Here is a 72,089-nt window from a genome sequence, read left to right as displayed (position 1 = left end):
GCATATTATCTCTCATAAAAAAGGCAATAAAAATTTTTTTTCAATGTAAGGGAAAGGCGGAATGTGAGAGGGAAAAAGTGAAGCTTACTCTCATCACCTTTGGCTTAAGGAGGGAATAACATGCACACTTAATTTGGTGTGAAAATCTACCTGACACTACAGGAAAGTAGGGGAGAAAGGGATAAATGGGGTTTTGGGGGAGGATAGAAGCAGGGGGCAGATGAGAGGAGGGGGCTAAGTAGAAGTAAACACTTTTGGGGAGGGATAATGTCAAAAGAGAGAATAGAATGGGGGGGGCAGGATAGGCTGGAGGGAAATATAGGTATTCTTTCACAACATGAGTATTATGAAAGTCTTTGACATGAGTGGTGCAGTGGATAGAGCACCAGTGCAGGCATCAGGAGGACCTGAGCTCAAATCTCACCTCAGACACTTGACACTCACTAGCTGTGTGACCTTAGACAAGTCACTTAACCCTAATTGCCTCATCCTAGGTCATCTCCAGTCATCCTGATGAATATCTGGTCACTGGATTCAGATGACTCTGGAGGAGAAGTGAGGCTGGTGACCTGCACAGCCCTCCCTCACTCAAAACAAAGTAAAATGCAAGTCATGTCATTATTTCTCTCATGGCATGGTCTTCTTCAGCAACAATGGATGAACACACATACCAATGGAATCACAAGGCCCAGAAATATTAAACACAGTTTCTGGAACTTGAAGACTAAGGTTCCCACAAGCCAGAAATAAACAATTCAAATCTTGTGGAGTCACAGGAGTGAGGGGCTTGGCATGTGATATTCCAGAAGGTAAATGAGCTAAGATTACAACAAAGAATTCAGGAAAACTGGGGTAATGGACATTTAATGAAATAGAGAACTTTTAAGTATTCCTGATGAAAAGAACAGAAATGAATAGATCATTTGACTTTCAAATACAAGACTCAAGAGAAACATAGAAAGGTAAACATGAAAGAGAAATTATGAGGGATTCAATAAAATTAAACTCTTTACATTCCTATATGGGAAGATGATACCTGCAACTCCAAAGAACTTTGGGATTATTAGGGTACTTAGTAGTATGTAATTATATATGCATATATATGTATGTACATACACACACATGCACATGAGGGAGAAAGAGAGAGGGGGGAGATAAGGAAGAATGGAGGACAGCATGAGTTGACTATGAGAGGAGGATGATTTCTTCTTTTTTGGTTGAGGGTGAAAATATTTTATTTATTTCCAATTACATACAAAAATAATTTTTGACTTTTTGAAATTTTGAATTTGAAATTCTTTCCTTAATTTCTTCCCCTATCTCCTCAATGAGAAAGAAAGCAATTTGATGTTATACATGTATAGTCATGAAAAACATATTTCCATATTAGTCATGTTATGAAAGAAAATACCAAGAAAATGAAAAATACAGTAAAAAAATAGTATGCATTGATTTACATTCATACTCCATCAGTTCTATCTCTGAAAATGAATAGCATTTTTTATTATAAGTACTTCAAAGTTGTTTTGGATCTGTCATCTGTCTATTACTGAGAATAGCTAAATCATTCACATGATTTAATATTGTTGTTACTGTGTACAGTGTTCTCCTGCTTCTGCTCACTTCACTTTCTCCTACTTTGTGGGAGTCTCTCTAGGTTTTTTCTGAAAGCATCTTGTTCATTATTTATAGCAGCACAGTAGGATTTTGTAACCATCATATACCCCAACTTGTTCAACAATTTCCCAAACAATGGGCATCCCCTCAACTTCCAATTGTTTGCCACCACAAAAGAGCTGCTATAAAATTTTTTGTACATATAGATCCCTTTCCTTTTTAAAAAGCAATCTACTTGGGGTATAAACCTAGTGGTGGTATTTCTAGGTCAAAGGGTAAGATCTTTGGGTATAACACCAAATTTCTCTCCAAAATGGTTGGATGAGTTTACAACTTTACCAAAAGTGCATTAGTGTTAATGGGATGATTATTTTTTTTTTTTTAAAGAGAGAAAGAAGGAGATACTGGAAGAAGGGAGAGATAGACTAGGGAAAATTATCTCATATAATGGAGCCATGAAAGGAAGAGCTTTTACAGTTTAAGGGAAGATATGGGGAATGGGGTGGCAGACAATGCTTAAACTTTACTCTCATTGAAATTGACTCAAAGAGGGAATCACATACACACTCAATTGGGTATAGACATTTATTTTATTCCACAAGGAAGTAGGAGGGGAATGGGAAAAGACAAAGAAAGTTGCTAATACCAGTAAAAAGTAATCATAACTGTAAATGTGAATGGAATGAACTCATCCCCCAAAATGGAACCACAGAGTAGAATGGATTAAAAAACAGAATCAAGGAATAGGTTGTCTACAAGAAACACAATTGAAACAGAGATTAACATATGGTAAAAATAAGTGGTTGGAGCAGAATCTGATATTCTTTAGTTGAAGTAAAAAAAGGCAGGGGAAGCTATCATCTCACAAAAACGAAAAAAATAAAAATGAGCCCAGTTAAAAGAGATAAGCAGGGAAACTACATTTTGGACACTAAACAATGAAGTAATGTCAATACTAAACAAAAATGTACCAAATGGCATAACATCTAAATTCTTAAAGGAAAAGATATATGAGCTATAGGAGGGAATAAACAGTAAAACTATACTGGTGGGAAACCTTAACTTTTCCCTCTCAGAACTAGATAAATCAATTCAAAAATAAACAAGAAAGAAGTTTAGGAAGTGAATAGAAATTTAGAAAAGTTAGATATGACAGACCTCTGTATAAACCTGAAAAGGAATAGAAAGGAGTATTTTCTAATCTGTAGTAGGAACCTTCAAAACATTGGCTATGTATTGAAGAATTAAAACCTCGTAGCAGAAAAGCAAAAATAATACATTAATATTTTCATCTATAATATGATAAAAATCACAATCCATAAATAGACTAAAAGAGATTGGACACTAAACATAATTTTTTATTTTATGTAAAATAACTATTTACTTATATATGTATATAAATAAAATAAAAATAAAATTTTATATGAAATAAGAAATCAAAAATAAAAATAAACATAGATTAACCTAGATTAAAAATTTATTGGAAGCTAAATTATTTAATCATAAAGAATGTATGTGTCAAAGGCCAAATAATACAAACAATAAATTATTTCATTAAAGGGAATGATAACAATAAAATAACATTCTGAAATTTGTGCTATGCAGCCAAAGCTGTACTTAGAGGAAAATTTCTATCTCTATATGCTTGTTTCAATAAAATATAAAAAAAGTATATCAATGAATTGAAGTGGAATAACACAAAAAAACCCCTATAAAATAAACAAATTAAAAATCAACAAGCAAACACCAAATTGGAAAGTCTGAAAGCCAAAGGAGAGATTTTAAAAATTGAAAGAAAACTTTTGAGCCAATAAGAACAGCTAGGAGCTGGAGTTATTTAAAAAAATAAAATAAAATAAATGACAGGGGTTAATTTGATTTTTGAAAAGAAAACCAAATTGCCAGTCTCAAAAATTAAAAGTATGAATTCACCACCACTGAAGGGGAAATAAAAGCAATTATTGCAAAATATTTGACCAATGAATATAGCAATCTAAGTGAAATAGAAGACTACTTCCAAAAATACAAATAGCCCAGATTAACTGAAGAAAAAAATAGAATAGTTAACTTATCCCATCTTTAAAAAAGAAATTGAAAAAGTTGTAATTGAGTATCCTAATAGAAATAATTATTCAAGGTCAGATGGATTCACAAATGAATTGTGTCAAATAACAACAACAACGATGACAACAAAAACCAATTAGTACTAATACCAAATAAAATATTTGGAATGTAAGTGGAATCCTATCAAATTAATTTTTTGACATAAATATGATTTTGAAACACAAACCAGAAAGAGTAAAAACAGAGAAAGGAAACTACAGACCAATTTTCCTAATGAATATTGATGCAAAAATTTTAAATAAAATACAAAGAAGGAGTTTACAGCAATTTATCACAAAGATCACACACTATGATGAAGTGGGGTTCATATCAGTTATGCAGACTTGATTCAATATTAGGAAAACCATCAACATAATTGACCATATACATAACAAAATCAACAGAAATCATATGATTATCTCAATAGATGCAGAAGAAAAATCTTTTGACATAATATAAAACTCATTCCTATTAAAAACTATAGAAGGCATAGAAATAAATGGAGCTTTCCTTAAAATGATAAGTATTATGTGTATAAAATAGACTTCCCAATATAATCAAAGATGAAGTAAGGATGTTCATTATCACTACTATGACTGGATCTTTTGCTAGAAATGCTAATTATAGCAATAAGAGAAAAAATAAATTGGAGGAATTAGAATAGGCAATGAGGAAACAAAATGAACACTTTTTGCAGATATTTTAATGATATACTTCAAGAATCAACTAAAAAAACTTGTTGAAATAATTAATAACTTAAGCAAAGTTTTAAGTTGTAGGTTTATTTAAACCCATATAAATTATCAGCATTTCTATATATTACCAATAAAATCCAGCAAGAAGAGAAAGGAAGAAAAAAAGCATTTAAAATAATAGTGAATGACATAAAATATTTGGGATTCTACCTTCCAAGAAAAACACAGAAGTCATATGAATGCAATTACAAAATACTTTTCACAAAAATAAAAACAGATCTGAAAAATTGGAAAAATATTAACTGCTTATGGTTAGACTGAGCCAATATACTAAAAATTAAAATTCTACCTAAATTAATTTACTTAATCAGTGTCATACAAGATAAACCAGCAAAAATAATTTTATAGGCCTTGAAAAAATCATAACAAAATTAATTTCGAAGAGTAAACAGTCATTAATAGCAAGGGAATAAATGAAAAAAAAAAGTGACAAAGGTTGGCCTAGCTGTAGCAGATCTCAAACAGTACTAAAAAGTGGTAATCATTAGAACAATCTGGTACTGACTAAAAACTGGGGTGATAGATCAATATAATGAATTAGGTTCACAGTACACAGTAGTAAATGACCATGGTAATCTAGTGTAAGATAAACACAAACACCTATGCTTTTGGGACAAGAATTCACTATTTGAGAAAAATTACTGGCTAAAGTGGAAAACAATTTGGCAAAAAATAGGTTTAGAATAACATCTCATACTATATACTGAGATAAGGTAAAAATGGATATATGATTTATTAGACATAATTAGATTATCATAAGCTAATTAGGACAGCATGGAAAGTTTTGCCTGTCAGATATATGGATAAGGAAATAATTTAAATTTATGACCAAACAAGAGGTAGAGAGTGTTACAGGATGCAAAATAGATAATTTTGTTTACATCTAATTGAAAAGATTTTACACAAATGAAATCAATGCTATCAAGATTATAAGGATATTTGGAAACTGAAAGATGTATATAGCAAGTTTCTCTGATGAAAGACTCATTTGTAAAATATATAAACCTTAGTCAGAATTATAAGAATACAAGTAATTTTCAAATTGAAAATTGTCAAAGATATAAATAGGTAGCTTCAAAATGAGAAATCAAAGTTATTAATAGTTATATAAATTTTTTTTTAAATCACTACCAGTTAGAGAAATGTAAATTAAGCTAGTTGTTTAATGAGGTACAACCTCATACCTATCAGATTGGTTAACATGAGTACAAAGAAAAATCACAAATGGTAGAGGGGATTTGAGAAAAACATAGAACATTAATGCACTGTTAGTGGAGTTGTGAACTGCTCCAATAATTTTAGAGAATAATTAAGAACTGTGCATAAATGGTTCGAAAACTATATATATACCCTTTGACCTAGCAATTCCACTACGAAGTCTATATATCCCAGAGAAATCAGAGAGAAAGGAAAAAGACCTATGTGTACAAAAAAATATTTATAGTACTTTTCTGTGGTGGCAAAGAATTGGAAATTGAGGGTACACTCATCAGCTGAAGGATAGCTAAACAAGTTTTGGTTTGTGATCATGGTGAAATACTATTTTGCTAGAAGAAATGACAGGTAGGATGATTTTGGATAAACCTGGGAAGATTTATATGAACTGATGCAAAGTTATATGAGTGGAATCAAGTGAACATTGCACATAGTAAAAGCAATATTATACAAAGCTTGACTGTAAATGGCATAGCTACTCTGATCAAGACAATGATCCAAGACAATTATGAAGTACTTATGATGAATAATACTATCCACTTCCAGAGAAACAACTGACGGCATCTGAATGCAGATCAAAGAATATTGTGTGTGTGTGTGTGTGTGTGTGTGTGTGTGTATGAGTGTGTGTGTTGCAGCATGGCTAATATGGAAATATGTTTTACATGACTGCACATGTATAATTAATGTCAAACTGTTTGATTTCTCCTGGAATGGAGAGAGAAGGTAGGAGGTAGGGAATTTGAAGATCAAAATTTTTAAAAAAAGAATGCTAATTTTTATATATAATTGAGAAAAAATAAATGAGAGGGAAAATATAGCATTGATCAAACTTTTAAAAAATGAATCTGATGAGCTTGTTTTTAGTCTTGGTCCTCTCAAATACTTATTCTGTGCCCTGAGGTTGGTCATTTTTCCAACTTGGACCTTATTTTCCTCCTTTGTGAAACATTGGAAGATTAAAATAAATTATCTCCAAGAACCCTTCTAGCTCTCTGCTTATATGATCACAATTAGCAGTGGTTTAGGCAGGCCTTCTCCTGAATGTCCTGGGTATGCTTTTGTAATCGCTAAAAATATAGCACTTTGACTTTAAAAAGAGCCTTATTTTAATCTTACAACAACACTTAGTACTATTATTTTCACCGTTTTACACATGAGTAACATCCGCATGGTCACAGAACTAGTAAGCATCTAAGGTTGGATTCAAACTCAGAATTTCCTAAGTCTAGTGGTCTATTCACTGTACCACCTAGGTGACTATTGTTGTCCTCCTACCCCTTCTTTAGTGGTGATTTTCTTCAACTACACATTTTTACTGTATCCCTTTAAATCCAATAATAGTGACTTGTGAGACTGGTCGCTCCATGCTCATGGGCATACATATCATAGCACAAAGTGACATAGTTTCTTATGAGTATCCAAACAACTTATCAGCACTACACATTATTTAATTGAGGTAACTGACCACAGATATATTGTGCCACAAAAACTCATATATCTTATAGCCTCAGGAGGTACAAGCCTAAACATAATGATTATCCACTTAATTGAGGAAAAAAAAAATATATTTCAGTAAAGAATCTTCTTTTTGCTGAGGTGGAAGTAAGGAGGCACTAATTTTTCCCTCTTCAATTCCTAAAAGGTTCAGTACTGAGGCTTTGATCTACATGCTAAAATTTGCTCAGTCAATTATTCAACAAGCATTTATGTGCTTACTATGTTCCAGACTTTGTGTCAAGTGGTGAGAATACAAAGCCCCCAAACACTGCTCCTGCCTTTAATGAACTCATCTTCTCCTGGAGATGACTATATGTATACCCACACACACACACACACACACACACACACACACACACACACACACACACACACAAGAAAACATCCAAACAACTCCATAGAAAAACAGTGCATAGAAACAGTATAAATGAAAGAGAATCTTAAAGGAAAGATGCTGGGTGTTGAGGGAAGGACTTTTTCTGAAGGTGGAATTTGAGCTTTGATCTCCTTAACAATTCTGTTTTTCTGAAACATTAAAGACAAACCGTTTTAACTCAGAAATAGTGTCTCTCCCCATGGGGATAGCACAGTAGAAAAAACACCAGATTTAGAGTCAGAGATACTAAGCTGGAATCCCAAATATTCCACTTGCTACCTGTGTGTACCTGCATAAGTCTCTTAACTTCTTGGCCACAACTGGCTTATCTGTTAAAGAATATGGTTATATTAGAAGCTCTCTGAGAGCCCTCCCAGTTACAAATGTATGGAAACTTAAATGTGATAGAAAACCTTGAATCTAGCACAATTTTATTTTTGAATATTTATTGTAATTGCACTCACTCCCAATGTTCATGATTTCTTTTAGAGTGGATCTGTTTAGGGTGAATCCAAGATGGTGGGGTAGAAAAATGGGCCTGCTCTAGCTCTCCCCCCATAGCCCATAAAATACCTGTAAAAATGACTCTAAACAAATTCTAGAGCAGCAGAAATTACAAAACAACAAAGTGAAAGAGATTTCCAGTCCAAGACAGCCTGGAAGGCTGACAGGAAAGATCTATCACACTGGGCTCCGAGCAGAGTGCAGTCCAGGCTTGGCCACATATGGACAGGAATGGAGCACTTCAGGGCACAGAGTCATGCACAGCAGCTGTGGTTCCCAGATTTCTCAACCCACAAATGCCAAAGACACTTTCAAAAATCAGTAAGAAAGCTCTTTCACCTGGGTGAGAAGAGAGCACTGTCTGGCCCTAGCCCTGACCCCAGTAGGGCAACAGCAACTGCAGCAGCAGAGTCCATTTTTGGAGCCCTCAGCCTAAAGACCTTGGGGGAATCAAGCAGCTGATCTGAGTCTCAGGCTGTCCTGGAGTGAGAAGGAACACTGGGGTGGTGGACCTGGCAGAGGCTTTGTAGGGGGAACACTTGTGATAGTTCCAGGGCAGAAAAGAGTGCTTGTGGTAGCTTCTAGATCAGAGCATATGCCAGGAGAGGAGTTTACTCCTCTCCTTTGATTATGCCACCTTGGGGGAATTGAGAACTTACAGGTCCCTAAAGTATATACCCTCCACTTGACAAATGACTCAAAAGTCAAGTAACTGGCTGGGAAAATGCCTGCAAAAGGGAAAAAAAAATAAGACTATAGAGGGTTACCTTCTTGGTGAAAAGGTATTTTCTTCCATCTTTTTGAATGAGGAAGAACAAAGCATACCATAACAGGAAGACATGAAAGTCAAGTCTTCTGAATCCAAAACCTCCAAAATAAGTACGGAATGGTTTCAGGCCATGGAAGAGCTCAAAAATGATTTTGAAAATCAAGTAAGAGAGGTAGAGGAAAAATTGGGAAGAGAAATGAGAGCAATGCAAGAAAATCATGAAAAATGAGTCAACAGTTTCCTGAAGGAGACCCAAAGGCATGTTGAAGAAAGTAATACCTTTAAAAATAAACTAATCCAAATGGCAAAGAAAGATCCAAAAAGTCAATGGGGAGATGAATGCTTTAAAAAGCAGAATTAGTCAAATGGAAAATGAGGTTCAAAAGCTCACTGAAAAAAATGGCCCTTTAAAAATTAGAATGGAGCAGATGGAAGCTAATGACTTTATGAGAAACCAAGAAATTATAAAACAAAACCAAAAGAATGAAAAACTAGAAGACAATGTGAAACATCTTATTGGAAAAACAACTGACATGGAAAATAGATCCAGGAGAGATAATTTAAAAATTATTGGTCTACCTGAAAGCCAGGCTCAAGATAAGAGCCTAGATGTCATCTTCCAAGAAATCATCAAGGAAAACTGCCCTGATATTCTAGAACTAGAGGGTAAAATAGAAATGGAAAGAATTTGCCAATCACCTCCTCCAATAAATCCCCACAGGAAAACCCCTAGGAATATTGGAATCAAATTCCAGAGTTTCAAGCTTAAGGAGAAAATATTACAAGCAGTTAGAAAGAAACAATTCAAGTATTGTGGAAAGAAAATCATAATAACACAGGATTTTGCAGTTTCTACACTAAGGAATCCAAAGGCTTGGAATATGATATTCCAGAGGTAAAGGGACATAGAATTAAAGGTAAGAATTATCTATGAGTATAATACTTCAAGGCAAAAATGGAATTTCAATGAAATAGAGGAATTCCAATCATTCTTGCTGATAAGATCAGAGCTGAATAGAAAATTTGACTTTCAAATACAAGAATCAAGAGAAACACAAAAAGGTAAATGGGAAAGGGAAGCCTTACGGTACTCATTAAAGTTGAATTGTTTACATTCCTACATGGAAAGATGTTATTTATAACTCATGAGACCAATATGTGTATATTGTGTATATGTAGGTATGTATATGTACATGGGTGTATGTGTATATGTGTATATATGTGTGTATACATGTATAATATATGTACATATACATATATGTATATACACATGTATATATGTGTGTGTACATATACATATACATATACATAGATAGAGGGCACAAGATGAGCTGAATATGAAGGGAGAATACCTAAAGAAATAAATTTTACTATTAAATGAAATATTCTATGAGTAAGAGAAAGGGAGAGGTAAAATGTAGTAAATCATCTCACATACAAGAGGCAAGAAAGAACTTCTACAATGGAGGGGAAGAGGATGAAGATGAAAGGAAATGATTGAACCTTACTCTCATAGGATTTGGCTTAATGAGGGAATAACACACACTCAATTGGATATGGAAATCTATTTTACCCTGCAGGAAGGCAAAGGGGAAGGAGAAAGGAGAGGGAAGATAACAGAAGGGACAACAAATTGGGAAAAGGTATAATCAGAAGCAAACACTATGTTGGGAGGACTGGTCAAGGGACAGAATGGAATAAATGAAGGGCAGGATAGGACAGAGGGAAATGTGGTTGGTCTTTTACAACATAATGCTTATGGAAGTGCTTTGCATTGTTACACATGTATGACCTATATTGAATTGCTTGTTTTCTCAATGAGGCTGAATGGGTAGAGAGGGAGACAATATAGAACTCAAAGTTTTAAGAATGAATGTTAACAATTATATTAGCATGCAACTGGAAATTAAGCTATACAGGCAGTGGAGTATAGAAATCTATTTTGCCCTACAGGAATGTATAGGGGAGGGGGATGGAAGAAGGGTGAGCTGGTTGGTTGGGTGTTGTCCTTTGTCCTAGAAGAGAACCAAAATGACGTCACCATTGTAAAGTGAAATTTCAGTGTGTCCAACTGTGGCTGATCAAACCAATATAAGTTAGGAATGCTCTACTACTGGTTGGGCACAGATAGTCCATTTGAATATTTGGGGTGCATATCCCAAATCTGTGCATCCTGTATTTACTTTGTGCTGTCTCAATTCTGCTTTGCTCAAAGAGCATAGCACCTTTCCTTATGTAGGCACACCATGATGAACGGTCCTGTGCCAGTGTCTCCCATGTTGCACAGTCAAATCCAAAGTTCTTGAGAGAGACCTTGAGAGTGTCCTTGTAACATTTCTTTTGGCCACCATGTGATCGCCTGCCCCATGCAAGTTCTCCATAAAACAGTCTTTTTGGCAAAGGTTAGTTTTGCATTTGACCAACGTGGCCAGCCCATCAGAGTTGTGCTCTCTGAAGCATAGTTTGAATACTTGGCATTTCAGCTTGAGCAAGGACTTCAGTGTCTGGTACCTTATCATGCCAGGTGATCCTCAGAATCTTCCTAAGACAGCTCAAATGGAAGCAATTCAGTTTCCTGGCAGGGCACTGGTAGACTGTTCATGTTTCACAAACATATAACAATGAGGTCAGCACAATGGCTCTGTAGACCTTCAGTTTGGTAGTCAATCTAATACCTCTTCTCTCTCAAACCTTTCTTCAGGGCCTCCTAAACATTGAGCTAGCACTCGCAATGTGTGCATCAACCTCATTGTCAATGTGTACATTCCTATAAAGTACACTACCAAGGTAAGTGAACTTGTCCACAACATTCAAAACTTCTCCATTTGTTGTAATCGATGGTTCCACGTGTGGATGGTGTGGTGGTGGCTGATGGAGCACCTGTGTTTTTATGGTGTTAATTATTAGCCAAAATTAGCACAGGCAGCAGAGAATTGATCCATACTTTGTTGCATCTCAGCTTCAGAGGCTGCATTGAGTAAATAATCATCTGCAAACAGAAAATCATTTGCCAACACTCCCTCCACTTTGGTCTTGGCTTGTAACATTTTCAAATTGAACAATTTACCATCATTATGGTAGTTAACCTTGACGTTGTGTTCATTCTCATTGAAAGCATTTGTCAACATGGCTGAAAACATCATGCTAAAAAGCATAGGAGCAAGCACACAGCCCTGTTTCACTCCATTGGTGACTGGCAAGGCATGAGAGGTTTGTCCATTATCCAGAACCCAGGCAAACATGCCATCATGAGATTGACGTACAATATTGATGAACTTCTCCAAGCAACCAAATTTGGACATAATTTTCCATAAGCCCTCATGACTGTGTCAAAGGTCTTGGTCAGATCTGCAAACATTGTGTACAGACTTTTATACTTCTCCTGGCATTTCTCCTGAAGTTGTTGGGCAGTAAACACCATATTGACTCTTTCTCAGTCCTTTCTGAAGTCGCACTGACTTTCAGGTATATGTTCATCTTCCAGGGGAAGAATTAGCCTATTAAGGAGGATTCTAGCAAGAATTTTGCAGCAGTGACTAAGAGAGAGATACCCCTGTGATTGTCACAGGACAATCTATTTCCTTTAACCTTATAGAGAAGGACAATCCTTGAACTCATGAGGGATAACCTCCTCTTGCCACATAACCTGGAAAATTTCAGCTCAGCTTTTATATGAGCAATGGTTCCTCTACCTTGCTAATCTCATCTAGAATAGAATCAGCACCACGTGCTTTGCCACATGAAAGTAGCCTAATGGCCCTCAAAACCTCTTCTTCATTTGGAAGTTCAGCTAAGGAGGGACTGACTTCAACCTGAGGTAAGTGGTCAATGGCCTCAGCATTGATTGATGGTGGTTTGTTGAGAACACTGTAGAAGTCTTCAGCCCATCTCTCTAGGATCTTGTACCTTATCACTAATCAATGTGACTCTCTCAGCACTGAGTAGTTGTGATACACCATAAATTTTTGGTCCATAAATGCCTTTCAGGTAAGCATAAAAGAGCTTTGGATTGTTACTATCAGCATAAAACTGAATTTCATCTGCCTTTTTACTGAGCCAGGAATCCTGCATCTCTAAGTTTTGCTTATACTTTGCTTTTGATGGAATTAAATGTTGCCTTCTTAGAGGTAGATGAACTATCCTGCTGGCAAATCCTGTGGAGTTCACGTTTTTCATTTAGCAGCTTCTGAATTTCCCCATCATTTTCATCAAACCAGTCTTGGTGTTTGCAAGTGTTCTGACCCAGATGAGCAAATGCAATGCTGTACACTAAATCTCTGAGAGCTGCCCATTCCTTTTCTGCTCCGCTGTCACCAACTGTATATTGTTATTGGCAATAGAAGGGTGAGTGATAGAAGGGAGGAGAGACTGAAGGAAGAGATGGGTGGGGTGCATGCTGTCCTGGGGTGGGGATGGGGAGAAATGGAGAGAAATTTTTGAATTCAAATTCTTGTGGAAGTGAATGTTAAGAACTGAGAAATAAATTATATACATACATATATATATATATATGTTAAAGAATGTGTCTTTTTCTAAAGCAGATTCAATCTATTTTAATGCTGGGCTGTGTTACCTACCCTCTCTGCTATCAAAGAGAAGTATCTATGAATTTATGCCATCTTTGTTTGTATACTCAGCTCGTCTTAGCTCTTCAGTGAATGGTGGTTGAATTTGGTAATGATCTGAAATGACAATAAAAATCCAAAATTCTTACAATTAGGGAAAGCAGAATAATGTGGTTGAAATGAGGAAAACTATGTTTTAAACCAAGTCTAACAGGAACTGGCTTTGTGACCTTGGGAAAGTCATTTGACCATAATTAGGCCTCAAGCGTCTTTCCATTGAAATGGGAGAAAGGAGAGAAAAGGGAAAGGGAAAGAGGGGGAAGGAGGGGAGGGAAGGGAAAAGAAAGGGAAGGGGAATGAAAAAGGAAGTGGAAGAAGAAAGCAGTTGAAGAGAGGGGAGGAGGAAGGTAGAAAAAGGGAGAAAGAAGAGGAAGGGAGAGGAATAAAAGGGAGGGCCTAGAAAGGAGAAGGAAGGGGAAAGTAAGGGGAGAGGAATGGAGAGAAGGTGAAGAGTTCAAGGAAGGGAGAAGAGGAGAGAAGGAGGGAAAGGAAAAGGGAAAGGGAAAGGGAAAAGAAGGAAGATAAATGGGAGGAGAAGGAAAACGGGAGATTAGAGAGAAGAGAGGAAAGGGAAGAGAAGAGGTGGAGGTGAAGTGAAGAGAAGGGAAAGGGAAAGGAAGGTGAGAAAGAAAAAGAGGAGAGGAAGGATTAATTTATGTATCTAAAAGAAGAGCAAAGTTTATAATAAAGAAATCTTTATTTTCATGTATTATCCTTTTTTCTATTCTACTTTGTATTATGAAATATGCATTTTATTTGTTGTTTATTATTTCAAAATAAGAAAACAAGCAAAAATAGTAGACAAAAATTATAGGCAACTTAGCTCAGTTTATAGAGAGCTTGGATTCAAATTCCTCCTTTGATGCATAATCGCCTGTCTGAACAGTTAAGTAACTTGATCTCACAGTTTCTGGGAGAAATTTCTGAAACCACCAGTTGTATTACAGTTGCTACTTTTCATTGATAGAGAGGGAGTTTCTTCCCTGAAAGTTCCCCAGTACAATGAAATTACTTCTGGATACCATTTCTCCTGCAACCCTCCCCTAAAGCCCCTCAAAAAAGTGGCTTTGCTTCTCAAGAATTGATTCTGGTTAACTTAGACATTAAATCTCTTTACTACAAAATCTTTTTATTGATTTCTTTTCTTTCATTTTACCAAGCAGATCCCATGCAAGGAAAGACTGAATATAGTGGAGCAGAAGCCAATGGACCCGGTATGGTTTGATTCTCTTATTCCAATTTCTACAGTTTGTATTCTTTACCTTGGATATTAAGATTTTCAACTAGCTATTTTCCAGAATTTTACATTAATTTTTTCATCAAATATTTGAATTATACTTCACTTAGCTATATGTCATCTGACCAACAGTTTCAACTATGTAGAATACAAACATATACTGGAAGGCAAGCTGAATCATTTAATCTATTGTAAAAAAAATGTATTTTGCTGTAGAGAAAGATCATTTGAAAAACTGTACCTGTTTCCTTCTCATATTTTCCTCAAGAAAATCTTTATCAAATATGTGGAACATTCTCATAAACATTTAATAAATATGAGAAAGTTGGTATATGGGTCAGTAATTATTAATGTTCTCTTTATTGCCTTTTGGGGTTTGTAATATCATCTGTGACAAGTCTAGATTCTTTTGCCACCTTACTTACCTTGAGATAGATAACTTGTAAAATAATTCCTCAACAATTTCAAGATTCTGTTGCCCCCAGCCTCAATTTCCTTGGTGGTTTAGCCACTTTTTTTCTAACTATATATTTTTAGTCCTATTTTAATCCCAATGCAATACAAAAGTTGGTTTTCATAATAATGACAATAATTATTTTCAGTCATCATAAAATAGCTATGTCAACAAGAATTTACTAACTACCCCCTGCATGCCAGGCACTATGCTGAGTGATTGGGATACAGATGAATATGAAAACATGCAATATAAATATGAAAAAGTAGGCAAAAAAATATATAGGATAAATTAGAGATAAGCTCAGAGGAGAGGCAGTAATTTTAAGTGAAATCAGTAAAAACTGTTTTGAGAAGTCATTTGACTAAGTCAATGACCGTCATTTTCTGAAATTTCTTTTTCAAAAAATAGTATTGCATAAAAAGAAGTATGGTAATCAATTTAGTTATAATATTTTTTTTAAATTCACAAAATGATTTAGTTTCAGTTATCCAGAAATTCACTTATTTGGAATATATCTTATCTAATACTATTATTTAAATATAGATATTACTATGTTAATGCTTAGGAAAAATAGGTACACCATATGTCAAATCTTTTTAGTTCATCGTATGTTATAGACTGTATCCACAGACAAAATGGATATGCAATTCTACATTTTCTCTAGTAGTTGAATATGGCTAAACATGAACAAATAACTGGGGTGACTGAATTTTTCAGTTTTCAACCTACAGTTTTTACGTTCCATTGCAATTGTGTTAATAAATACACATGAAGTCAGCTCAGGTGAATGACAAACTTATATAATGTCACACTGGGATAGAGATTCTAGGCAGTTTCTACTGCTTCCTGTTCTTCTATAATGGATGTTGTCATTTTCTTGTGTAAGTAAGGTAATAAAGTTGAACTCCTTTATGGAAATGCAAAGGAAATATATTTATCAAAACATTTTAGGAGTCAGCAAAAGTGATGTAAACAATAACGAAGCTATAAAAGCAAGCAATCAAAATAGTATATACTGTGATACATGTCATAGTTATTTCAAGTGAGAGTTCTTCCTTTTTTTTTTTATATTCCAAATATTTTAATAAGAATTCTTTGCTAGGTATTTAAAACACCAGTTTGTGAGGATAAACTCCATTGGAGAGACAGAATACAGAGCACAGATAGCCATGAAGCTGAGGAATTTTCTTGATTTGGGGCAGGATCTGTGAGTCCACTGTTTTCTGGTCAGCCTTGCGCTTCTCTGTAATCTCGTATTTCTCTTTTTCTGTATCAAAAATCTCTCCTTCTTGGTGTCTGGGTTTAAGGAATCTCTTCTTCTTGAAGTAAGCATCAGTGAGATGAATTTTAAACCTGAAAGGTTAACCCTGGTGGACGTGGCAATGACAAACTTCTGATGGGTCCTCAGAGGAACACGATTGATGGTCAGAGGTCCAGTGACCAGTAGCAAGCCGCTAGCCAGCTGCTTCAGCAAAGCCACTCGCTTGCCCCGTGGCAGCCAGTGACCATGATCAGAGTGGTGCCTGGGGTGATGCCAGTTCGAAGTCTCCTCACATGCTGGCTGAAGGACTTTTTGCCATGACTTAGCAGCTTTCTAAGCACATCCTCGGTAGGCATTTTGCGAATCTTTACCACACGCGTTTCTCCATTCTTATCTCCATCAGCTGTCTTTGAGATCGTAGCAGGCACCTTCTCTTTCTTTTTCCTTTCAATTCGGGTTTTTGGTGCAGCACATTTCCGCTTGTACATGGCTCTCAGGGAATACCTTGTAGACCTGCAGTACCTACCAATCTGTCGGGCCAGGACTGGGTTCCAACTGAAATGCTTTCGAGGCTTTTTCACCACCTATTCAGTCACATCTTCCTTTTTGCTCTCCTTTTTCCCATTTTTAACCTTCTTTTCCTTTGGTTCCTTTGGGGGCTTTTTGTCCGCCATCTGGAGAGACGGGAAAGCGAGAGTTATTTTTAAGATAAGGTAGCAGACTGGTTCAGAGAATAGAGAGCCAACTTTGAATCCAGGAAAATCAAAGCCCTGCCTCTGACCCACTTTTGGCTAGGTGACCCTTTATAGTATCTTTAACCTTACAATGCTCTTGGCAACTCTTTGAAATTATAAGTTTCTAGCCTGCTTTGGTAGAAGGAGTTTCTTCAGGTAGGTGCTACACTAGACAGAAAACTGAACCTGGAGTCAGGAAAATCTTACTTCAAATTAAGCCTCAGACACTAACTGGGTAAAACTGAGCAAAAACTGTTTGCCTCACTTTCTTCAACTGTGGCCATAATACTATTACTACCATACAGGGTTGTTGTGAGGATCAAGAAAATTATATTTGTTAAAAAAGAAAAACTTAGCACTTAGCACATTTCTTGGCATATAGTAGGTACTTTATAAATGCTTACTCCCTCTTACTGATGAGCAAGTCTAGTTCCTATTCCTATTTCTAAATACAGAATGAATACAGACACATATCTGCCTCATTAATAAAAATTATACCATCTGCAACCTTAATATAAAACACTAAACTATCTCTCTTTGAAGAGGGGAGAGAGTCTATAAGGATAAAACCCTGCATATACTTACAGGCTGATTTTGCAGAACTGTGGTGTTTTTTTTCTCTTTCTTTTGCTGGCCTGGGAAAAGATATGTAAAGTAAATAAAGGTGAAATAAAATCAAAAGAAATCAATGAAAATAAGATTTTTAACACCCACCAAAATGAGAAGTATGCTCTTTTGAACCCTGGGCGTGTGAAATCTGAGGAGGAAACTTTCCCAACTTTATGCCTCTGACTTTCTAACACAATGATCAAAATGAAAAGAAAAAAAAAAAAAGCTTAGTTTTTAAAGCAGACAGATAATTTGAAGAGTTAAATTCATTTTCTACTGTCTTGCTTCAAAGAATATCTCTTTCTGCACAAGCCTCTTTAAAGCACTAATATACTTAAAACCTAGTTGTAATGGAATATGTAGATGACCTAAGAAGTAATCTGCCATATTCAAATTCAACACTCATATTAATTTTCTCAAGACTCTTGAACACTTTATAGTGCTAATTATGTCTATTACGATGTCATTTACTTTGAAATGATATGTGTTTCCTTCCAAAATAGAAATCCTCAGTTTTGCTTAGTAAAGTTCTATTTCAGTAAGCCTTTCTGATCTAATGACTCTGATTTCACTTAGAAATAATAGGTTTACTTGTACAGTGAATGGTGACACATGTGTTTAATGCAGATAACTGACTATTTATCAAATTGGTTCTAATTAGACATTTTTACATTGCAAGATTAATATGAGCCCTGTTGGGACAAAGGCCCATCAAACATGTGAACTTTATAAGTGAGATAATGAAAATTTGTAATGATGGCATTTTTAGTTTCACATAGAGTTTTATGGAATGTGCCAAATTTTAATGACTTGGAAAAAGTGGTAACAGGAGTAGAGTTAGACCTTGAAAGAAATGCCAGCAAATGGAGAATTTCTGAATTCATGGCTTTAGGAAGACAAAGCTAAGCAAGGACTATCATGGCACTATGTATTGACCTTTTAAAAAATAGATATGTCAATAGGTATGAAGGTAGTCAAGTACTATGCCTCCACACTGAGTTAATTGGTACATGAGTGCCTGGTGGAGTTCATGCCAATTTAAGTTTATTGCCAGGGTGATTCTCAGGAAGAATGTAGGTCTGATTCATTCAGTTTGTAGTTCATAGCATCTTATCTTTAGAGCCAAAAGGACTTTCAGATGCCATCTAATCGAAACAAACTCATTTTGCAGATGAGGTAACCACAGTGTAGAGAGGTTAAATAACTTGTCAAAGGTCATAGTGTAATATACGTCAGCAGAAGGATACAAATTTGAATTTGAATGTAGCAGTTTTTCTATTGTACCATTGTTCCTTTTCATTCAGTGTTCATTTTGGTCTGTTATTTCATACTTGAAATTAACTTTATTTTGTGCTAAAAATTTTTCTAATTTTCATTTCTGATTCAAACTTTGTAACATTAAAAAAAAAGCCAACCAAGAAGCAAACAGGTATCCTGTATGCTGAAATAATTTTGACATATCTATACTCAAAGTGTACTCTAAACTAATATTACCTAAGTGAAGTCCACAAATATTCATTATTTGCTTGGTACTGTGCAAACTGTGAGAATTGAAAGAAAAGAGGGGTGGGGGAAAGAAGCTATCCTCAAAGCATTTTCTTATAGGGAGGGGGAAGTATACAAATAACTTTGCATATATACATGATATATACAAAGAAGATAAATGATGATCTAAGAAGAGAAAGCAATAGTAGCTTATCAGCACTAGCAAGGGCTCCTGCATATGGAGAAATTTGATTTTTGTCTTAAAGAGAGAGAGAAATGAAAAGAAGTTGATAAGGAAGAATTTCCAGGCATGGGAAAGAATGAGTATAAGGTACAGGGAGAGAAAATGGAGTGTTAAGTACAAAGAAGAATAGTAATCCAAAGTTGATTAATTATATAGTGTGTAGGCCAAGAAGGCAGAGTAAAGGTAGGTACTCACTTGAGCCAAATTTCCTTCCAAACAACTCTAAATAATGCCTCAAAATGAATTCTAGAGCAGCAGAACCAAGAAAGGTCAAGGGGAAACAATTTTCCATCCCAAGACAGTGTATAAGATCAGAAAGAAAGGTCTGTCTCACTGGAATGAGAGTGGAACACAGTACAGTACAGGCTGAATCCAGAGAAGCCAACAGCAGGCCTTGGCAACAGATGCAGTGAGGCAATAATTTCTAAAGTTTGCAGTCCACAGATGGTAAGGGGGTTGGACAACTAGTCAAAAGGATATTGCAGGGGATCTTTTGTTGGAACAGGGCAAAAGATTTTGTTGCATTACCCATATGTGATTCTGAATTGCTGCCACAGGGTAAGGAGTAGCTCTAGAAAACTAGCACCTATACGGGAGTGAGAGGAGTGCCCTGGTCACAGTTCCAAGATACAAAAGAGTGCTTGAGGTCACTCACAGATAAGAGCACAGGACAGGAGCATAGTGACCATACCTCTCCTCAGATCATACTACTTTAGAAGATTCAAAACCTGACATACTCCCCAGAATTAGCTCTGAAAACAGTGGCATGAAAAATGTAAAGTTTGGGATAGTGTCACCTCCAACCCAGAAGCAGAACCTAACTTACCATAAAGTGAAAAGTCAAGAAGTACACTGGAAAAAAGAGCAAACAATAGAGAACAAACCTGAATACTTTGCTACAGTGACAGGGAATATCAAGATACAAATTCATAATATGTCAACAAAGTTAAAAACGTTAAATGCAAAACCACAAAGACAAATATGCATTGTTCACAGGCCCAAAAAAGAATTTGTGGAAAAGTTCAAGAGGAATCTTAAGAATCAAGTAAGAGAGATAGAGGAAAAAATGTTGAAAGAAAATTATGAAAAGATTCTACAGCTGGGTAAAAGGAAGTACAAAAATACTGAAGAAAATGACACCTAAAAAAACAGAGTTGGGGAGACTTCCAGGAACCAAGATGGTTGAGTAAGCAGTAAATTACTGTAACTCTATCATATTCACCTCCAAACAACTTTAAAATAGCACCCCAAAACAAATCCTGGAACAACAAAAGCAGCAAAAAGACAGGATGAAACAATCTTTTAGAACAAAAAACTTGACAAGAAAGCTGTGTTCCCTTAGTTAAAAGGCGAGTACCTTTCAGGACAGGAAGTATCCCAACAAACTAGTAGAAAGGCCCATCTCAGCAAACCAGAGAGAGGTCCTGAGCCCCAGTGTTGTAGAGCAGGGAAACACCAACACAAGGACACTCACTATGCCATAGCAATACCAGGGAATCAGCAGACTCCAGTTCAGAGAACTATCACATACTTTAATGAAGCCCCACGCAAACAGGTGTCCTTCAGTAGGACAAGAAAGTAAATGAGGCCTCCACATGTTTCAGTGTTGCCCCAGGGAAACAGATTCCATTGGACTTCAGCACATGTAAGACATGACCACAAAGATGCCATCTTAGGACCAGGTGAGCTGTTGGACCCTTATGGCCTCCAGCAGCACAAGGCACCACCCCACCTCCTTATCACAGCATGAGACATCCCTCAGGATCTCAGTACATCAGCACAACACCAGGAAAACAACCAAGGCTACAGCCACTGACACAAGAATCCTCAGACAGAGGGGGAGGAGCAAAGATGGTGGAGTAGAAAGATACACATATGCTAGCTCCTAACCCACAGCCCAAAAAATACCTGTGAACAAGAACTCCCAACAAATTCTGGAGCAGCAGAAGCCATAGAACAACTGAGTGGAGGAGATTTCTGTTCCAGAGAGACATAAAAAACTGAAACAAAAAGTCTGTAGTGCACCAGACCTGGAGCAGAGCCCAGCCCTGACTTGGCCGAGAGGCACCGAGAAGAGCAGATCCCAGCAGGCTTCAGGGATGGAATCTCCAGCCGAAGCACAGGTCCCTCCACCCACAGGCACCAAAGGTCAGTGAGGGGGTCTTTTTGGCTGGCTGAAGGGAGCAGGGTGTCTCCATAACACAGGCCCCCTCGGGAGACAGCAGCGGAAGCAGCAGCATACAAGGGCTCCCAAAACAGGCAGGAGCTCGGATCCATTGTTGAAGGTCTCCTCATAAACTCCCTGAGGGAACTGAGCCCTGTGTGGTGGCCCTGCCCCCACCAGAGCACCTGACCTTAATCTCACACTGAATAACAGTCCCGCCCTCAATGAAAGGTCTGAGGCTGGGAAGCAGCATTTGAATCTCAGCCCTCAAGCACTAGCTGGGCAGAACTGGAAGCAAGGTGGGTGTGGAAAGGAAACTCAGAGGTCAAGTAACTGGCTGGGAAAATGCCCAGAAAAGGGGAAAAAAAATAAGACCATAGAGGGTTACTTTTTTGGGGGAATAGATATCTCTTCCCATCCTTTCAGATGAGGAGGAACATTGATTACCATCAGGGAAAAACATGGAAGTCAAGGCTTCTGTATCTCAAACATCCAAAATTAATATTCAATAGGCTCAGGCCATGGAAGAACTCAAAAAGGATTTTGAAAAGCAAGTTAGAGAGGTGGAGGAAAAACTAGGAAGAGAAATGAGAGAGATGCAAGAAAAGCATGAAAAGCAGGTCAACACCTTGCTAAAGCAGACTCAAAAAAATGCTGAAGAAAATAACACCTTGAAAAACAGGCTAACTCAATTGACAAAAGAGGTTCAAAAATCCAATGAGGAGAAGAATGCTTTCAAAAGCAGAATTAACAGAAATGGAAAAGGAGGTTCAAAAGCTCACTGAAGAAAATAGTTCTTTAAAAATTAGAATGGAACAGACTGAGACTAATGACTTTACGAGAAACCAAGAAGTCACAGAACAAAACCAAAAGAATGAAAAAATGGAAGATAATGTGAAATATCTCATTGGACAAACAACTGACCTGGAAAGCAGATTGCAGGAGAGAAAATGTAAAAGGTATGGGGCTACCTGAAAGCCATGATCAACAAAAGAGCCTAGACATTATCTTTCTTGGAATGATCAAGGAAAACTGCCCTGATATTTTAGAACAAGAGGATAAAATACATATTGAAAGAATTCACCGATCACCTCCTGAAAGAGATCCAAAAAGAAAAACTCCTAGGAATATTGTGGCCAAATTCCAAAGTTTCCAGGTCAAGTAGAAAATATTGCAAGCAGCTAGAAAGTAGTAATTTGAATATTATGGAAATACAATCAAGATACACAGGATCTGGCAGCTTCTATGTTAAAGGACTGAAGGGATTGGAATATGACATTCTAGAAGTCAAAGGAACTAGGATTAAAACCAAGAATCACCTACACAGCAAAACTTAGTATAAGACTTCAATGCAAAAATTGTCATTCAGTGAATTAGAGGACTTTCAAGAATTTTTGATGAAAAGACCAGAGATGAATAGAAAATTTGACTTTCAAACACAAGAATAAAGAGAAACATGAAAAGGTTAACAGGAAAGAGAAATCATAAGGGACTTAATAAAGTTGAACTCTTCATATTCCTACATTTAAAGATAATATTTGTAACTCTTGAAACTTTTCTCAGTATTTGGGTAGTTGGAGGTTATACACACATATGTATACATATATACATATACATACATACATACATACATATATATATACATACATATATATAGACAGAGGGCACAGAGTGAGTTGAATAGGAAGGGATGATATCTAAAAAATTAAATTAAAGGGTGAGAGGAATATATTGGGAGGAGAAAGGAAGAAATGGAATGGGGCAAATTACCTCTCATAAAAAAGGCAAGAAAAAGCTTTTTCAGTGGAGGGGATAACGGGGAGGTGAGAGGAAAAAATGAAGCTTACTCCCATCACATCTAGCTTAAAGAGGGAATAACATGAACATTCAATTTGGTATAAAACTATATCTTACACTAGAGGAAAGTAGAGGAGATGGGGATAAGTGGGCTGTGGGGGGATGATAGAAAACATTCTAAATGAGAGGAGGGAGGTAATTAGAAGTAAACACTTTTGGGGAGGCATAAAATCAAAAGAGAGAGTAGAATAAATGGCAGGGTCAGGATAGGATGAAGGGAAATATAGTTAGTCTTTCACATCATGACTATTATGTAAATCATTTTGCAAAACTACAAATATATAGCCTATATTGAATTGCTTGCCTTCTCAGTGGGAATGGGTGAGGAGGGAAGAATGGAGACAAGTTCGAACTCAAAGTTTTAGGAAAGAATGTTGAGAATTGTTTTTGCGTACAGCTGGGAAATAAGAAATACAGATAATGTGGCATAGAAATCTATCTTTCCCTACAGGAAAAAAGAGAAGATGGGGTTGAGGAAAGGGAGGGGTGTGATAGAAGGGAGAGTAGATTGGGGGAAGGGGTAAGCAGAATGCATGGTATTTTGGAGTGAGGGGAGGGGAAAGATGGGGAGAAAATTTGAAACTCAAAATCTTGTGGAAATGAATGTTGAAAACTAAAAATAAATAAATAAATTGGAAAAAAAAAAGAGTACAACTGGCCAAATGGAAAAACAAATACAAAAGCTAGTTGAGGAAAACAGTATTTTTAAAATAGAATTGGACATGTGGAAGCTAATGACCCTATAAGACACCATGAATCAATACAATTCAAAACAATGAGATTTTTAAAAATGTTTTTGCTCAAACAAAACTTATTCTGCCTAGATTAAAAGGAAAGCAGGAAACATTTTTATTTTGCAACTAATATCTCTGATAAAAAGCTTAATTTCTCATATATATTGATATCTGAGTCACATGTATTTTAGAAAATCATTCCCCAATTGATAAATGGCCAAAAAATATGAAGAGACAGTTTTTAGATGAAGAAATCAAAGCAATCTATAGTCATATTAAAAAAAATGATCTAAATCTCTATTGATTAGATGTGTGCAAAATAAAATAACTTTGAGGTACCACCTCACACCTACCAGAGTTGCTAATATGATAGAAAATGAATGTGACAAATGCTAGAGAGGATGTAGAAAAATTGTGATACTGATGCAATGTTGGAGGAGTTGTAAACTGATTCAACCATTCCTGGGAACAATTGGGAACTATGTCCAAAGGGATATAAAACTATGCTTACTCTTTGAACCAGCAATGGCACTACTAGGTCTGTACCCCAAAGACCTCAGAAGAAAAAGAACATAATCTATCTGTATAAAAATATGTATAGCAGCTCTTTGTTTGTGATGGCAAAGAATTGAAAATGGAAGAGATATCCACCAATTGGGGAATGTCTGAACAAGTTGTGGTATATGATTATGGTGGAATACTATTCTTCTATGTGAGACAATCAGCAGGATTCTTTCAGAAACACTTACATGAATTGATGTAAAATAAAGTGAGTTATATCAGAAAAACATTGTACACAGTAACAGCAATATTTTATGACAAACAACTCCAAATGACTTAACTAGTCAATGAACTGTGAATGACTTAGAAATACAATGATCTAAGACCATTCTGAAAGACTTATGATGAAAAATTGCATCTGTTTCCAGAGAAAAACTAATGGGAGTCTGAATGCAGATCAAAGTATACATTTTTTTTTTACTTTATTTTTATTGTTGTTTGTGTTTTCTTTCACAACATAGCTAATATGGAACTGTGTTTTACAGGACTGCACATGTATTAAATTGCTTGCTTTCTCAAACCAGGGAGATGGAAGTGAGGAGAGAATCTGGAACTCAAAATTTTGAGACACAAATATTTAACATTATTTTGCATATGATCAAAAAATAAAATATAAAAATGTTCATGTACAAAAGTCATGTAGTGTGTAAAGGGGGGCTGGATAGCACACCTGGATTGCTAGAACAGGAAATAGTGAATATCATCATTTCCCCTTTTAAGAATGAACTTAAGTATAAGCAGTGCTTCAGTGCCTGTCTTCTTTTCCTCATTTCCCAAAGAAAAGCATCTTAGAGAATTCTCATATAGATCTCCCCAGAATTTCTGAGAACAGATATCTCTTATCATTTTCTTTCTATTAATGAGTGACTTTTCTGTTCATCTAATCATCCACAATTAGCATCACCTAGTTCCAATCAATCCTGAAATTTATTAGGCATCAACGCTGTTTGGTAGTCTAGCACCTCATTTATACTGATTCATGGTCCAATAGTGATCTTAATTCACTTAGATGTAAAATAGGAAAATTAGTAAATAGTATCTTTACTCTCCCTAACTCCATAAAAAAAAGAATTTAAAAAAATCTTGCTCAGAAATATCAGATTCTTAGACTCCCCAAAATATCACTTTAAAAAAATAATACAAGGTCCTAAGAAGATTGTTTTGGATTCTAGGCATCCCAAAAGTCTCCAGTGCCCCTTCAATGACAAGAATACCAAATTAGAATAACTCTCTGTGGTTTGAGGAAAATTGCTTTCCTGTTTGAACTTCATATCAAATTGAATACATAGATAATAGAAGCTTTGGATGTTCATTAAGGGATGATACTGATTCATCAACAGGCTTCAAATTTCACTTCTCTTTACTATTTTGCTCATGTTCCACTTTTTAGTTTTATTTTAATCACTGCTTTGATGTGATGAAAAAAAAGTGAGTGTGGATCTGAAGCCTCCAGGGCTAACATGTTTATTGAAAATGCATGGCTTGGGGAGGATAGTTCTTTCCATTTTGAAAGAGATATTATTTAGCAGGAAAATACAGTTGAAAACATGAATAAAATTGTATCAAAATCATGAAGATATCGCTGTGTAGGCTATCAATTATTTAAGAGCTGGCTCAACAAGTTTCACAACATGCAGAGTTAAATGTTTTGTAAGCTTGATTGGATAATGAATGTTAGACTGCAATTTACCTGATGGTTAAGTCATCTGACTGGGTAAACTATAGAGCACTGAAAGCAATCTAGCCCTTGACTTCCCTTTTGCTCTTTATGAAAGCTCCATTTTGTCTTTATGGAAATAGTCCTTTTAAAAAAAAAAAAAGAAAGAAAGAAAAGACTTCTATTTCTGGTATTTTTAGTTTGTTTTTCACCTAGCCTTTCTTAATGCAATCAATCACAGACCATCCCAATAATTAAACCTGGTTTTCACACTTTATACATGTTAACATCACATTTAAAGTTTTATGAGTCAGTTTAAATTTTCATTCGGCAGGCACAATCACTGAACTATTGGCATTTGTTTATATAGCACCGTTCATTTTTTTTCCCCATAGATGGAATTTCATGTAGCATTCAACTAAGTATAATAAATATGTATTTGACACTATAAATGTGTAATACTGTTGGTGGGTGGCTGTTCTCTGAGTTTCTGTGATTTGAGGTAGGGGGCATTATAGGGGGAGAGGTCAATTGATGGAGAAAGGTACTGAGAGGTTTATGTTTTAATTTTTATTGGTAAGTATGTCTTCAAGGATGCCAAATAACAGTTACCTCAGTTTTAAATATATACTATCTAGTATTTAGTTGTGCTGCTTGCAAATATTCTTAATCTCTCCAGTTCGATTGTCTTTTTTTCCCTCAAGATTTTATATCTCTATCCTTTTTCACATTGTAGATGTGACACTTGATGCTAGAAGGTTATGTGTCTGGACAAAACGATCTGGAAGTTTGGAGCAAAGTAGACATAAGGGTGACAAATTGTGCTTTCTGGGTGAGGAGTAGCCAGGCAATAAACATTTATTAAGCACCTATCATGTGCCAAGACCTGGGGACATGGAAAAGAAGTAAAAGACAGTTCCTGCTCTCAAGCATCTCACCATTCATTGAGAGACATTTTTCACTGCATGATCAGAAGCCTGAATACTAGGCAAAAATGTTTTGGTTAAGGACAGATAAAAACCACATAAAAATGTACAATAGTCCCCAGGACTGGGTACTCCATTTCTTCTTTTGCAGCAACAGTAGAAAGAGGGCAGAGGAAGTGATGACCATCCTTTGTACACCAATCTTCTGGTGATGTTCTTTGTCTTTGAATCATAACCTTAAAATAATTTTATTTCTCCAAGCAGATTCTGCTTTCTTATCTCTTCTGCTATCCTATTTTATTTTATGGGTAAGGTCATCTCATTCACATTTATAGCTAATATCACTGATTGTACATTTTTCTCCATCCTGTTATCTTGTACTTCCTCACTCTACCCCACCCTTTTGCTCCCTATCATTTCATGGCAAAGAAGAAGGTAGTGAAAAAGGAATTTGCAAACCACAAGTGTTTTATGCAATTGAACTTGCATGAGAGGGAGATTGCTTGCTACAATCTGCTTATACTTTCTGATCCTTTTATTCTCCTTATTTATACCCCAATCACTAGGACTTATCTTTTATTTGTTTCCATTTTGAAGGGAATAGGATACATTCTTCACCCCATAATCCTATCCTTCCTCTTATTCCTTGCCCCACTCTTATTTCCTATTGATTGTTAATGTACTTATATGCCAAAATGTGTGAATGTGTGTGTGCGTGTGTGTATGTGCACACATTCATGTGCCTGTTCAATTCTGTAGGTTTTGCACTTCTTTTTCTGATTTGGATGACAGTAATAGTTAAGTGATGCCTAGTTCACATCCCTTCCCCCTTATTTCTATAGTCTTCTACTTGTATACCCAATCAGTTATATGACATATTAAGTTTCTTCCCCAGTTGATTACTTTTCCTTTTTTAATTATTTTTAAATCATCAAAATATAACAAAACCTCCTCTAACTGCTGTATTTTGCTGAATCCATTCCTTGTAGTATTCTTTTGGGGGTATTTTTGAGGAAATGACTGATGAATTTTATTTCATTTGTTACAATTTTCCTCTGATTCTTATAGTTCTGAATATTTTTTTTTTTTTGTGATTTCTTGGAATAAGGTAACTAAGCCCTTTTTGGGGCATGGTTTTCAAATAGTACAGCAATTTTTAAATTATCTGCCCTTGATTTTTCAGCTATTGCTCTCTCTCTCTCTCTCTCTCTCTCTCTCTCTCTCTCTCTCTTTCTCTCTCTCTCTCTCTCTCTCTCTCTCTCTCTCTCTCTCTCTTCTCTCTCTCTCTCTCTCTCTCTCTCTCTCTCTCTCTCTCTCTCTCTCTCTCTCTCTCTCTCTCTCACACACACACACACACACACACATGCACATATATGATGCCTTACATTATCTTCTTTTTTTTAATCATTATTTCATTATGGTGTCATTACCTCTTCCTGTTTGTTCCATCACAATTTTCAGGCTGTCCATTCCCTAGATAAGATTGTATACTTCTTAAATTATCTAGTTGTTTCTCTTTGAGGTTGTTCCTCTGAAGCTCTCATTTCATTTCCTATTGTTCCCTTCATTGCTCTTATTTCATTTTTAACTCTTACTTTATTTCTTTCCAGGAATTCTCAAAATTAACCTTGTAGCTAATCTGTGTTTTCACTTGAGGATTTATGAAACGGTGTTTTGAAGTTATTCTCTTCTGAGTTTGGGTTTTGGGAGTCCTTTTCACTATAACAGCATTTAATTATTGTTTTTATTTACTCATTTTTCTAATCTTTCTTGCTGAATTAGGAGTAGAATGTGTGCATTTTTACTGGGAACGTCTGTGCCTTGTTTAGTCATGATGTGTACTCAATAGGAGCCTACTCCTATTCCTGATACTGAGTCCTGTGTTTTTCAAGTATCTCAGGAACAGGTCAGGTTAGCAACTTGCTAACTGTTAATGTGCCCTAAGAGACTTGATTTAGGGCAAGGTCAGATTGCTGTGTTTTTGGTCTGAGTTTTGAAATCTCCTGACCTCTGGTTTAGGCAAGGCAATAGAGTGATAAGTTTGGTCCTGTGTGGAGCCCCAGTAGATTATGTCCAGTCCTGGACTCTGTCAGCTACTAGAAGGTTCTGCAGATTCAGAGTAACTGAAATGCAAACTTTCTCTTGGTTGACTGTCTCTGACTGGGACCTGAATCACAGTTATTGATAGGTTTTCTGTTTCTACTCTTTAGGCTGGAAAAAAAAAATGACCAACTGTGGTTTTTCTTTTTGTAGTTTCAATTGCTACTTGGTGTGGTGCTCTTTCTACATCTTTGGTGAAGTAGATGTAGAAAGAAGCATTCTGTCTTGATTCTTCCTACTCCACCATCTTGACTGGTCTCCATGGAAACTGTTGATCATAACTTATGAAAGAACTTCATTTTGGAAGTCCTTCAATAAAGCATTATCCAACACCTAGAAACTGGAATAAGAAATTCCATTTAGAATATCTCTTTCAAATCAAAGATAGGTTGAACCATGGTTTAGCTTCCATTTTATCTAACTGAGATAATACATAAGATTATTAAATGATATAACATATAATAAAAATTTCAGAAATTACCTTCTAAAATCTGTTTTTTAAAAATATTATAAGCTGCAAAATTTTATAATGGAAGACATACATGAATTCTTAAGAACTACTCTTAAGGTCAAACAATAGTCATGAGATTCTTATTCAAAAGACATAAGTTGCTAAATGATCTAGAAAATATATTCACATAAGTAAAGTTGACAAAGAATATGATAGATCTTTTAATATTGTTTTATAAGCGGAGAATGCATTACATGTCATTAACACAGTACTTTCTAAGTGATAGTTTGCAACCCACAGCACACGTGAAAAAGTAACTTATAAGTCATTTTGACTTTCTAACTTTAAAAAAGCCCTGGAAGCTGCACTGCAGTAATTGTATTGACATTCGGATTATATTATGCAAAACAAATCAAGAAAGAGAAAAAATGCTAATGGGCTAAAAGGCAGAACATTTTCTTCTCCAGAAGAACCAAAAGAAGTCGTCTGTGTTTGATGGGCCTAATATGATGTTTTGTGAAAATGGAATTCAAAATAAAGACTCTACTTTAGAACATTATGAGCCTGTGGGAAACTCAGGTGAAAGAGAAATATGGAAAGGAAAATGAATATACCCTTTAATTATGGAATCATCTTTGTATGATGTGTTCTTTAAGAAAAAAAATTAAGTGCTATTGTTAAACACATGCCAGGATTGGATTAAAAAAGATTACAAACCCAAATGTGAGTCAAATACCAAGTCATAAGAACCCGAGTGGGGGGTGGGGGGAATATTGGGGTAAGAAGGGCTAGAAGCAATGAAGGGATTGGGAATTTATATCTTTACTGTAATCATCTCTCCCCAAAATGATTTTGCATATGTTAGGATCTCCTTATCTGTTTACAATATATTGTTTGTTCCCCTACACTAATTTCAGGAAAAATATACGCTTGAAGACAGGGGGTGTTATATTTTTGGCTTTGTCTCTCCAAGTGTCCATTAGAGTGCTTGGCACAAGGTGGGCATTCAAAAATGTAGAATGGAATTGAAATATAGCACCAAAGAAATAAAACTGGGAAGAGACCTATGTCATCATATGGCAAAAGGAAGGTGGGTCTTCGCTCCCCTTTCTACTTAACTTCTCTTTTATATAGGGTGTAGGAGTGAGATTGTGGGCCTTCAAGAGTTTTCCCCTTGGCATATTGCCTTAATCTCTCCTTGTGATTCTGCAGGAACATTTCTAGGAGGCACTATCTACTTTAAATCAGAAAGTAAGTTATTTCCTTTCCTGATCTAGTCTGATAAGAGGACCTAGAAGGAGATGGAAAGAAAGTTACCTTCATTCACTCTTTCAAAAACATTTATTCATTATTTATATTTGCAAAGATATCAATAAATACTACCCAATCTCTGTGCCTTAGGAGTTCTTAATCTACTTATAATCTATTAGGGAGATAAAATATATATACTAATTTTAACAAATCCATTTTCTATTATACTCTAAGGTCTACAATGTGCTTTCCTCAGAACAATTCTGTGAACTAAATAGTGTAAAAATAATTATCTCTAGTGTTTTTTTTTTTCACATGACTATTTCCCCCACTAAACTACACTTCTTCTCAACTGCAGTATGTGGGTGGCTTGTGATAAGTGCTTTAAAATTGATATGGAATATGAGAGAATACGTAACACTTGGGAGAACAAAGCAATCTTCATGGTGGTATTTAAACTGGATTTTAAAGAGTGGGTAAGATTGAAATAGACAGAGATGGGAAAGAGAGAGTCACATGAATAAGAGATATCATAAGCAAAGCCAAGGAGAATCAGGAAACTAGTGTGTGCTCAGGAAACCATAAGTACTAGTTTGGTCAGAGGTTAGAGGATTTGTGTGGTGAGTAGAGAAGGTCACATTTAAAGGGAAAGTTAGGGGAAGAACCCAGAGGGAAATGAAAGCTAGACTAAGGAGCTTAGAATTAATGAACTATGCAAAGAAGAGGCAAGTTTTAGAAGAATAATGATATGACAGAAGATGAGCCCAAGGAAAATTAATCTGACAGTGATGTTTGGGACATTTTGGAGGTAGAGAGCCTGAGGGAAAGAAAACACATTAAGAAGGACTACTGCAACTGTTCAGGCAACAGGTCTAGACCTCCAGCCATGGTATGAAGTTGAAAATGAAAGGATGGAGATAAAAGATAGTACAAATATAATACTGGCATTATTTTGGTTATTATTGGATGTGGGACATGCGGTAGATATCCACAGATGCATTTTATCTTATTGAGTGAGGGTGTAGAAAGGAGAGTCCTGCAATTAGGGCCAAGAGGCTTGGGTTCGAATTCTGCCTCGGACATTTTTTAACTATATGACCATAAACATGGTCTTAGTCTGTTTTTTTCTTTGTAATAATTCAATAATTAAATCAGTAATAATTCCTGAGTATCTACCATATAGTGTTCTTGTGACATTCACATGAGATAGTATAGGTAAGAAACTTTTCCAATCTGAAAGAGCAAAAAATTGAATATTATTCATTCTCTGCCTTTGTAATATTTTGTTATTGTTTAGTAACTTTCAATAGTGCCCCATTGTTGATAGGGTTTTCTTGCCAGAGATACTGAGAACTTTGCATTTCCTTCTCCAGATTGTTTTACAGATTAGAAACAAAGAGAGTTAAGTGACTTGCTCAGGGTCACACAGCTTAAGTGTCTGAGGTTGGATTTGAACTCAGGAAGATGAGTCTTCCAGGCCCGGCACTCTATCCATTACATCACCTACCTGCCCTTTATTGCTTACCATATATCAAAACTGCTTGACTAGTGGTTTCATGTACATGAGTATCTTTCTTCATAGATACACATATCTATCTCTCCATTTAATACTTTTCAGTACTCAAAAAAATAAAATATAATAATCACCTGATTCTGAAGTTAAATCTCTCTGAAATTAGATAGGCTGGTGATAGGAGCTACAGAGTTTGTGTTCCACTGAAATAGCATTAGGGTACACAAGTTCCCCTCCACACAAAAACCAGATGTTAGAATAGGACGTCAGTGAAGACTGATTATCAAATCATTTCATAAAAACTGTCATTGAGGAAGCTGCATTAAGAACTGCACAAAGAGAATTGTATCCAACTGGTTCCCATTAATAAGAAGCTCATGTTATCAATGATTTCACTAAGTGTTACTTGTCTATTATGGAAGGGAGCAAATATAGGTGAAACATGATGTAGCTCTAATCATTCTGGTACCCCAACTCATAAAACCATGGAGTCCAGATGGCCAGATGTATAAACAGGCAGCACTTTGTTGAAACTGCAGATAATGGGCACATGTGTATGCATGCACACACACATATAAATATATACACACATGTATGTATGTGCATGTATATGTATATATGTATACATACACACAGATGTGTATGTACATATATGTATAGACATTATAGACATACGGGGGCTATCTCCAGTCATCCTGACCTATATCTTGCCATTGGACCCAGATGGCTTGGGAGGAGAAAGTGAGACTTTGTATAAGCCTTCCTCACTTATATACAATTCACTTGCAAGTCGTGGCATCACCTCCCTGATATCATGGTCTTCTTCAAGAATGAAGGTCAAACAATAAAAACAATACAGAGACATACACATATAGCATAATCCATTATGTATACCATTTTCAAAATGTGATTTCAGAACTAGAAACAATATACATAGAGATAGTGTTGTTACCCTGTTTGTGGCTGTGTACTGGATATCCCCAAACAGGCAGAGAACTGAGTGCAATATGTTATTTCACTTTGGGTATAGTCAAAGGTGTGTATGGTGATTTCATTGGGAAAGGGAACCTATGGGTCAGCATATTTAATCTACCAATACAAGTCTGCACCTTTTCTATAACTCATATTCACAAAAAGTTTACCAGAGAATTGGGAAGTTAAAGGACTTGCCATGCTAGGACTGGGGACTGGGGCTATGATTTTCTTGAGAGAGTTAATTTCTACATAAAGCAACTCCTACCAATGCAGGTTGGCACTTCCTTTGTAGTATAGGGCAGTGGTGTCAAAAACACACAGAAATAGATCCAGGCTGCATATTGACTTAGAAAGCCACAAATTAATACCATCCGCATTGTATTATATTTTTATTTTTTCAAATATTTCTCATTTACATTTAAATCTGGTTTGGCCCATGAGTTCTGCTGGCTACTTGCTGCCCACAAACCCCCAACTTTGACACTTCTGGTACAGGGCTGTAAAAGTCTTTGAGAAGCTCAGAGACTTGCCCAATTCACATAACTAGTCTGAGGCAAGATTTGAAATCAGGTCTGTGTGGCTTCAAAGCCTGTTCTCTAACCAGTAATCCATGCTGTCTATCTAAGTAACACATAAATACAAAAATGTAAATTCTCTGTGGCATAGCGAATAGTCAGCCTTGGAACTACAGATACCTGAGCTCAAGCCTTGGACGCATATAGTTGCATGACCCTTGGCAAATAACTAACCTCTCAGTGCTGTAGCAATGTTTTTTTTAAGAATGTGATTTACAGAGAAAATGCTGGCTTGCATTCGTAGAAAATGTTTCTTCACTTGGTAGTTCCTTATATCTCAGTCTCTATCCTTACACATATAACTTGTATATTTTGAGTTTCTAACACATAATATATCAAATAAGAAAAATAACAGGCTATTTATACAACATAATGGAGAGATCAAAATAAACTTGAGAAATAATTCAGAAAAATATTTTTGAGTTTGACTGAAATAATGTAGGAACTGCAAACAGAATGATGTTAAATTATGACTTTTAAGTCTAAGGGCTGCACTTATGAGAATCTTCAAACAGCATTAGAAATGAAAGATTCAGTTGTTCTACTATATAAAAGCAGAATGAAAAACTATCAAAAGCACTTAGCTAGCAGAGCAATGCCACATTGGCTTTTCTTCTTCCTTTTAGGACACAGTTGAGAACAAGGACAGCCATTTCTTAGAGCAATTTGGAAACATGATGAGATCCAAGATAGGTCTTAGTATGGCTAAGAAGAAAATGATGGAATGGAAAGTGTATGTAGATTTTGCTACCTCTATGACAAACAGCCATGAAAATAGCCATCAAAAGTTCAATTTTCATCACCTCTTCAATTGAATCTGGGAGGGCTCACTGCTTAGACTTAGAAAAAAGATAAAGAAGTATTAAATCCTTCATCTAAAAGGACTTATTTCACTGAAACAGGGAGTAATCCAGTGACAAGGTCATTTAAAATTAGAACAGGAATACATATCATAATAAACATGTCACTTAGCCATTTAATATGTTGTTTGTATGCAGAAAAAATATACTGAAGTTTGTTACTTAATGAGGACAAATATAACTAAAATATGAATCTAGTACATCTTAAATATTGCCCCTTTTAAACTCAAGCAAAATATGTTATTGAAGGTACAATCCCCAAACTAAAGCAGAAAGCACCAGGGAAATGAATGACACAAAAGAACTGCCAAATAATAGTGTAAGTTTGATGTCCCTTCATGTCTGAGATTTTTGTTCTAATGTTGAAATTCAGGTTATGCTGGGAATAATTAACCCTTTGATTTCACCCTCAATAGTCAAGGATCCCAGTTTTCTGTAACAATCTATAATGAATCTATCATACATTAATATCTTTTAGCTCTTCCTCAACCATCTATAGGTTATTTCTGCTCTTATACTACTTCCTAAGATAAAGAATTCCCTAAGTTTATAACCTATTTGGGAAACAAATCAAAACTTTCCTAAAGAAGTGATATCAATTTACCATGCAGAATGTTCAGCAGGCTACAGCCACTTCTGGTGTACTAGGATGCGGGGGACAAAACTCTATGTCCCCCAAAGACATCATTCTTTAGATTTGGATTTTATCACTTTTTTTTAATCAACCATTCCAATGATGAAGTTCCAATGTTTTTATTCTGCCTTCATATTTTAGCTCTTTTCTTGCTGTTCTCAACCACTCCTAGGTCTTTTTATCCCTCATCTGTACTATATCTTTCTTCAAATATTTAGACTATTGGGGTTATTTTTTTTTTATTATCCATAACAACAAAAAAAAAAGTCATCATGTTATAGTGGATAGGAAGCTCACTTCAATATCAAGTCAAATGGGATTGAAGTTCTGCTTTTTAAAATATCGGTTATGTAATAACCCTGGCAAGTCATTTAATTTTTCATCATCCTAGATGATTCACTAAGACTATAAGTTGAAGAGTAGTTTCTACATCAATGAAGGATGTTTTTTCACCTGGAACTTCCCTACATGGATATAATCACAGAACTGAACCAAAAAAAATCACAGAAAATCAAAGGTCTTCATGAAACAGTCAAAAATTATTCCCAGTCATCTTTCTTAGGCTTTAGTGAGTACCTCAAAGTTCAATATCCTATGACCATAGTACATCTTCCTTTCCCTGGGTGTTATGGTCTACATCTCAAAATGTCTATCTCTTGTTTTGCCCACTCTCGCAAGTATCCAAAATTTAGGCTGGTAGCATAGTAAATAGAAAGACTACTGAAGTAGTAATCAGGAAGGCTATATTCAAATCCTGGTTCAGATATTTACTAGTTTGACCGCTTTAGAAAAGTCCTTCAACCTCTCTGACCTCAGTTTAACATAAATATTAAACTAGAGCTTGAGACTTTATAGCCTCTAAGATTCCTTCTAAATCTACATCTCAGATCCTATAGCTCCTCTGAACTTAGTATTTCAATAGCCACAAGATTTGATTTTTATCTAAAAAGTTAGATTTCAGCATGAACTCTTTAATGTTACATCACTTATAAACAAAATAAATTCAGAGATCCCATGTTCTGCCATATTATTCTAGAGGAATTTTCAGGTACTCACTTCTCTTTTCTGTTTCCTGTTTTCAGTTTGATTCCATATAAACTAAGAATTCACCAACCCCCTAGTACTGTTTTTAGAGTGCTTGGTGTGAAGCCTTTCAATGGCCTTCTGTAAGTTTAATTCAATTATTTATGGTTTTCCTTTCCTTACATGTATATCTACTGCATTACAAACATCACAAGCAATTGCTAATTGTTTTTCCATGGAAAGTATATTGTGGTTGGTTCCTGTTTTCCTTGCTATAAATTGCTCATGTCTATACTCCTTTTAAGAACGTAAGTTTCCCTAGAAGTTGAAATTCCACATTTTATTAAATGCTATTCTGTCCTAAAATACAAGAGAAACAAAATCAGTTTTCCTCTTCACAAAATGGAGAAGATTCTATTTTTGGATCTTACCGAATTTCCATTCATATGTAATTTTATTTTATTTTATTTTATTTTATTTTAAGTTTTCAACATTCATTTCCACAAAATTTTGAGTTCCAAATTTTCTCCCCATTACTCCCTCCCCCCAAAATACAATGCATTCTGATTGTCCTTTCCACCACTGTGCCCTCCCTTCTAACACCTCTCCTTTCCCTTATCCACATCTTCTCTCTTGTCCAGTAGGGCAAGATAAATTTCTATACCACATTACCTGTGTTTATTATTTTCCAGTTGTACACAAAAGCAATTCTCAACATTTATTCCTAAAACTTAGAGTTCCGACTTCTCTTCCTTCCTCCCTCCCCACCCATGCCCACTGAGAAGGCAAGCAATTCAACATAGGCCATATCTGTGTAGTTTTGCAAATGATTTCCATAATTATCATGTTGTGTAAGACTAACTATATTTTCCTCCATCCTATCCTGCTCCCCCCCATTTCTTCTATTCTCTCTTTTGACCTTGTCTCCCCAAGAATATTTACTTTTAATTGCTCCCTTCTCCCATGTATCTTCCCTTCCCTCATCCCTCCTACCCTCTTTATCCATTTCTCCTCTACTTTCCTGTAGTGTAAGATAGATTTTATACTAAATTGAGTGTGCATGTTATTCCTTCCTTGAGCCAAATGTGATGAGAGTTAAGTTTCACTTTTTCCCTCTCACCTCCCCTCTTTGCTCCTCCATTGGAAAGTTTTTTCTTTCCTCTTCTATGAGAGATAATTTGCCCCATTCCATTTCTCCCTTTCACCTCCCAATATATTTTTCTTTCTCACCACTTAATTTTATTTTCTTAGATATGATCTCTTCCTATTCAACTCACTCTGTGCTCTCTGTTTCTCTGTCTCTCTCTCTGTCTCTGTCTGTCTGTCTGTCTGTCTCTCTCTCTCTCTTTCTCTCTCTCTCTCTCTCTCTCTCTCTCTCTCTCTCTCTCTCTCTCTCTCTCTCTCTCTCTCTCTCTCTCCTCTGTTTCTCTCTCTTTCTCCCAACCAGTTACTTGACTTTTGGATCCTTTGTCAAGAGTAGGATATACTCTGGGGACCTTTTAGTTCTCAGTTCCTGCAATGTGACACAATCAAGCAAAAGGAGTTTACTCCCTGGCCTGGTTTGAGGCTGAGATTCATATCAGCTGCTCAATTCCTCCAGGGGCTTTAAGTTGAGCCTTCAACAATGGAAACTAGCTGCTGCCTTCCAATGCCACTGACACTGCAGCTGTTGCCTGCTGCTGCCACTGCCACCATTGCCGGGGATTGGAGCTGGGGGTACCCTCCTCCCTTGTCATGGAAGTGAAAAAGTCATCTCACTGACTTTTGAAATGTCTTTGTCACCTGTGGGTTGAGAGATCTGTGAACTTCTGCTGCTGCTGCTGGGGATTTTGACCCTGAGGCCTGTTCCAGCCCTACTCCTCCTGGTGCCTCATGACCAAGTCAGGGCAGTGGTACGCTCTGCATCCAGTGTGACAGACCCTTCCCATTGGCCTTCCAGGTTATCTTGGGATGGAAATCTCCTTACTCTGTTGTTTGGTGGCTTCTGCTGCTCTAGAATTTGTTGAGAGTCTTTCTTTACAAGTGTTTTATGGGCTGTGGGGGAAGAGCTAGAGTATGTGCATCTTTCTACTCTGTCATCTTGGCTCCAACCCCCTCCCATGCCATTTTAAAGAGTAAAATTGGAAAATCTACCATGAAAGAAATACTGAGAAGTGCTACTGTGAGACCAGAGGAATAGTCCTAAATTTCACTTTATGATCTGTAGAGCTCAATTTAGATGTGGCTTTGGATGGGACTACTGTAAGCTAACATTTACCTGAGCATAACAAGAAAAAATGTCTTGCCCACTTACTGTTACTTGTAGAGTGTACATTTGTATAGGTTTCTAATGGTCTTCCTTTTAACCATAATGGTGAAATATGCAGGACCCCAGAATCAGAAGCTTCAGTTACTGTGTGAATCACAGTCCTGAACTTGAGACAATCAAAATGACATACTCTGTGAGCAACATGGGCTGAGTTGTCAGTCTTTCATGTTCAAGAATTGCTTTGGAAGAGGAATAGAGCTTGTCTAGTCAAATAATTCATTAAAAAGAGGCTTCTTCTCCCTGCCAGAGGAAGAAAAAATATGATATTAATCCCAGGAGACTTGGGCCTCATGCTGCTTCAAATAAGATTAAAAGGACTGCCTACTAGGGTGAAGTTCTATTAAGTTTATAAATATTCATAGCAATACTGAAGAGTTTAAGAAGACTGAATTTCACTTAATTGCTCACAAAAAGTAATCTTATTTTAAAGAATATGGATAATTAGATTTACAATGGGGAAAAAAAGGCCAGGGTGCCAAGATTTTTGGTACAAAGGAAATGCTACAGGCAGCTTAATATTAGGCAACAAAAAGTAATCAGCTCAGTTGTTAAGTAGGAATCTAAAGTCTTTCACCTTTACCAGGGGAATATTCAGTCACTTCAAAATGTCTATCATTGATTAATTTTAAAATTGCAAAGCTCAGGAGATGAATATGCTCCTCACTTCAAATGTTAAAGAAATACTGAGCATTTTAGGAGAAAAAAACTATGGATAAGTAATTTTAAATTATAGTTAGACATAGCAAGGATTCTGATCTAGTCTTTCAGGGGGTTCACATCATATAACAAGGAAGATCACTGTCAAGTTTTCTCCATGGGAAAACTACAATCCCAAACCCAAAAAGACTTTCACAGCTTTGTTGCTAATCTAAAATGCCAGGTTATTCAGTTTCCCACTAGTTTCATGACCCTCAGGCGGCAAGCTCTTGTAGAAGATGCGTAACAATGAGCCGTATTAGAAAACATCAGCAGTATAGTAGACTTGGCAGAGCCAAGACGGTGAATTAGAGAAGCACACAGCTATACTTTCTTAACATTCCCCTTAAAACAACTTTAAAACATGCCTCAAAATGAATTTGAGAGTGGCAGAGCCACAAACGGTCAGATTGAGACATTTTTCCAGCATAAGAAACCATACAAGGTAGGAAAGACAAATCTTTGAAATGGAGGAAGAGACCAATCTCAAGTCCATGTGGATGAAAACCCAGTTGTAGGATAATGGAGACAGAAGTGGCAACAGTTTTGGGACCTACCAAGCTAAAGATTGTAAGGGGACCTGGAAAGTGGGCAGAAACAGACTACAGGGTACCCTTGTACTAGCACTAGACCAGATATTGTTTGGCAACTGGATTATGTATACACACTTCTATGTCATGCTTCAAGGGCAAAGAGGAGCACTTTCAGTTAAGAGAGAGTGGAAGCCCTGAGGGGCAGTATTACCTCCAGTCCCAATAGATCAGGGACTATGAAGAATAGTATTCTTTCTGTTCCTAAGGGAATAGGAGCTCCAAGAAGCAGTATCAATTGCAATTCCAAGGAATCAGGGCCCCTACCTGGGTAAGAACCAAAAAGCAAATCAGAGGAGCAGTGACCACATTTCTCCCCAGATCACACTACGTTGGAACCACCAAACTGTTTCAAAACCCAGAACTAGCTCTGGAAACAGCAGTATGAAAACACCTGAAGCTGGAAATGTCTCCACCCCCTCACACACTCTCACAAACACACACATACACAAACACATACACACGCACACACACAAAACCCCAAACTGGAAGAGTCCAACATTAACATAAAATTCCAAATGAAGAAATAGGGTGGAAAATAAGCAAAAATAATAACAAAGAAGCTGCTGGTAAAAAAAAAAAAAAAAAAGCTACAACAGTGACAGGGAAGATAAAGGCATAAACTCCAAAAACAATAAAGTCAAAACAGCTACAGAGATAGCCTTAAAAAATAATTGAACACAAGCCCAACAAGAATTCCTTGAAGAGCTAAAACATTATTCTCAAAATCCAATAAGAGTGGTAGAGCAAAACTTAGGCAAAAAAAAAAAAAAATGAAAGCAAAGGAAGAAAATAATCAAAAGATAATTAACAACTTGGTACAAGAGGCACACAAATACTAGAAAAGAACATCTTCAAAACAGAATTGGCTAAATGGACAAAGAGACAACAATATTCACTGCTGAAAATAACTTCTTAAAAAGCAGGATTGGTTAAATGGAAAAAGAAATACAAAGGTCAAAGTAGAAAATAATTCCTAATAAATTAGAACTGGGCAAGTAGCAGCTAATGACTTTATGAGATGTCAAGAAATAAACAAACAAAATCCAAAGAATGAAAAAAATAGAAAAACGTGAAAAACATGATCAGAAAAATAACAGACTGGTAAATAAATCAAGGAGATGTAATTAAGAATTATTGGATTACCTGAAAGCCATGATCAAAGAAAGAGCCTTGATATCATATTTCTAGAAACTGTCAAGGAAAAATCATCCTAATATTCTAGAACTAGAGGGTAAAATAGAAATTGAAAGAATCCACCAATTGTTTCTGGAAGAGATCCCACAATGAAAACTTCCAGGAATATTATAATCAAATTCCAGAGCTCCCAGGTCCAAGAGAAAAAAAATAAAAGCACCAAAGAAAGAAATCATTTAAATACCACGGAACCATAGCGAGGGTATCACAAGACTTAGCAGCTACCACATTAAAGGAGCAGATGGTTTGGAATATGATACCCTGACTATAATAGAGCTGAGATTACAACCAAGAATAACTTACCCAGCAAAACTGAGTGTAATCCTTCAAGAGAAAAAAATAGATATTTAATTAAGTAGTGGACTTTCAAGCATCCCTCATGGAAAAAAAAATACAGCTGAATAAAATGTTTAACTTTCAAATAAAAATTCAAGAGAAGAGTAAAAAGGCATAAATGAAAGAGAAATCTTAAGAGACTCACTGTTAAACTGTGGACTTTTCTATATGGGAAGATGATACATACATCTAAAAACTTTACGTTAGGATGATTAGAAAGATTCTGTATAGAAAGAGGGGGGTGAAAGTAGTTGATTATGGTGGGATGATACAAAAATGGGTAAGAGAGAAAAGATTCACTGAGAGAACGTGAAAGGAGAAGAAAAAGGTGAAAATTTTTTCACATAAAAGAGGTGTGAAAGAAAGATCTTTTATAGCGGAAGATCATTTTTAAAATTAAAGCAATAAAATAACAGGCAGATAAAAGAAGCCAATTGTCAGAAATAAATCACACTTTAGAGGAGGGACAGAATAAGAAAAGATAGACAAGGATAAATGGAGGAAAATAAAATGAAGAGAAGTTCACAGTCAATAATCATAACTGTGAATGTGAATGGGATGGATTCACCCATAAAATAGAAGCAGATCATAGAACGGATTAAAAACCAGCATCCAAGAATACAGGTTTGTTTTTTTTTTTTAATTCATTTTCCCCAGTTACATGTAAAAAAACAATTTTTAATAGTAATTTTTAAGACTTTTAGTTCCAAATTCTTTCTCCATTTTTGCCACCTCCTTTCCAACATTAGTCATTTTCCTTTACTGTCTTATTAGCCAATTTAATAGGTATGAGGTAGTGCCTCAGAGTTTGTTTTCATTTGCATGTTTCCAATCATTAGTGAGTTAAAGAATTTTTTTTCATAAGTTTATATATAGCTTTGATTACTATATCTGAAAACTTCATATCTTTTAATCATTTTATCAATTGGGGAATGGTTATTATTTTTATAAATTTGATTCAGTTCTCTATATGTTTGAGAAATGAGACCTTCATCAGAAAAACTTCCTTGAAATTTTTTTCGCAGTTACTATTGCTGATTGTATTTCTTTTCTTCCTATTTCCCCTGTTTATTCTGTTCTCTCCTTTCATCCTGTCCCTCCTCCAAAGTGTTTTGCTTCTGACTATCCCCAGCCCCAGTATGCTCTCCTTTTTACCAACCCCCTCCACTTATCTTATCCCTATCCCCTCTTAATTTCTTGTAAGGTAAGATATATTTCTGTATCCAATTAAGTGGGTATGTTATTCCCTTTATGAGTCAATTCTAATAAGAGTAAGGTTCACTCATTCTCTCACCTCTCCCTGTACCCCCCACTGCAACAATATGTTTTTATAAGGAACACACTTGAAACAGAGAGACACAGACAGAGTTAAAATAAGGTATCGCAGTAGAATCTACTATGCTTCAACAGAAGTAAAAAAGAATACTTGAGTGGCGATCATGATCTCACACAAAGCAAAAGCAAAAAAAAAAAAAAAAAAGATCCAGTTAAAATGGGTAATCAGGGAAATTGCATTTTGCTAAATGTACCAAAGACAATGAAATGATATCAATAATAACCATATATAGGTCAAATAACACAGTGTTCAAATTTTTAAAGGAAAAGTTAAATGAAGTACAGGAGGAAAGATACAGTAAAACAATACTGGAGGTCCCTCAACTTTCTACTCTCTGAGCTGGATAAATCAAACCATAAGATAAATTTTAAAAAAATAAGTCAAGATAATGAATAGCATCTTAGAGAAGATACATACGATAGACCACTTAAGAGGAAATAGAAAGAATTATACCAATTTCTCAGTTGTACATGGTACCTCCAAAAATGTTGAGGGTTAGGATGGAGTGCAGTGGTAAGTTCAGGCTAGAACTTCGGGAAAACCTGTTCACTGTGACTGTGCTCATTAAGATCCAGAATTGCTCTCCAGACCCCCCTATATGTTGCTGTCTCCTTGAGATAAATAAAAGAACTACAGAATACAAGAGATATGTAAAATAGATACCAGCCAAATTACTAGGACTGGAGATGAATCAATTGTCATATAGACTTGTAGTTTCTATCTTTAAAAACCTATTCCCTCAGATCAGTAAATGGAGTTGCCCTATCTTCTTTTGCCTGCCTGTGTCTTTCTCCTTCACAGTTTTCACTGAGCCACATGGGAACTCCAGCCATCCACCACATATGGTGCCTCAAACAGGGACCTGACCTAGTAATGAGCTTTGTCCTTCAGTGATAACAGCACCCTTGGAAGTAGCTCTGTGTTGTGACAAAGCAATTAAGGTAAGGGGAAGCCTTGAGAGCCTCTTCAAGGGCATTCCACTTTATCTGAGGGTTCATGCAGGCACAGTGAGACTTAAGCAACACTGCCAGTTTACGGGGAAGAATTCACTGTGTTACAATATTAAAAAATAGATTCTGTTTCATAAGAAATCAGAGCTTACAGGTAAACAGCAAAAGTAAGGTTAACAATGGGACAGATATTTTTTAAGGACAGAGACACTCAGGTAGTGGCGGACGTGGAGAAGGAGGAAGAGGGAGAAGAGGTGGGCTCCTGGCCAGAGGAAGACTCAACACCCCCAGAATCCTCAGCTGCCACAGAACCTCCACCATCCTATACTCCTTCAGAAAGAAGAAGACCAGCAGGTCCTTTATCCAAGGCCCATCTTCTGCCTATACTGCTGCGACCTCCTAAAAGTCAGCTATCACTTTTAGAAAAAAAAAAAAAAACTTTCCAAGAGGCTAGGGAAAGAGGAGAAGAAATACTTTCAGAAATGAGGCTAGTATTGCCAGTAACAGAGATCCCAAATCCCAAAATCCCAGGAGGAGTTGCTCTATCTTCTCCCACCTGCCCATATCTGTCTTCTTCACTGCTTTCACAGAGCCACGTGAGGATGCCAAGTCACCTGACACACAAAAAACTGGCCATGGATTAGGAAATAAAAATCTTACAAACAAATGCATAGAGGTCAAATGAACCCTTCTCAGAACATAATGCAATAAAAATTACATTTTATAAGGGGCCATGAAAACATAGATGTGAAACTCATTGGAAACTACACACAAAAAGAAGTGGATCAAAGGAGAAATCAGAGAATCAATCAATAATTTCATTAAAAAGAGTAACAACGATGACACAACATGTCAAAATTTGTGATATGTATGCAAAATAATATTTAGGGGGAATTGCATGTCTCTAAATGTGTACCTCAATAAAAGAATGGACAGTTCAATGAGTCAAGTATGCAATAAAAACAAAACAAAACAAAACAAAACAACAACAACCAGAAAAAGAATGAATTAAAAATACCCAATTAAGTATCAAAATAGAAATCATGAAAATTAAAGTAGAGATTAGTAAAATTGAAAGCAAGAAAACCATTGAATTAATAAATAAAAGTAGAAGCTGGTTTTATTGGGGGAAAACAAAAAAAAAAGGTAAAGCATTGGCTAATTTGATTTAAAAAAGGAAAGAAGAAAAATAAATAGCTATTATCAAGAATAAAAAAGGTTATTGTGCTACCAATGAGGAAAAACAATTAAATCAATTATTGGGAGTTATTTTCCCCAATTTTATGCCAATAAAACTGACAATCTAAGTAAAATGCATAAATATTTACAATAAAAATACATTTTCCAAATTGACAGAAGAGAAAGTATAATACTTGATCCTGTCTTTGAAAATGAGATTGAACAAGTCATAAATGTGCTCCCTAAGGAAAAATTCCCAGAACTACATTGATGTGCAAGTTAATTCTACCAAACATTAAAGGAATAATTAATCCAGATTCTAGATTAACTCTTGGGAAAAGGGGTAAAAAGGAGTTCTACCAAATTCCTTTTATGACAGGAATATGGTAGTAATACCTAAGCTGGGAAAAGCAAAAACCAAGAAAGGAAACTATAGGCCAATTCTCTTAATGAATATTGATGCAAAGCTAAGTGGTTACAGCAATTTATCATAAAGATTTTACACAATGACCAGGTGGAATTAATACCAAGAATGTACCTAATCTCTATTAGAAAAATTCTCAGCATAACTATCAGTAACTACCAATAAAAACTACAATAAAATCATATGATTATATCAATAGATGCAGAAAAAAAATCATTAACAAAATAAAATATGAATTCCTATTAAAAAAACACTAGGAAGTATAGGAATCAATGGAGCCTTTCTTAGAAGTGCTAAGTAGTATCTATCTAAAAACAAAAACAAACATTAGTTTTAATTGTAATAAATGAAGATGTCCCAATAAGATCAGAAATGAACAAAGAATGTCCAATATCACCACTATTATTCAATATCATGCTAAAAAATTGCTACAAAACTGAAGGAAGGAAACTAGGTAATGAGGGACAAAAAAATCTATCACCATTTGCATATGATATGATAGTATACTTGGACAGCTCTAAAGAATCAACTTAAAAACTAATTGAAACAACTAAAAACTTTAGAAAAATTACAGGATATATAAAATAGACACATATAAATCATCAGCATTTCTACATACTACCAACAAAGTCCCTCAGTAAGAGACAGAAAGAGAGATTCCAGTTAGTATAACAAAAGTCATCATAAAATACTTGAGAGTCTACATGTCACGTCAAATCTAGAACTATATGAATGCAATTACAAAAGACAAAAGACATCTCACAGAAATAAAGATCTAAACAACTGAAGAAATATTAATTGCTTATGGGTAGCCTGAGTCAACATAATAAAAATGACAATTTTACGTAAATTAGTTTACTTATTCAATGCCATAGCAAACAAACTACCAAATGATTGTTTTATAGAGCTAGAAAATATAGTAAAATATTCATTGGGTAAAACAAAAATTCAAGATTATCAAATCAGTTGATTAAAAAAATGTGAAGGAAGGTGGTCTAGCTGTTCCAGATTTCAAACTACATTATTAAGCAGTAATCATCTAAACAATCTGGTACTGGCTAACATATAGAATGGTGGATCAGTGGAGCAGATTAGCTATACAAGACACAGTATTAAATGACCATAGCAATCTAGTGTTTGATAAACCCAAAGATCCAAGTTTTAGAGCTAATAACTCACCATTTGATGAAAATTGTTGGGAAAACTGGAAAGCAGCTTGTAATAAACTGCATAGTTCAACCTCTCACACCTTAAAACAAGATAAAATAAAAATGGATAAATGATTTAGACATAAAAGGGGATATCATAAGTAAATTAGGGGAACATATTGAAAATATGCCAGTTAGATATATGGATGAGGTAAAAGTTCATACAAAATAAGAGATAGAGGAGACTATGAGAAGTGAAATAGGTAAGTTTGCTTACAAGACGTTAAAAAAAACTGCACAAAGGAAAATAATGCAGCTACAATTAGAAGGGAAACAAAACTGGGGAAAAAAGTTGCATCAATTTTTTCAGATAAAAGTCTCTTTTTTTCAAATACGTAGTGAACTGAGCTAAATTTATAAAAAATAAAAGCCACTGTCCAGTCAATAAATATTCAAAGGATACGAACAGGCAGTTTTCAGAAAAAAAGAAAACAAAGCTATCAAGAGTTACATGATAAAAATGGTCTATATGACTATTGGTGAAAGAAATGAAAATTTAAAAAAAAAACAACAACTCTGAGATATCACTTTGATGTGGATGCAAACAGTACTCCAAGAGTTAAAAATAATATTAAGGATTGACTTTGTGAAGTCCCTGGTTTATTTTCTAAGGTGCCCTAAATTCTCTCCTTACCACAAAACTTCCCCTTATCCTGGACCATGAAATTCCTTGTCCCCACTCTGTCATGAGATTTCCTCATCTCCCTTATCTTATGTCATTCATAGTCCTCATTTTTGTCTATATCTTATAAGACTTTATCATGAAAGACTTACTCTAGATCTCCAATGCCCTCTAAGGAAACCCTAAAACCATCCTACATAAGTCTGGTCCTTTTCCTCTATCACATCCTATATCATAGCTCCTTGTTGAATCTCAGATCCACTGCTTTTGCATCAATAAAGCTCCCAATGGCTACGGAGAAGGTCTAAGTGAATTCATTCACATTTTGAACCAGCTCTCCCATCACTGTCTCTTCAACAATTTGACACCATCAGTTTGGCTAATATGACCAAAAAGCAAAATGACAAGTGTTGGAATGGATGTGGAAAAATTGAGACTATTTGGAACTATATAGAAGGGGTTTAAAATTATGTATACCCAAACAATACCACTAAGAGGTTTATGTCCCAAAGAGATTTAAAAGGAGTTTGGGATGGAGAATGAAACCTATATGTATAAAAATATTTTAGTAGCTCCTATTGTAGTTGCAAAGAATTCGATATCAAGGGGACGCCTATCCATTGGTGAATATCTGAACAATTGTGATACATGATTGCAATGGAATAGTATCATGCTGTAAGAAATGATGAGTAGGATTGTTCTAGAAAAACCTGGAAAGAGTTATACAAACTGATATAAAGTGAAGTGATCAGAACCAGGAGAACATTGCACAGAGTAATAGCAATTTTGTAAAGATGATCATCTATGAAAGATTTAGCTATTCCAGTCAATATCATCACACAAGACAGTTCCAAAGGATCCATGATGAAAAATGCTATCCACCTCCGGAGAGAGATCTGATGAATTTTGAATGTGAAGGATACCTTTTTTAAAGCTTTTCTTATTTTTCTTATTTCATTTGTGTTCTCTTTTGCAAATGGCTAATATTGAAATACGTTTTGCCTGGCCTCACGTGCATAATTGAAGTCAAAGCGTATGCAGTCTCAAAGAGGATGTCTGGAGGGAGGGTTAGAATTTGAAACTCAAAAATTTAAAAAAAAAAATGGTTGTCAAAAATTTGTTTCCATGTCATTGGTAATTATTTAATGAATTAAATACTTTTCTTTAAAATATAAGAAAATAAACAGAAAGAAGAGCATTATACAATGCTGGAAGATAATTCTAGAATTAGTGGGCCTTGGTGTGAGTCTGGATTCTTCTACTTAATTCCATTATATCTCTGGGAAAATCACTTAACCTCTCTGTGGCCTCACTATCTCATCTGTAAAGTGCTTAAATGGGTGGGTATGGGACAGACTCTACAGAAATCTATGAAATTCCTTCATAAATCTTTGATCTTTTGATCTTACCTCATGGGATACATATATAAAAAATAAACAGTCCCTGCCCTTAAGGAGCTTATATTTTATAGTCTTCAAATACTTTATATTCCAATTTTTCAGACAGTCATTTCCAAAGTAGGGTCTATGGAATTGCCTTAAGGATTTTGTGGCTTGATTCCCGGGGGCAAGTAATTAACTAGTTTGATCTAAGCTGACTGTTTCAGCTATGGGCCTCCATGGAGATTGCAACTAATGCAAACAATAAACTGCACCAGCTATTCAGACAATATTTACTGCCTTTCCCCCTATGCTCACATAGCATTCTCTCACTCTGTCTTCATCATCAAAGTGGTAGACTTTAGTTTCTAGGGCAGTGACCACGAGTAAAACATATGTACACATGCACATACTCATTCTCATTCTCTCTCTTTCTCCCTCTCCTTCCCTCTGTCTCTCTCCCTATTATTTTCGGTTAGTGAGTATCACTGGGTGAGCAGACATAGGAGCCAAACATTATGTTTTTTTCTTCAAAATCCATCTCCCTTCCAAAATTCCATGCTTACTTTGAGGTCATGATATTCTTCCAATCTCCCAGGTTCCCAACTTCCTTCTTATTCTTGCTTCACTGAAACTTCTCTTTTCAGGAGTTCATTAATTTCTATTTGTCTCTTTAGTGACTAATCTGATGGCTTTTTTTTCAACCCTTCTTTCAGTCCTCTTTCCCACATTTCACACTGTTGACTACATTCTCAGGTACTTATTTTCTCTTCTGGTTGTCACGAAACTTCTTTTTCTCCTGCCACTTTGATGGCATCTTCTGAGTCTTTTGTGTTATATTATTATTCAAAGACAAAAGTATCTGTTGGTGGTTTTTCTCAGTAAGCTTCCTCAAGTGCTGACTTTTTCAGCTCCCATACGTATAATTAACATTTCTATTCAGATTACTGTGAGATTTTAATCTCCCTCCTGAATAACAGTCCTGTATTGTCAGCTGCTTATTAGATTTTTTCAAAGATGAAGCTCTATAGTCTTGACAAAATCAACATATACAAAAATAGAATCATTATGTTTCCCCTCAAAACCACCCATTTTTTGAATTTCTCTGTTTCTACTGATGGCACTACAATCCTTTCAGGCTTGGCAATATTCTTGACTCCTCACCTTACATATCCAACCAGTTGTCAAATGTTTTCACTTTCACTTCAAGAAATCTATCACTTTCTAGTCCCTTCTTTTTATTAACATAGCTAGTAGCTAAGTTTAGTTTGCCTTCACCTCTTACTTTGATTATTGCAATAACCTCCTAATTGATCTGTCTCAAATCTCGCATTTTATTCAGTCTTCCATAGAACAACTAAAATGATTTTCCTAAAATGCAACTATCTGACTATTCAACTCCTTCACTCAATCAATTGTAATGGCTCTCTCTCTATTGGCTAATGACTATAATATTAATTTTTTCTTTATCTCCTTTGAAAATTTCTTTTTTTTCTATTAGGTTCATAACATAAAAAATTAACAGTACATAGTATATGCATACAATTTATAAAAATCTTTGCAGAAAATTTCTCAGACAAAGGTCTCATTTCCAAAGTTGTTTGAGTGTTTTTTGTTCCTATTGATCTGTTTGGTGGCAATCAAAGAATAGCCTTCTGAATAAGTTCAAAAGAGGGTCAGCCAAGTACTGTACTGTTTTCAACTAACTTGTCATTTTTCAATTGAAATGAAATTAGTTAAATAAATGTCTCCCAGTGCTTTCCCCGCTTTCTTGGAATTGACTGTTGTACCCCATAGGAAGAGAGGATGATGTTCAATTGCAAGGCTAGTGTAGCAGCATACAAATTGCAAGAAGATGTGACTTATCCAGCGTAACATGTGATATGTGTGAGTAGCAGTATTTCAACTGAGGTTCCTGATTTCACACATTATTTCTCTCTACCACTTCACTTGCCTTTAAAGAAAAGATCACCCCTTATAAAAGAAGACAAGGAAAAGATGTTTTCAAGTTCAAAAGAAGATTCTTTGCCCACAAAGAACTTCAGACCTCCTTGTTTGATGGTACAAGAGATGAAGGTCAAGGGACGGATGTATTTATAGTCCCTTCAAAAAGGAGCAAGTGATTTAAATGACACACCAGAGCAACAACAGCTCTGAAAATTGCTTTTAAAAGAGGTAAAGTGTTTCTGTAGTAACCTGTCATTTTGGATTTGAATATACTAGTATCTTCAAAGAATTGTTGTGTCAGCACTTCCTTTACCCCCAAAGGAAAAAAGAGGATAAATCTGCATTATGCTTTGAGGGAAAGCATTACCGAGCTCTGGTATTAGTTTTTATACAGGCTATTTCTAGTAACAGGTCAAATTCACTCACTAGCTTTCCTCCCATCCATGCCTTACTTTATTCCATATGCTGAATGAGCTGTAATTCCCTTTATGAATACACCACTTTTATGTCAATTTTAAATGTTTGAAACATTATTTTACTAAATATTAATACTGTAATTATTCTCAGTTTGTACTATATAAAGATTTTCATTTAATACATAATTTATTTCAAAGATATGAAATAAGACTTTTCATTTTAAAATTCTCTATTATACAAAACAATGCTTTTTCATGGTCTCACATTATTACATTTGCTCATCATATTCTTTTCTCCTATACATAGCTCAGGTTATACCTCTGGATCTCTCACATACATATCTAGAAGAAAATTTTCAAAAGGGATTTTAATCAGCAGCATTTCAAGGCCCCACTTTATTTGATTTAGGGTATTTTTTTCTATTAAAAATATTGAAAAATGTCTTCAAATTTAATAGGTTTCAGGAATTAAGTTGCAACCTGTTGGTGTGGATTCCTGAAGTAAATAAGCACAAAAAAGCCATGATGATCTCCAGTTGAACCCTGAGGCTTGACCATTGGGCTATAATAAGCAACTCAGAAGAGCAAAAGCTCAGCTCAGCTGATTGAGCTCAGTGTTTTTGCTGAATGTTGTTGTTGAATAAATTTTGGTCTCTATGGCTAAGTGAACCTCCTTTGTTGACCATCAGCTGATCAACAAATGTTTCAGTTTAATATTGAATGTGAGGTACCAGACTAATCTGATCAGCCCTGTCCTGTGGCAATTAATTTAATATGCAATTTTGGAAGAAAATAATCCATTTGAAGAGATGTGTGGGTGGTACACCGGAAAGTCGGCTCCAGGTGGCCTTTAGGCTTCTAGTGGTACTTTTCTGATGATAGTAGCCACTTACTATGCATCCCCCACTGACACTTAGAAAGTAAACTGTCTATGACTATTCAGCAACTAAAGACATTATCCACTCTACCTTCTTCCCTTCCACCATCACAGGTCTTTTGTGTCTCTTTATGTGAATTAATGTACCCCATTCTACTTCTCCCTTCCTTCTGCACTCCTCTTTCTTTTGAGAATCTGCTTCAGCTGCCTCTGCTTCAGACCGACTGATGCTTCCTGTTCGGCTTTGTTCAGTGAGATCCATGCTGATATAGCCTGTGGTAACAATACTCCTCTTTCTTATCCCTTATTTTTTTCATTCCCTCAAATTCACCTTATGTCCATGCCTCTGTCTATCTATATTCCTTCCAGCTGTACTATTAGTGATACAACTTTTAAGAATTACAAGTATCATCTTCCCATGCAGGGATGTACATAGTTTAGCTCTACTGAATCCCTTATGTTTTCTTTTCCCTTTCTACCTGTTTAGACTTCTCTTGAGTCTTGATATTTCAGGTCAAATTTTTGGTTTATTTCTGATCATATTCTTATGAAGATTTGAAATCCTTCTATTTCATTGAATAACCACATTTTTTTCTCTTGACATTTATTTAATTTTGCCAGGGAAGTGCTTGTTGGTTATAGCCTTAGCTCTTTGGCCTCCTATCATATTCTACGATCTCCAAACTTTTATTATTGCAGCTGCCAAGTTCTTTGTAATCCTGATTGTGACTCCCGAATATTTGAATTGTTTCTTTCTGTCCACTTGTAGTATTTTTTTCTTGATCTGATAGTTATGAAAGTTGGCTATAATGTTCCTTGGAGTTTTTTAGTTTGGGATCTCTTTCCTGAGGTCAACAGTGGATCCTTTCAAGGTCTATTTTTTCCTTCTGGTTCCAGGACATCAGGGCAATTTTCCTTGATGAGTTTTTGAAAGATGTTGTCTAGGTCCTCCTTGTAAGTATGACTTTCAGGTAGTCTAATGATTCTGCTATTGTCTCTCCTGTATCTATTTCTCAAGTTAGTTGTTTTCCCCATGAATTATTTTATATGTTCTTCAATTTTTTCATTCTTTTGAATTTGTTTGTTTGATTCATGGTGTCTCAGAGTCATTTGCTTCCACTTGCCCAGTTCTAAGTTTTAAGGTGTCATTTTCCTCAATTAGCTTTTATATTTGCTTTTCCATTTGTTTTTTCCAATTGTTTTTTTCCCAGTGGATTTTTGTATCTCCTTTTCCATTTCGTCAAATCTCTTTTTAAGCTGTTTTCTAAGATGTTAACTCTTTTTTCATAATTCTACTGCATCACTCTCATGCCTTTTCCGATCTTTTCTTCTACCTTTTTTAAACTCTTTTTTGAGTTTTTTCGTTAATTCTTTCTGGGCTTGAGACCACTTTCCATTTTTCTTTGGGGTTTGGCACATAGATGTTTTGACATTGTTGTCCTATTCTAAATTTGTGTCTTCATCATCTCTATCACTCCAATAACTTTCTATGATATAATTCTTTTGTTGTTGTTGTTTGCTCATTTTTTTTTTTTTTTGCCTTTTTGCTTTCTTTTAAATTTGAACTCTGCACCCAGGGATGAAGGGGCACTGTCTCAGACTTCTTGAGTCAGTAGCAGTATTCCTGACTGGTTACTTATGTTGATGTTGCGCTTTCTTCCCCCACTCCCTGTCCCCAGGAAACTGCATATCTAGGGGGTGGGTTTGGGAGTGTCTTGCACTGCTGGAGGCTATAGGGGTCTTCCAGTTTAGTTCTGAGCTGGGGTCCTAATGGTGGTATCTGGCTTGTTCTGAGACCTGCTGGGGTTTTCATTCATTTCCCTGAGACTACAGAGAAGCACTTTGAGATCTATTTGCCTTGGGTTGTGCTGAAGCCTGTGAAGGACTGGCACCTTGAAGATACCTATTTGCCCGGGGCAATGTTAAACCATGTGGTGTTTCTTGGGGTTGGAGTTTGCCAGTCCCCTGGTATGCTAAGGCACATGGGGTTCCTAGTGTTGGAATTTGTTTGCTCTACCACATTGGAACTCAGGAACTCTCACTGGTTTATTGAGGTTGGGCTTGCTGCTGGCTTATTGGAATGCTTCCTGTAGTGGACTGTGCTCCCCTTTTACAAGAATGAGATGGACCTTTCTTGCTGATCTTCCATGTTTCTTGGGCTTAAAGAATATTTACCCCACCCCACCCCCTTTTTTCTCTGGTTCTGCTGTTTCAGGATTTGTTTGGGGCTGCTATTTTATGGTTGTTTGGAGGTGAATATGGAGAATTACTTTGATTTACTGCATACTCTGCCATGTAGACTTCCCAAAGTGTCTCCTTACTCTCTTTGTTTAAAATGAATAATCTCCTTGGAAAAGGGACACTGTAGCCAGAGATGAAAATACAGGCAAGTCATTGTCTCAAATTTAGGAGAGGAGAAGAGCAAGGTTGGAGTACTCATGTAGAATGTGGAACTTTAAAATAGATTTTCTCAGCTTCATCCTCTTTCTCCTGCTTCCTCTCCCCCTCCCCCTTCTCCTTCTCTTCTCTCTCTTTTAGTTGTCCAGAACATGCAGTCTCTTATCACTCTTCTCAAACTCTCCCTTATTTGGTAGCCAAGAGAGCATGAACATTTTCGATCTCCTTTTTCATCCTGCCTTACAATGGCCAAGGAAGGAAAGTTCTTACTGTGTTCTACTCCTCTTCTTTTCCTTCTACAATCTTTTTTGTGTAACAACACTGATGCCCTGATTGGGTTCAGGATTGATAGTGAATAATGATCTATTTTTATCTTATTTTCAGGATCACTAAATGGTCCATTATCATGTTTGGGGCACAGCATAGAAGAAAAATTATTGTAGCTGTCTTTAACTCTCAAATTTTTCCAAATCATTTTATTTGCCTTCTCATGCTTTTTGTATCTTCTCATCTAGTCATACATTCCTGGGCCTTGCAGTGGGCCCCTAGCTTTATGTCATCTGCTTGTCATGGGAATGGACTTCTAGTAATACAAGGTTTATCCTCTTCCCCGCTAATAGCAGCAGAAATAGTGGAAACAAAATCCAAGGAAAGGAATCGAGGTGGAGAACAGAATTTATATATTGAAACATAGTGTTTGTGATTTTGGGAGAGGTGATTCATAGAAAATATGACCTCTGGGACATTAACTGTGACAGTTCCCAAAGTTTTGTTGTAAATTTGACCTGGAATTTGCCAGAATAATTAATCAGAACAGATTCAGGCATTGGTGAAAGCTTGGATATTTATTCCCACAGGACACTATATCATTTTGAAATGCATCTTTACCCTTCTGATGAACTGTTTTACCAGGTGCAGTCACGTCCTTAGCATCCTTCAAAGTTCGTCTCAGGTGTCATCTTCCTCCACAGGAAGTCTTCTGATTGTCCTAGCTCTTAATTCACTCTTTTTCTTCTAACATTATCTGTGTTTATCTTGTCTATGTTTGTGTGCTAACCACCAACAAAATGAATTTTTTTTTTTTATATTTTGTCTTTGTATCCCTATCTCCTAGCATCAGAACCCAAACTGTGATAAGTAGCCAGGATTTTGCACTATGCATGCTTCCTTCCTTCCCCTCCCCTTATCTTGGCACAATGCCAAGTGTCAGATCTCAAAGCTATGTTAATCTCCACAGTTCTGTCACTCTTTTGTACAAAGAGTGTCTGACTTGAAGAGCCACACCATGCATGATGTTCAAAATCAACAAGGGAATGAGGGGAAAGACAGGCAGTGAATTATGCTTATACATGTTGCCCAATGCTACATCACTTCATCACAAACTTAGCTTTCGCTAAGAGGACACATTATGACTCTCCACTGCTCTTTGAAAGGTTATCATGTAGAAGAGGCTATCATCTTCGTCTGTGACCTTGGAAGGCCAAACTAGGTCAGTCCAATGATGAAACGTGTTCAGGGAACTGAAGATGAGACATACTTCTCCCTTCCTGCTAGAGAAGAAATGAATTTGAAATGTACAGAGATAGACACCTATTTTCTAGGCTTGGCCAGTGTGGGAATTTGTTTTGCTGCACTATAATTTGTTTATGATGAGGGTTTCATTTTTGGTGCTTTATTTTCATTTTGTTTTTATTTATGGAAGCATAGTGGTTGGATTATATATAAATGTAAAATAAATTTATCTTGTAAAGGGAACTGAAAAAGTACATGTTATTTTTTTTCAAAGGAAATGGAACTACATTCATTAGGCAGAAGTTACAAGGAGGTAATTTAGTCTTTCTATAAGGAAAATCTTCCTTGCAGTTTTGGCAACCTTACAATTAAATAAGTTAACTCTGAAGATAATGGATTCCTTTTCAATGACAATCTTTTAGCAAAATCCAGATTAGTAGTTGTTAGTTGGGTTTAAGAGGTTTTAATATTTCAATTAGGAGTTGGACTAGATGATCCTAGAGGTCATTTCCAGTTCTATAATTCTGTGACTGTTCCCAGCTCATTCTCTGCCTTTCATTTTTTTAAACTATGTCTTCAAGAGCTCTCCTTTACTGTTGATTCACTCCCTTTAATGACTGATTCCTCGGTCTCACATTCTGATTTAGGGGCTCATTGAAATGCAGTCTTACTTTCAGATCTTCTGTCTCTCACTATTACTCAACAAGCACCTGAAACCTCTTCTGAAGACTCCTCTACCCCAGTCCTATATAGGTTTCCTTCTAAGATGCTGGCCTCCAAAGTTCCTCAACCTCCTCTCTGCCCCATTCTTCTATCCCCAATAACTTTTTCTCCAATCTGTCTTGGCCATGTATAAATGTGATCAGTGAACTTTCTATCTCAAATCCATTTGATCCACGTTACACAATTTCCAAATCTGATTCTGCTTAGCACAGTGCCTAGAATGTAGTAGCCACTCAACAAAGCTTATTGAATTAAACTGATTAGGGAAACTACATAGAATTTGTCTTTAACAGAGGTTCTTAACACATCAGTTTGAGGCAACAAGCCCTATTGTGACAAGTATCAGAATCATCTCCCTGGCATACAGAAGCAGTTTCAGTGTCATGCTGTGATTTCTCAGCAGCTGCCACAAATCCTAATAATATTCTCTTGTGTGAATTATATTTCCTCTCCACTCAACAAGATTAGGTTGGTCATTCCTTCCTGGAACTCCATTTCCTCTACTGCTTCCAGAGACCATACTCTAGAGCAGTGTTTTGCTCTGTGTGTGTGTGTGTGTGTGTGTGTGTGTGTGTGTCTATGTGTCTGTGTTTGATGCACACCTTTGGTGGTCTGGTGAAACCTATGAACCCATTCTCAGAATACTTTTTTAATGTATCAAAATTAAACGCAACGAATTTCAAAAGATGCCAATCTATTGGCAAGTACTTTTTTTTCTTCCAAAATCTAGTGAGGAACTTCAATCCTGCTACACTGCTTCTTTTTAAACCATAAACCATGATCCAACCTACTCTTCTAATTTTCCTAGATGATGCATGAGTTTTTCAATCTTTTCCCTATGGCTTTACTCATCATCCCTGTAGCTTTCAGAACCAAAGTGCTCTTCTTTGGCCACCATTCCCCTAAGTGTGTTATCTCTTTCTATTGGAGTGTAGGCCCCCTATGGGCAAGGACTCTTTTTTTAAATTTAAAAATATGTGACTAAAATACTTCTTGGAACACAATAGAGTGCTTACTATGTTTTTTTTTTTTAATTCATTTAAAAGATTTCCCCATCATTTTTTTCAGTGAATGGGGCAAAGATCTATATTTTTGCCACAAGTTTTATAAGTTAATAATACCAAATCATGAAATTAAATTTAAAAATTCATTAAAGATGTTGAGGAACCTTCAAAAGATAATACATCTTTCTCAAATTATTACTAGGTAATAAGTGAGGCAATGAAAACTGTTGACCAATTAGGTAGAAAGTGACAACGAGCAACAATTTTAGACTTAAAAAGCCCTCAGGTCAAGCTCTTAAGATTGATTTTTCTTTGTGGGAGGGGGATGAGGAGGAACTTTGCAGGAGAAATATTCAATAAGGGGAACAAAGACTGAGAAAAATAGCTTGATTCAATTGAATGTATAGAGAACTCTATGCTGGTAGTGACACCATTGTTGGTGCTCTGAGGGATTGATAGTCAAGCTATCTGAAGGAGGAGAAGGCACAAATGGCATGGAGGAAAAAAATTCTCAGAACTGATTAACCTTACTTCCTCAAAATCAATAGGAGAACATCATTAAGTATCTGTATGCCCATTTCCTCATCTCTTCAAATTCATGGCAACCTAAATGAGGGAATTAATAAGGAAGAAACAAGCTACTGAATATAATGTTTAATGAGGAACTACATTCTTACTATTTTGCAATTAATTAGAAAATGCAGATAATATGATACCCACTATATTTATAGTTTGTTGATTTCAAAATAAAAATATTTGTTTAACATAACAAAATGCCATCTTTTAGCTTCTTACACAAGGTACCTTATACCCATATACCAAAATTATCCAAGCTACTCTAGATATGAGAAGAAGTTTTGTTGTTCAGTTGATTCATTCATGTCCAACTCTTGGTGACTAAAAGAAGAATGGGCTAAAAATGTAGCAAGAAAGGAAAGTGATGTGGGCAGTCATATTACTCTATTATTGCCCTGAGAAATACTCTACTAATGCCAGGAGAATGTGAGGAAATCCTCCAGTCTGCCCTCCTGGATTGATTCTCTATGGCAAACTTATGAGAAGAACTACACAAAAGTGGCATTATGCCATGGGCAGTGATCTTCATCATTGGAAGGGACTCTTGAACTGACGTGCTCATGAATGCATCTGAACATTTAAGAGAGAAAATACCTTACTCCTTCCAAAAAGAAAATAAATCATTTTTTAAATTTTCGTTGAGTCTCTGTTATAATTTAAATTCAGGGGAGTCAATCTTATGCTTGTAGTTGTTTGACAAGATGGAAACTACCTAAGTTCTAGCCGTGTATCTTTTCTAAGAGAAATGTTTATTTAATCTGTTATTGTGCATGAGAACCTAACCTTGTGCAAAATGCTTATGATGATATTGCTAATGCATTAAAAAAAAGTCAACCTGTCTTCCTGAGACTCGGGTCATAAAAAATTTACAAATATTTATTTTAGAATAAATTCCTAATGGAAATTAATGGAAGCATTTTATTAATAATATATTGCTTTCTGAGAATGAGGATAATGGTTACTTTACAGTTAGGAAACAGATCCAAAGTGTCAAGACTAGTACTTATACTGCATCCTGATGCTTGTCACCTTCCTTCAATTACTTGTTGGATTTTTATTTGTAAATCTAGTGTGATGGAGACTTCTAGATCCTCTCATATCTTCCAATAATATCTTCTTTCATCAATCTAATGTGGGACTAGCCTTGTTCATCTTGCCTCTTGAAGGTGGAAACCAAAAGCATCTGAGACAATTGGAAGCTTAAGAAAACTCAAGGAAGACTGTCCTCTCTCACTAACAAACTCTGCCCTGACCATCACACACAAGCATAGGAGAGAGTTCTATACCAATGGACTTTGAGATTGAGGTTATGAAATACTGATCTGGTGGTGGTGGTAGTAATAGTAATAGTAGTAGCAGTAGTAGTATATTTCATGGTCCATTGTAAATTATATCTGAGAGAATGAAGTAAAAATTTGGAAGTAATTCCACACTAGAATGACATAACTTTTTTTTAACTGACCTCTAAAATCAAGGAATTCTGTGGTCTCCAAAGCATTGAAAAGGGTTGCAAGCTGAGTCTTAGCTCCATCTGTCAGTGTGTACTCTTGGCATTCTCATAAGAAACCCCAGTAGAAGCAGTATGAAAGTAGACCGTATACTGAACAGAGATGAAATATGTTTTGAAGGAGCTTAATACAAACATGCTCACTTAATTACAATCATGAGCTGTGTAACATTTCAGCAGAGGATTGCTTCTGTTGAAGTCATTCTTCTTAAAAGGAGTGTTTTAAGTTTCTATTTGGTCATGTCTGTAATTTAACAGTTCAGAAGCAAAATTAATGTGGTGCTGTTTCCCTTTGATTAAAACAGAACATTTTATTCAAAGTGGCTTGCTATGCCTCTTCTGTTTCTGCCAAATAGACCTGATAGACACTGACAAGGAGATGGAATATTGCGTGGGCCAAATTTCTGACATTCATTTTCCTCAGACATTAATTTAGTACAAAGGAGAATAATCTGTTGTTCACAAAGAGAAAGGGAAAAACCTAGCACATTCCAAGCCAAATCCCTTTCACTTAAAGGTTATAGTGACTGAACAAAATTTCCTCTGGAGGAAACTTTGTTGTTCTGAAAAGTCTCAAACAAGCATCATCAGAAGAGAGACTGAGTTGCAGCATGCCCATTTTAGGTCTGCTGTTAGTTAAGGACATTGGATAAGGAGAAAACTCCATCTGTTTGGAGCCAAAATCAATTTCTGGCATAAGCTGTCAAGGAAAGAAAGAAAGCAACAGAAGTTCCCCTAAGGAATGCAACATGGCCAAATAAGATGGATAGGAAATTAGAAATTACACCTATATTTAATTAAATCTGGGCCAAAGGAGAATATCAATTCAGCCCTGTGAGACAAAGTTTGAAAGGCATAGACCTAAACAGACCTTGCTCACCATAGGTATATTGCATAAAAGAAGAGGAAATAATGGTTGAGTGTGTTTATGGTACATTAACAGTTTAGTTTAATCACAAGTGATTCCCATTAGCTGCCCAAAGAGAGGTCAGATATGGGGGTAGGGAGGCATGATTTAATTAGTGGAAAATGTATTAACAAGAGAATCAGCCTTCTAAAATTTTGGAAGAAGACAACATGAGATAAAGTTTTCCTTGTATTAGAAGTACATTTATATGCATTGATGCTTTAAAAATAAAATTTTAGCAGATAGTTGGGAAAATTATAATCAAATTCATTTTTTACTTAAGTACAGGTTCTAGGTAAAGATGGTAAAAGAGGTCCATACAGTAAGCATTTTATACCATTAAAATCATATTTGCTGAATGTCTATCAGGTATAAGGCACCGTTTTGAGAAATGTGAGGGATGAAAAGGAAAAAAAAAATATCATGCTAGCCCCCTAAAGGTTTCCAAAGCTACTGAGGATAAAACCAGTTTATTAAAGGTCAACTCAACTCACAGACTTCCTTCCTGGCAGGGGTTCAGTGACCAAGGATAATGAACCACATTCCTCTTGCATTAATAAATGATGTATACAGACTAAATAATAGTTTACTAATTAAACGACTAATGAAACCCTAGAAGACAGCCAACCATTACTTAGTTACAGGAATATGAATTTATTCTAACATATTAAGAATGCATGTTTTTTTTTTCTTTTTTTTACAATTAAGGAAATTGAGGAAACTGATTTTCAATGAATTGGCAGAGTCACACAGCTACTAAATATCTGAGGCCAGATTTAAAATCTAGTCTTCCTGACTCCTGGCCCAGAGCTCTATCCATTGTACCCCTTAGCTTCCTCAGTATCTTTTTAAAGATCTATCAATTATTCTAAATTTAATCATTTTCTCCATCACTGGTAATGGAATCACATCATTTCTCATAAAACAGCCCCTCAACCTGCTATAAGAGTAAGGGGAAACTATGAAACTATGAAAAAAAAAAGATCATGGAAAGTTATGCAGAACATAGAATTAAAGGATACAAAGATGACTTGTGTTGGAGTTATGAAATTGGTAGAAATATGTAAAGAATTCTAAATTCACTCTATATTTTTTGCTAACTGAAATTAAAAGCATTGGTAGAACAAAATATCCATTTGAAGGCTCTAAGTGTTTTCTTTGAAAGATATACCAATAGAGATAACTTTGTTCAAACCAACCTTTAATTATTAATGTAAAGGGAGGCCTAAGAAAGGTAGATAGATGCTTATGAAAGGTGTTTGTCACTGTTAGGTTGGAGATACAGTGCCAAGTGCAAATGAAAGAGGGATTCCCCATAGAAGAGTTAGTTGTTCCAGATGGTCCTGTTTGCACATGTCATTGTGCTGACTGTATCAAACCTGTAATGTTGTAGGGTCTCTTAAATATGAGCCATAATAATTCAAAATAATTTAGCCTAATTATCCACACAGGCAAGCAACAATAAAGCAAGTGGATGAAGAGTGTCTTTTGGCTAAACTGTGACTTGCATTTAGAAGGATGAACAATTAGTTGGATAATTGCTCTATGCTTCCAATAATCCCAAGCTCCCTTCTAAAACAAAAGTTGGATTGTGAGGTCTTGCAGGATAAAAATTGCTTCATTTTGTCGTATCTCTCCAGCACTTTGTATAATAACTATCTTAATTAATACTTGATTGAAAGACCATTTCTTTATGACAATATTCTTTGGATGATACTATATACTTTCAGTCAGTAGGATACTACACTCTAAATAATTAATGTTCAGATGAATGGCATGAATGGGTAGAGTCATGAATTGGTCCATTCATTGTGGAAAATAATTTGGCATTATGTGAAAAACAATGTCTAAACTCCCTATACCTTTAGATCCAGAGAGTCCCATTAATAGAGACAAGGTCAAATAAAGAAAGAAAAAACTCATATTCTAAAAAATATTAATTGCAAGATGTTTGTGTTCACAAAGAACTGAAAACTGAGTAAGGAAAGGCTAAACTCCTGAATGTGTATAGCTACAGCATCTGTTGAGGAAAAATGTTCCTATTCCCATCATCTTCATCCACCTAACTAGGAGGTAGTAATGGTAGTCTTAGGTGATAAGCATTCTGGATTTACATGTGCAAGAAAGTTCCAGGTGAATCACTGACAATAGCTAATGAAAGGAAGTGATGTAACCTTGTAAATATGTAATAGTCTTAGAGAGGAGAATTATGTGGCCAAGTGGTATGAATTCCTGAGGAGTACTTCTTAATAACTTCTGAACTTCTCGTCAGAAATTTATTTCAGAGAGAGGAAGACCTCAAATTCTAGCTTTCTAGAGCAAAGGCAAAAGGTGAATTTCTTTGTTAATAACAGCCTTGGATATTACTTCAAATAATCTTAAATCAGAGAGTGAGAAGATTCAGACTCCCGGTCAGAGAAGGGACTAAAAATTGTGACAACAAGCAAATAAAGAGTAGCAAAAAGAATTTAGTCATAATTGGGGCAAACAAAGGACTTTAACTCTGTATTTTATTAGAATTTTGATTTTGGGAATTTTTTCCCTATATGATTGGTCTAAAGGAAAGTGAATGGCCTATTTATTAGAGGTACATTTCTCTTCTGAGAGAGGCCTACTTCACACAAGGCTCTATGACTTTATAGATTTCTGTGGGGCAAAAGAGTTACGTACCAGAAAATTTGGGTGTTGGCAATCCAGTCGTCTCAAATTATTTTCCATTATAATTGGAGTCCAAACATCAGTATAATGCTCTTATATTAGGGAAATGTATGAATTCCTGTGGAAAGAGATATTCACTAGAATGTCAGAGTGTCACCTGAGGGATAATCTATGTAATTTCTTTCCAAGGCAATCTGAACTATAAGATGTTAGAGTATAGGTAACTAAAGGACCATGATGGAAAGTAGTACTCATACAAAAGGGAGAATTATGGTGATTGATTATAAGCTATCATTGGTCCTTTATATCTTTTTCTATTTATTGATGGATATATACACGTATGTACATATGTATATTTATGTGTGTACATATATACATAGAAGTGTATATATGTAGGTGTAGATATGTAGATATATGTATACACACATATATAGATATATACATATGTGTATTTGTATGCATATGCATGTCTACATATACACATGTGTATATACATGAATGTACACATATGTATATATGTGTTTGTATATACATATGTAAACACATATTTATATATGTATCCTTTGCATTATTGCAAGGTGGAGGGAGAGCAGAATAAAGTAAAGTCCGTCCTGTCCTTGATACACACATTAGTACTCTGCTCACATAAGAGCTATGGATCTTGTTATCATTATTTGCGTAATGTAGACACGAGCACCTTACTCTGACATTTTTTCAGAATATCCTTTAAATGGGGGCTCAATAAATGAAAACAAAGTAACCTGGTATTAGCTCAGATACATGTGTACAAGCTCAGAGGTTGGTGGGGATGGGTCATGGGTTAAATCCCCATGGATTAGCCTATCTTCTCTGCCCTTTCTCTGAGTTTTTTATGTGAGAAAAAAAATGATATCATTTGAAAACTTCTCATGATAATTTGTATCATGTATTTGAGTGGGGCAGATCTTTAATCATATTAAAATAATTAATAATGGAAATACATATATTGTTTCTAGTTAAAGAAACTCTTGTTTCTGTAGTTCAGTCCTAGTAAAGACTCTTGGTTGATAAAGGCAAGATTCAATCTGAGGCACTTGATACTAAAACCAAAACAGCCAAAGATCCTACTTTGCTTACCATTATATATACTTATCTTTAAAATGAACTGCAAAAAAGGAGAAATAAATCAGAAACAATTGCTCACTTAAGAAACGGTAAAACAACTCGTTTATTAGCATGTTGTCAGTATCATAGACTATCCAAATGGACCCTACTGGATTATTTTTTAATTGACTTAGCTAAAAAGCTGTAATTTTGAAACTTATGCTGAGTGAGATTTAGAATTAGTTTTACATACCTCCCTTCTTTTTCTCTGCTAATTATACCTCATAGAGTTTGATCAATGAAAAAATGATGGATAAAAGGCTATTTCAAACTATATCAGCATTTGAAAAAGTGATGCCTTTTCCTAGTTTCTCAAGATGTTCTGTTATCAAAATTGCAATAATATCTATTCCCTTATGTGCATATGCAACGAGCATCATCGTTTGGGAGACTGATTAAATATCAAAACAAAGCTGAGGTGTTTGTTTTGAAGCTTTTAAAAATCACTTTCAGCATCCTCTCAGACACATTTGCAGCAACAACAAAAAATACCAATTAGTCCTCAACAGACTTTCATAGGAGCAGGTAGTCTTCATGCTTGCAAATCTGGTGGTTATCTAATAATTTAAAAAAATCAATTTTAATATAGTGAATAGTCTATAATAGTCTGTTTTAAAGGAAGATGTTTTCTTTGGGAACCTAGCTGAATTTTTCATCTTATTTATACAGAGTCATTTGAAATAATTATCAACTGAAACATCAGAACAATAAATAGCAGCTTTGCAAGCTGAACATCACAGAGATGGAATGGGATTGAACACTCAGTTCCCAATGGGAATTAGCAGAGTGTTCCTGACCTGGAAGAATGCTGAGCCAGTCTAACTCTGTTGGAAGAGTTTGGTGCTACTTATCAAGAAAACAGTTTTGGAGACAAATCAAGTCTGATTTACAGAGACTTGCAGTTAGAACATTAGAAGGAGAACAAAGCAAACTGTAGGGAATTTTCTCTCCCAAGTTTACACTTGTAGTGTTCAATGGAAGACATCTGTCCTGGAATAAAAAGGGAAGTAAGCACTGTATTGTTATTTACTCTGTATGCATATGCTTACCAAAAAGACTTTCAGTGACCAAGTTGTTTTTATGTTTGCATAATGACTTAAAGCAGGAAGTTCCCTGCAAAGCTAGAAGAGGAACATAGGGCAAGACATCTTTTAAATTGTCTTAACGGAAGAATGCTCATGCCTTAGCTGCATGCAACAAACATTGCATTTTTCTGTTTTTTTCTTTATTTTGATGAACTGCATCGTTTGGAACCAACATTTGGTTCTTTTATTTTTACGTTATGTGTTCAAGGGGCAGTTAAGAGATAAGGGGTAGGGAAGGAACAAGTAGATTATAACGCCTTGCCAAAAACAGATGCAACAGAAGTAGCACGTAAATATTGTCAAACACATGTGAACAGGCAGATAGACGGTGCAGTGGATAGAGTACTGAGCTTGGAGTCAGACAAAGCAAATTCAGATCTGGTCTCAGACACTGGTTATGTGAATCTGAGCAAATCATTTAACTCTGTTTACCTCAGTTTCTTTAGTTGTAAAATAATCTGGAAAAGGAAATGGCAAACTCCTTCAGTATCTTTGCCAAGTAGGGTTATGAAGAGTTAGACATGACTGAAAAATTATATGAACAGAAAATGAGGTAGTCTTGTCATGTATGGAGAGAAAAGGGTAGCCAATAGCTGTCCTGTGTACTTTACTAAAATATAGGGAATATTAAGAGACCTTCACAAAGGCCCTGATCATGTGGGTGGTATCTCTTGTAGAGAATTTAGGGGAGGACATAGGTAAGTGTCCCACAAAATGAGAACGTATAGATGGGTTTCATCAGTGCTAAAAGGGAGAGTACTCCCAAAACAGACATCGTAGTGCCATCTGAGAATCTGGAAATATTCATTCAGTCAGTTTACAAGCATTTGTATTAAGCTTTGGGGATAAAAAGAAAGGCAAAAACAAAGTTCCTGATCTCAAGGAGCTCACATTCTAAAAGGGGGGACAACTTTCAAATAGCTATTGTGTATACACAAGATATATACAGTATGAATGGAAGTCACATAAGGGAATGCTTTGCAGAAAGTGATTTTGCTAACAAGCCTTCAAAGAATTCAAGAGTGGATGTGTTATATGCACTCTGGGGATGGAATGACCAATGGTCTTTCTGCTGGAGATTGGGAGGATGATGGCAGTGTTGGTACTTTGCCAGAATACATCTGCCTATTCAGATACACCCCGTCTATATAGCCTGTAGCTGTTTTCTCTGACTCCACAAAAAGTTTCCACAATCATGTTACCCCTTCTGTGTTTCAGACACCATTCTCTACTCTTTGTAGTGCCACATGCTTAAAGAAAAGATAAGAAGCAATTTTGTTGGTCTACCCAGTAAGTTTTTATGATAAGATGTTGATGATGGACCCAATTGCTGAATTCTGCTCTTCTATTTGCAGCTGTCCTATAAAGCATATGTGAGGTATGAAGTCAACCCCTACATTGATTGTTAAAATACACTATAATAAGGATAAGAATCTGGGCTGTTTACATTGTTTTGACTCAAGATACCTCCTTCTGATGTTGGAAATTAGTTCAAAGCATATGCTTTGTTTAAACTACTCAAGGGGCTGAGGCATTATAACCTTTACTCAGTCACCAACAAGTTTTATTTTCCACCTATCCTTGAGGAACTCACTCAAGTAGTCAATAAACGTTTTATTTAGTGACCATTAGGTGCAAGGCACTATGTCATACACAGATTACAAAGAGAAATGAAAACCAGTACCTGCTTTCATGGAGCATGAAAACATGGATGTTTTGTTAAGAAGAAAGGGAGGGTTTTAATATGAACACAGAGAAGTAAAAACAAAATAATTTGAAGGAGGAAAGAAGATTAACAACTACACCCAGGGTGGATAGGGATCAGGAAAGGCTTCTCAGGAGGCAGCATCTGACTTGAGCCTTGAAGGAACTAAGGATTTCTAATGACTCCAGTAAAGCTGTAATCCCTGGAGAAAGTGACTGTAGAGTAGTCAGAGTACGACTACCAGTAAAAGCCAGCCCAAAGCCCCATTTCTGACATTGTGGAGTTAGAATACCAACTATTAATTCCCCATGAGTCTACTCTTTCCCCCCTCCCATATGCATAAATAATCACCATATCCAGGTCCAGAATCCTTGTATCTTTCTCTCCCACTCCCTAGTCCTATTAGACTCAATTAAGAAATCTTCAAAATTCCATCAGATTTTACTGTTTAAATCAGATGCCTTATTTACTGTGGAGTCCCAAAAGGGTACCCAATTCCACCTGATTCCTTGAGCTGTTTCTGTCCTTCTCACTGATTACACTTTACATGTCCTTCCTTAATAATACTTGCTTGCAAAATGTGTTTAATAAGAATGTATGTGTAGAACCCATATAAGATTACACTCCATCTCAGGGAGAGAGAGGGGAAGGAAGAGGAGAAAATTTAAGACATATGGAATTGATTGTTGAAAACTGAAAACAAATAAATAAAAAAAAATACTTGCCTGTTTTACTGTCTTTTCTGCCCATCTTCTCTTATACTAGGTCATAGCTACATGAATCTTTCTAAGTCTGCTTTAAGAGAGGTTTCCAAGGTATGGATATGAGAAAAAAAATTGCATTATGGGCTGTTGGGTCAGCCTTGCTGTTTGTCCTTTGTTCTTGAAGAGGACCATGACAACAGGAAGGTGATGCTATGGCTTGCTAGAGAATTGGTTTTATGTTATGGAGGGCTGTGCAAAGTCACCAGCCTCACTTTCTCCTCCCAGGTCATCTGGGTCTACTGGCAAGATACAGACCAGGACAACTGGAGATGGTCCCAAGTCAACCTTTGTAAAGAACTAAAGACAAGGAGATGAAATGTAAAATACTCAACTCTAATTTGTATTGGACAGCTAGGTGGCACAGTGATAGAGTGTTGGACCTCAGATAAGTAAGCCCTGTGTTCAAATCCAGCTTGAGACACTTGTTAGTTGTATGACTTGACTTTGGATGAGTCACTTAACCTTGCTTGCCTCAGTTACCTCATCTATAAAATAAGCTGGAGAAGAAAATGGCAAACCACTGCAGTATCTTTGCTGAGTAAACAAACTCCAAATGGGATCACAAAGAGTTGACATATGACTGACCTAGCTGAAAAACGACAGCAATGTGCATGGTTACATTCATCATCGTAACATTCAGAAAAAGTCAAGGGCAATGGCTAGCATTGTTAGCCTCATTTTAAAAGTGAAGGATTGGAGCACAGATGACCTAGTTCTGCCTGACATTATATGAAATGAACTGTCATTTCTTTGGTCAAGAAGAGTCATGAGTTCAGCCAGGGACAGAATCAATATGAGGGGTCTATAAAGAGACTTCCCTGAAATTCAAATAAGTCCCTATAGTTCAGTCAAGAGTGAACCCCTGAGGGCTCATATGAGGCTGTACTGTTAAGCCCGAGCCACAAATGAATGCCTCTGGACGTGTGTTGGGGGGGGGAGGGGAGGAAGGGAGAGGAGGTAGGGGAGAGAACTATTACCAAAATATTTCCCCTCATTGCAAACTTCCCTAGACATAAAAAGGCTATAGTTTCTATTCTTTGACTCTCTTGCTTGAAAACCTTTGAAAAACTAAGTATCCTTTTTTTTGCTTTAGTTTGCTCACTTCACAGCCTATTAATCATCAGAGAAAGCTAAACAATGGGTTTTTGTTTATTGTTTTTCTTTCCCTTAATGAAACATTGCTGTGAGTCGTGTGGATATCACTGACAATGCTGACATACACACCTATCACTTCAAGAGGAATAGGGCAAAAGATGATAATGGAAGACAACATATTTTAGTATGTTGGATAGAGGAAACAAAGGATAACTCAGAAGATTTTTTTTCATTTTTTTCTTCCTTTTTTCTCAAGCAAGTGATGATGGCAGGTGGGAAATAGAATTAAAATCAGCTTTCTGGCTTTTCCTCCTTTTTGAAGCTACACTTGCATTTATCAGTTTCTAAATAAACCTTCTTCAGTTTTAAAGGACATTTTGACAGCTAAGCATACTTGTACCATAGGTGAGATTTGTAAATTGTACCTCTTGGATGTAACTGTGCACTAGTGTCTTGGGGACTTCCTGTGACTACCTGGGGTTTGACTTCCTTTGCTGTTGATTGGCTGTTTTTCCATCTGACTCCTTTCTGTCTGACTCATTTGGAGTTTTCTTGGCAAAATTACTAGAGTGGTTAGCTATTTCCTTCTCCAGCTCGTTTTACAGATGAGGAAAATGGGGTAAACAGAGTGAAGTGACTTGTCTAAGGTTACACAGCCAGTAAGTATCTAATGCCAGATTTGAACACAGGAAAGATGAGTCTTCCTGACTCCAGGATCGGTACTCTGTCCACTGCACGAACTAGCACTGTGGGACTTAGTTAAGGACAAAATAAATACCTATGTGCTATGGAGGAAAATTTAGTCCAATGCAGAGTACTCTCTTTCAGTTCAAGAGGAATTTAAACTCTATTTCTGATACTTATACTTGCTGTAAAGTCATAGACAAATTAGGTAACTTCTCTGAATCTGTTTTTTCATTTGTGAAAGGATAATAACATGCATACAAACTATGTCAACAGGTTACCGTGAGGCCTTAAATGAGCTGCATACTGTACATTTTAAAGTGTTATATAAATGACAGCTATAATTGTTAGGAAGAATAGAATTTCATGGAATTAAAAAGAATACATTTATAAATGTTATCATCTACTAAAGTCCTAACCCAAAGCCTCATGGAGATGATCCTGTGTTCTTAAAGGTTATGATGATGGAATGCAAATTTTTGCAAGGTTCTTGAATCTGAAGGTGGCTTGACTACTTAGGGAAGCTAGGCAGTACAGTAGATAGAGCATTAGTGCAGGAGTTAGGAGGACCTGACTTCAAATCTCACCTCACAGTTGACACTCACTAGCTGTGTGACCTTGGGCAAGTCACTTAATCCCAACTGCCTCATCCTGGGTCATCTCCAGTCATCCTGATGAATATCTGGTCACTGGATTCAGATGGCTCTGGAGGAGAAGTGAGGCTGGTGACTTGCACAGCCCTCCCTCACTCAAAACAAATTCAAGTGCAAATCATGTCATCATTTCTCTGATGGCAAGGTCATCTTCAGCAACAAAGGACAAATACATGCCTTGACTAATTTCAGGTTCACCAATTTAGGAATAACTCTCCCATAGCAAGTTGGACACTGAGGGATGTCTTAAGGGACTAAATGGAGGTCATAGTAACTCATGAAGGATAAGAATGTGCACTTGTGGAGAGAATACCTCACTGATTGAATCATAAGTCATTTAGCGAATGTAAAGTATTACTAAAAGATTTTCCGTCTTACATTCACTTTCCTGTTGGCATATTTGACCAGCTCCTTTGTCTGTTCATAGTATTATCTCTGTTAACAATTTATCAACTTGCCTAGGAATTCTAAATATAAAGAATTTCCTACAGGAGTAGGAACATTTGCATACTCATAAATACATATTAGGTTAGGAACTAGTTTCTCTGGAATTCTGTTCAATCACCAGGTCTTATCAGTTCTCATTTCATACTAGCTTGTACATTATCCCCACATTTTCTCATAATTCCTCGTCTGTTCTATTTTAATAGCTTCCAGAATGATCTCTCTGAAAAAATCCCTCTGTTGCCCAGTTGATCTTTCACAGAGTTACCAAGTTAATCATCCTAATGTACAAGTCTTACCATGTAACTCTCCAGATCAAAAAAAAAAAAAAAAAGGTTCCCTATTTATTGAGACAGCAAGGTGGCACAGTGGGTAGAGTGCTGGACCTGGAATCAGAAGACCTGGCCTCAGACACTTACTAGCTGTGTGACTCTGGACAAGTCACTTGACCCTTATTGCCTCAATTTCCTAATCTGTAAAATGAGCTGGAGAAGGAAAAGGCAAACCCTTGCAGTATCTTTGCCAAAAACCAAAACAAATGACCAAACAAACAAAAATCCAAATGGGGTCATGAAGAGTGAGAAATGACTGCAAATAGCTAAGCAGGAAGCTCTTATATATTGTTACCAATTACTAAGTTTCCCAAAGTGTGGAACTGGGGAACTCTTGGGGGCCCCAAAAACCTTTTGGGTGTCCATGAACCAAAAATTATTTTTGGAATATTATAAAGACAATATAACTTCTAATGAATTCAATATTGATACATATAACCTGTATTAAAAAAAAAAACACCTCTTTTGGGGGGAAGAAGCTTGATAATTTTAAAGGGAATAAAATGTTCTAAGATCAAAAAATTTGAGAACTGCACAATTATGAGACAAAATCCAAGTTTCTTTACATAACGATTGAAGTTCTTAATCTAATTCCAACCTCTCCACCTTTCCAGCCCTTTTCTTTCCTAGTAAGAAGCATATTATGTTGCAAATGAATGAAAC

At 36.0% G+C, this 72,089-nt stretch overlaps 1 pseudogene; it reads right to left on the bottom strand.

Annotated features, from left to right (window-relative positions):
* Positions 1 to 16,196: 16,196 nt before the first annotated feature.
* On the bottom strand, positions 16,197 to 39,173 carry LOC140511388 (large ribosomal subunit protein eL6-like; annotated as a pseudogene).
* Between the last annotated feature and the right edge of the window lie 32,916 nt (positions 39,174 to 72,089).

Source organism: Notamacropus eugenii, chromosome 6, assembly GCF_028372415.1.
Source record: "Notamacropus eugenii isolate mMacEug1 chromosome 6, mMacEug1.pri_v2, whole genome shotgun sequence".
In the NCBI taxonomy this organism is placed as follows: Eukaryota; Metazoa; Chordata; class Mammalia; order Diprotodontia; family Macropodidae; genus Notamacropus; species Notamacropus eugenii.
Note: the sequence above shows the minus strand (reverse complement) of the source record. Positions and strands in the feature narration are given on the sequence as shown.